The following is a 72,089-nucleotide window of genomic DNA, read 5'->3' on the forward strand; positions in this document are numbered from 1 at the left end:
CTTGGGACATAGATAAAGTGGTGGATGTTTCTCATGCAGTGGTTACAAAGAGATGTCAAGTGATGAAGGTTCAGTACAGAAAGAAAATCTGTTTGTGCTAGCACTTCAGGCTGTGCTAATGTGAAGTGCCAGATTATCAAAAGTGCTTTACTCTGGGGGTAACATAACTGTCAGAGGTGTCTGCAAAAACATGAAGTATTAGCCAGCCATAGATGTTTTGTAGATGAGCTGTAAACAGATGCTGTGTGTTGAACTTTGTACTTTGCCCTCACAGTTTTCAACACGGACACTTGCAGGACCTGGCAGAGCCGCTTCCCATCACTGGAATAGTAATTTCTTTGGTGCTTGTCGTTTCTCTTTAAGAGGGCCTATGTATTAACAGTTGCCATTTTTTAACATAAGTCCCTCTTCCTTCAGGTGTTCTTGTTATTAGCAAAACAGACCTGACTTGGGGAAATCAGTGTAATTTACTACCAATCAAATCAGAGTAGGGTAATGAGAAATAAAAACAAATCTTAAAGCATCTTCCCCCACCCCTCCTTCTGGCCAGGTTTAGACATTGTGACTGGCTAAAAAACCCCAACATTAAGTCCTCTTTCAACTGAAAGAAGTAAGTCACATGTTGGATGAAAAGAGTTTATTTTTTCTGTGCAGCTCATGTACTGAACGAAACTATGGAAATGTTTTAATCATCGTTTGCTAATACGTAGCTGAACAAAGGAATATACTTGACTGCTTGATTTTCTCCGGGGCAGTGGCAGAAGTTAACTTCTCCTTAACATCATCATTTGATTTTGAAGGCTGCATATAGTTTTTAGTTATTTCCCCACAGCTAATAGGACTTTCATGGTATAGCTATTTTAGTTTGTTAACATGGTATCCACACTTGATGGTTATTTCTATCCTTTGCAGTCGAAGTATCTTTAAAGGTGTCACAGCTATGAAAAGTTACCTCTGTAACTTGGTGAGGGTTTTCCAGTTGTTAGGATTTTGTTAAGTTCCATGAGGGTGATAAAGATGAGGGTCATAGGCACATTTGGTTTGTCTGATACTTACATTTCCTCTGCAATGTACAAGATGGCTATTTTTATGTTAGTCTGAACTTTAATTTATTTCTGTATGAGGTTATCTGTGATGCAGTACATGTATGAGGAAGTTCCAACAAAGAATTGAAAATAATTTTTTGGTAAGATGAATTCATGATTTCTTTCATGAAATTATATCACAGTGAAGCAAAAAACAGCTAAAAATCTTAGTAAGTGCTATGTATTAGCTCGCAAACGCTTCATGTTTAAGTTTAGTTGCTAAACAGACAACTGTGATTTTTTGCATCAGGACTCTTATCTACTGAGATTTGGTTATTCCCATATGTATCCTAGGAAATAATGAGGAATAATACAATGTTCTGTTTTCATATTCTAATTATCACAAATTCATAAAAATTGTGGACTTTGTTATATTTCTGCCTGTTTTAAAAGCATTATTAAAAGGAACGTTTTCCATGAGGAAAGGGTTTGGACGGAGACCTATTGAATCCTGAGTTTGGTACAGCTGGGCTCAGTTATAAGAGTATGAGTTTTGTGAATGGATTAAAATCCAGAAACAAAGAAACTGAGTGGAAGTGTCTGTTAAAATGAAAAGGTGAATCTTACAGTTATTGGATTATGTATTTGCAAGGAGCAAGATTTATGCTTAACAAATAGGAGGACATGCTATGCAAAGGGAAATGTTCTTTCTTTTCAAAATACATAGAAATAGTGTTCCTCCTTTCTTCATGTGTTTGTCCCTTTTTTCCATGAAAGACAATGGCTATCCTGATTGAATCTTCTGGATAACTCTTCACTAGTTAATTGCCTTGGATTTTGATAGCTTATGAGAAGAAAAACTTTGAAAGCTCTGACTCCTGAGAAAGAACTGTTAGAAGAGTTTTAAAGTGTGAATGACCATTCTCATGTAGAATAGCCATAAGGATATTTTTGCACATTCATAATTATTGTTTTTTTCCTTTAATTGTATGGGTTGTGCCCAAGTAGTCTTGTAAATGCAAACTATTGTGCATGTTAATTTATCTGCATTGAGAGTATCCGTTAGAATCCTAAGGTCAAAGGGAAAGTTGATTTTTGCTCATTGTTGTTCTTGGGACAGTATGGAGGAAGTACAGTGATTAATACACTACTTCTTTTTTTTCCAGATTTCTCAGGGGACAAAATTTTGCTTATTCATACCTTCTACTGTGGCAAAACCAGATTATTTTTCTCACCAAAAACCAGCAGCATAATGCCCATCTGACACATGCCTCCAGGAACTCTTCTTTAAAGTCTGTTGTAAGTAAGTCGGATTAAAAACTTGCTTAAATGTAGCTTTAATCAGCTGTGTGTCTATTTGCAACTCAAAACCAAGCAGCATTAACAGCAGAACTGCTCTTAGCAGTCTGGCTTGTCAGCAGCTGCTTGTTCTTGAACGATAATATAGGAGGAAGTAACTTGCTGTAAAGCATGGGTTGAGGTTGAAGTGCTTCCTGACCACTGCATGCCAGTGTGTCACACCTGTGTGTTCTGTTCCTCTCCCACATTCCTTGGTAAAAGGTGACTGTGACACATTGCAGATCAGAGGCTATGGGGTTCTGCATGAATAACATGAACAAAAAGATTATCTGCATTGGAAATGAAGACTTAGACTCCTGTTGCTATGACAATTAATTTTACAATTCACAATGTAGAAATAGGGGGCTAAATAACTCAAAATGTTAGAAACAGCAAGTGGTTAAGCTTATCTTCACTGTGTTGATTGTTGAGCTGCATGCATTTCCTGGTGCCTGTGTGACCAAGTGTTTCATTTTTAATGCAACACAAACTTGAAGAAAATAACAAAACTCCACATTATATACATCCAAAAATGGTTACTGAGACATCTTGCTTTTTATGGACTGAATTTTATGTGTGCAAAGTATATGATATGTGTTTTTGTGAGGGAAAACTGTGTTAAGATTAGAGTTTTGGCCAGCATACTTTCTTGTTTTGAATGAAGGTTGCCATTTGGATGAGTATGTTCAGTATCTGGAAACAGTATCTTCTTGTAGTGTCAGGAAGAATTTACAAATGAGGAGAAAAATAAGGAAAAAATTCTGAATGAGGCAAAAATTGAGCTTGTTGATATTGCTTGTGTTATGTTCTAGCGGAAGAGATGCATGTTACTTAATGAAACTGTGCATTTAAGAGGCCTTAGATTAACATTCAAAAGCCTTATTGTTATATTTCCAGTACAGTACAATACTGCCTACTTTATCACTCTTCCAGATAAAAGAATAATTGGTACTTGAATTTGATTTAATATTGAGGTCTTTGTTTTAGGGAAACTCCAATTTTATCAGTGGTGTTAGGTTTAGTTCTTGCACTGCAGATTTCTATCACACTACAAGGGCCCTTGTGAATTAAATAAAGGAAACACTGTTAATTGCCTTATCTGTTGTCCTGTATGAAAGCAAAACTGTTACAGCAATGGTGGTGTTTTATCCTGAGAAACATATACAGATGAAGGGATATAGAGGACCCTTACTTGGAAAGGCTTTTTCATGCTTTTTGTTTATTGCAGTTCTCAGCCTTATTTCTGTGGAGTTCTCATTTACCTGTGACATTTTCTCTCTCTGAGAATGTAGCCATTCCTGAGTAGGAGCAATAGCGTAATGAAAACCCTCTGAAGCTCCATGAAAACACAGTTGTAAACAGGACATCTGAGCAGTGAATGAATTCGCCTGCATGTGCACCTGCTGTAGGACTGGTGCTGTGCCTTTTGCTAGGCTGCCCTCAGTGGTGGAGTGCAAGTAAAGGACTTAGTTCGTAGCAGTGACTGTAGGTGTTTTGGAACATATTCTGGATATTTTAATGTACTGAGTAGAGTCTATAGCTTTCCATAATGTTCCTTCAGTGGGAGTGTGCCGTAGCTCTTAAAAGGCAGCATGGTGTTTCCAATTTCTCCTTTCCACTTTCTTTCATCAAGTAATAGGTTATAACCTCTAAGTGTTAAATAAATTGCTTCAAAAGATGATGTAGTGGTGTACTTTATCGATAGTTCTAGCTTCAAATAATTCAAATGGTAGACATTTTAAATAGCATTTCTGGAAACTGAACTGTAGATGTGTTTTTAAAATACTTCCTAATTGGTCTTTGCACTTGGGCAGTGTTCTTCCTAGAACTGACCTTAAAATAGTTGAACAATTCTCTTTTCTTGGGTAATGGCTCTTCTTCAACAGTTCCCACGGGGATTTAGTGTGTTGACTGAGGGTTCTTCAGCATAGCTTTTTCACTTCTGAGTCTAATGCATCAGTTCAGGACTTGTCTACACAAGATACTGAGGAAATTGTGGCAGATCAACTAAATGGAGGAATTTAGAGGGCAGCTTAAATGCCACCAAGTCTCTATGGGCACTTTCCTATTCATAATTAAAGTGGCCTCCAGTGAATTTGGTTTAATTCACTCTGAAGGCAAGATGAGCCAGACCAAGACCACATTTTACTGCCAAATGAAAGTGTTTGCAGATAAATCTAAGGGACATGGACAAATCCAGTTAAATTAATTTGGGTTAATTTTCCTGAATTCCATTGTGCAGACAAAACCTTAGTAATAATGCCTGCTAGGAGCTTTTATTTGTCTTCTTTCTTGTTCTTCACCTTTCCTTTGATTCTGATGTTTTATACTTGAGAAGATAGATGGCCCATAATTGTACAAGTGACTGCATATTGTCTTGTTATCTTACATGTTATGAGAGTCCACATTTTATGATTAACATATAAATACCCCGTTTTGCCATTAAGGTCCTTTCCAACCGTAACTATTCTATGATTCTGTGTTACCTGATGTTTAGGTAGTTATGATCACTTTGGCTGCTTCAATTAATGCCTTGTAATCCATCACTGTAACTACGTCTGCTGTCAAGATCTTATCCACTCAGTGGCTTAAAGCATTTTGTAGAGGTTTTGCAAAACAGGGTGATTATTATTGCATATATTTTGTGACCCCATATCCCTTCACTAATGCAATTATCAATGCCTCTTAATGGAGTGGTTTGCCATTCTGATGGAGAACTCAGTCAAGTGCAGCTAATTTGAATGCAGTCAGATTAAAGCTGCTTGTGCTACTTCCTAGCTCAGTGCAGAGGCTAGTGAAGTGTACAATAGCTTAAGTAGTACAGTTTGTACAGATATATTTCCTGAATAATATTGTATTTCTTTCATGGGAGTTCTGTGAGCAGCATGGGCTTAGTCATACAAAACAGATTGCAAAACTTAAGGCCACTTAATCTGTAATTAAAGTATATAATGTATATTTAGCTCTATGTGAGACGTTCTTCTGACTGTGAGGTTAAAAACTGGCTTTCATCTTTATATTTTTGGCACCTAAATCTGCAAGCTATCTGAAGATAGTGTGTTTAGAACAAAACTGGTGTGAAGCTGGCAAAGTAATGTCTGATTTGCATGGGATGAATACAGAGTATTCAAGTAAAATGCTTAAAAGAGATGCTGTCTTTTAATTGGCCTTTAAAATACTGTGATATAGGAATCTGAGCATAAGTATCTACTCTTAAGTCCACTATGATCTGAGAGATCTCCTCTGAGAGTGTTTGGCTTAAGCAGCCTTAGGCATTGTGTGAAAAAGCTGCCTTGTATCCCGTGATTTACAGTCAAATTTGAATTTCTGGTGGAGTGGAGTATTCTGCTGATGGGCAGCATCAATGCCATGCAAGGCAGGGCAATACTGGAGAGGTTTTGTGCAAGTTGAAGGCCAGGAATCTCTAGGAACACTGAAATCGGTGCAGAGGGAGCTAGGGTGTCCTGAGTGTAGGAAAGGTGCGGAATATTTCTTTGTACCCAGTTTTTTATTTGTCACTCAATCACCTGAAAGCTGTTTTTGTTAGGAAACAGGGTAAGCTTCTATTTGAATGTGTTTATTGAGACACTGTTTGTCTTTCCAACTGAAATAATTGTGTCTAGGAAAAAACTACTTCGAGAACTTTAAAACCTTTCTGGAAAAACTGGATGTCAGCGTTCCTGTGCACAGTTGTGTGTATTTGGTTACATCTTCTGCAGGCTTGACAAATTAAGGTGAACATTTAAAGAAAGAAAGAATGAAAGATCCCCAGGTGTATTTCAGGTAGTCAGTATTTCAGGTGTGATTCAGGTGCCTAAATATGCACCTGATAAGTATTATACATAGAAACAGGTGATTTGGGCACCTTCCTCACACAGAGGTGTGTATATTGCTGCTTTGAGAGCTCTGTGTGCTCTGGCATAGCCTCATGGAACTTGTAGACCCATATACTTCTGAAGCAGTGGCTGAAACCCAGCAGGTGCTATGTGCTATCTAGTACAGCACTAGCTATGTAGCTTTATGTGCCTGAATTATTTTCTATGTAGTTTATTAGACTTTGCAGTCGTGCTTTATCTCTGCTTTCTCTTCTGACACAAGTTTTCTCTGAATCCCATGTGTTTGTTTTCCTCCCTCTGATTACTGGATCATGGTAAATAAATACAACTGAATTACAAGTTCTGCACACCTTTCTTCATACAGCAGCAGGGCAGGAGCAGAGATGCTGTTGAGGAATTTGCCAGAAAAGCTCTCCTTTTAAATTCTGAGAGTTGCACAATGCCATTCACATCAGTCAGTCTGGAATTTTAGAAGACTTCTGTAGCTTCTGTGTTGGAACTTGCCTGTGCAGTTTATCGAGGTGCTAAATTAAGACTGTGGACTGTTTTTTGGTTTGGTTTTGGGTTTGGCTTTTTCTGGGTGTTTGGAGTATTTTTATTTGCATTTCTGTATGGGGCATTGGTATTACGAGTAGACTGGCCTTCTGCCACCTTACCAATCAAAATAAAATGTCCTTCTTAGCTTCAACTGTCATTCTCTGAGCATAATCTAGGAGGAAAAAGAATTGATGTAGGCTTTTCCTTGTGAATCTGAGATAAAAATTTCAGATGAGTGAGCAAATTTTAGAGTTAGGCAATCCTGTGTCTTTGTGGATACATTAGGTTATATCCTCAATATTTACATGCAAAGATGAACATTTACAATATAGTCTGTATTTTTTTCTGCTACCCATATTTACTTATTAGAAAACCAGAAACTAGGGAGGAAGAAATGGTCTTATTGAAGGCATTGGCTGAATTTTGTATTACTGTCAAGACGGTAGAATAATGACATTGTCCATCAAATATGATATGTCAGAGTTACTTTCAAAGCCTGAAGCTGTGCACAACCAGGGTCTTTCTGCCTTTATAACCAAGAATGCAAGCAGCTTGAATATTGAACAGAAGAGTGGTCTGCATTTAGCCTATATATTGCCAAATCATCTGAAATGTTTGTAGTGCCAGTGACATCAGAGATGCCAGTAATGTTAGTGGGCAGTTAGCCTTGTCACACTGCAGGGAAATTAAAAACAGCACATGGAGAAACTGATTGAATCCAGTCAGTGTCTGTCTAACCCTAACAGCTTCCCAGCGCACTGAGCCTTGGCACGTTAATGATAGTGCTTATTTCATCCTCTTTATGAAAATGATGAAAGATCCTAGTTGTGGTTCAGTCATTATGTCTTCCTGAGGCTTTGTCCACTGTGCACACTTTGTGTGCTGGTTTCTTTCTGTTCCTCACTTCTGCTTTGTTTGCTAATTGTATTTCTGGACATAGGGATTTGTTTTAACATACTTGCGTTTGCTTCATTAGTTACCCTTATGCATCTCTTCCCATTTGTTTGGAAAAAAGTATCTTCATATTGTTTAACTGGGAGAAGCTATTTGATTTTGAAGAAGTCAAATTTAGATTCAGATGAAGATAGTTTACTTCCATGCATGGCTCAGTTTTGAGAGGGTTGCTTAAAGAAGAAAAGATCAAGTATAATGGAGATTATATTAAATTGATTTCAAGTCCTTTGAACCCACCTTAACATTTAGAAGCTATCAGTATCTCTTCTTTAAATACTTAAAAAATGCTTTTTCTTGGAATATACAACAAATCCTTCTGCGTCTTGTATTTGCTTTATATAAATAAATTATTTAGGGAAGAAATCTGGCTAGAAAGTGAGTGAAAACCAAGGTCTTTGTGTTTGAGGGTCAAGATGTTTCCATTTACATTCAGTTCAAAGTGCCTTTTGTGTGTTATGTGTGACACATTGAAAAGGAGAACTGCAAGTGTGAATGTGTGCCTGTGCTGCTAACCACAGGAGTGATGCTTAGTGACAGGTGAGGATAATATGGGTGATTGTGTTTGATCTCCTCAACTTTGTGTATTTCAGGTGTGAGTTGTGTTAATGCTTTGACCAGTCATATGGAGCAAAGGTGGTGGGGGTGGTTTTGTAGGTGAAGAGAGGCTGTGTTCATGTGGTGAGAGCACTATGTCTGGGAACCATCAAGCTTCTGAGTCACTGCCTCCTTCTTTACAATTTATTTTCTCCTTTTGCTTAGTGGTTGTCACTATTCCATCTGGGTGGGTTTTCATGGCTAACAGCAATTTTCTGGCAAAGAGGATATTTTTTTAAAGGCTTTTTCTATAGCTGGGTTTTGGTTTGTTGGGTCTTTTCCTCCTCTAAGCTCTAGAGAGCTGTGAAAACAATTCTGTCTGGGGCGAAAAATAGTGCTAGTTCAGCTCTACGCAGGGAGGATCCTACCAGCCCTGCTCCTCACTTTCAGAGTGAAGAGCATGTGTAGTTCGGAGTTCTGGAATAGGTTTTTCTCCAGGGGGAGATAGTACAATTAACAGCCAGACCCCTGATGGGTTAGAGGGGAGCTGTTTGCTGTATGCAAAAAGAAAAATAGTTAATACGCGGTTAGTACTAACAGTAAAATACTGTTACAGTAGGAAACCTAGTGTTTGAGTTTGGGAGAGAGGTTGGAGGGGCAGGAGGTGCTGGACTGGGGAGCTTGGTAGCACCACATTAGTTTATAATGTTTCAGGGACTTTGTGAGGTCTTACCAGTGTAAGAGGAATGAGTTTCCACAGCAGACTGCTACTTAGCTGCATGTGTAGCAGGCATTTTAGTTGAAATTTGGAGTTTGCATGGAGGCTGGGCAGGAGTCCAGCTCCAGTCAGCACAGTCCTGCAGATCTGATTTCATTTCTAAGTAAACCAACACAGATGAGGGAGTGTTCCTTTAGGTAACCAGTGATGGGTTTGTTCTGTTTTCTTTCATTTTTAACGTTCATTAACATGTTTCATCATTGATTCTTCCAACTGTCTGAATAAACACTATTAAGCTATGTTGTGCTGTTAATTTAGGTCTGATGAGTAACAGGAAGAATTAAATATAGGTATTATATACAGGAAGAATATAGGTATTAATACAGGAAGAATTAAATATAAGTATTTTTGTGCAGGTGTTCTAAGCACAGTTGCAGGACCCAGAGCCTGGAGAATTGCACAGCAAAGTGCACAGATATAGAGGGAGCGTTTGACTAGAAAATGTTATCATGTCCCTGTCGTGCATTTGGAAAGTCTGGATGGGGTGTGCTTCCTTGGCACCTGGCGCAAGGCAGGTGTTTCTACCTGTACAGCTATTTATCACTAGATAATGGAACCCAGAGAGTATTGAACTTTAAATTACTGTTTTTCAGTAAAACCATGGCTGGCCTCATCTCTGCCTCTGCTGCAAATGGGCTGTATTTTCAACAGCTGTTAATGCCCAGATACTACCAGTTCTGTCTATATAGACAGAGAACTTTCTGCATTACCAGAGAAATATGCACTTCAGTTTTCCAAATTACTTAGCGGTCCAGCCCCACACCTAGTGACTGGACTTGAGTGCCCAGCTGGTGCACTCAAAATTAGCAGCCACTTTGGACTGTTAGGTAAGGTTCACTGATCCTTTGTGTCGTTCACCTGCAGCAGGCTCCTTTAGCTGGTTGTTTCATTCTTAGTCATTAAAGAAATTAATTGTATTCAGTTTCTTATGACTCTATATGGATGTTTAGTACAGTAGATCTATGAGCTCCTTTTTGGGGGGAGGGGTGTTTGGGTTTTTTTGGGGTTTGTTTTTTTTGTTTGTTTGTTTTCTAACAAAAGTAGTGATTGAATTGAAACAGATTCAGTTGGTACAAAGCTTAGATGCCAAATTTGGTCATAATCCACTAAGGTAGTTCTCTTCCTGAAGTGTCTGCATTCCTTTATAACTAGTCTCCTCCTCAATATTTCCATCTTTCCCTCTGTTACTCCATCTTCATTTCAGAAGTGTTTCCCTTGTCCAGTGGTGATCCAGGTGTGCAGTCTGCAGTCCTTCATTGGATTTGCTCCAGTATGTCCATGTCTTACGTGTACTTGAGAGCCAGAAATGGACATAATTCCCAATGAGTCTCACCAGGGCTGAATAGAAGAGAAAGGTTCACCTCCTCTGCTTTCCTGATTTGTCCCTAACATAATGATACGGTTGTATAAGCAGTATAAAAGCATAAACGTAGAGGCAGTATAAAACAGTGGAGGGGTCAGAAGACTGTCAAGTGGGTAGGGCTAGTATGCTTTGATACCAAAAAGTGCATCATTGTGTAACCATATCCCACATGAATTCAAATTGTCAGAAGGCAGGTTTTGCAGGCAGTCCTCATGGATGAGGCCAAAAAGGCCCCCATGCTGGGGCAGAAGGTAAATGATGTTTGTATCCTACCTGGGATATGTATTGCAGAAAAAGGCAATTTCTAAGAAAGCAAAGGCACTCCATTTTTAAGGTTAAATATGACCAGGTAATTGCTCATGGGGTGGGAAAGGACTGTGTTTCATTTGGGGAATAGTGAAATCAACTGGTTTCAAATTTCTTTCACAGTTAATTTCTCTGTAGCTGTGGTACAAGCAAGAGCCAACCAGTATCATCTGCTGCCAGTAGGAAATCTCCAAACTAGTACTTACCCTTGGCACACGGTAAAGCTGCAGCTGAGCCTGTGAAGAGGAATTAACAGAAAAAAATAATTCATGTTCAGAGGTAGACTTTGTCCAATGATGAATAACAAGCATAAAAGCAAAACACATGCGTTTGCTTATGTTATGTTTCATTTCATTTCATCCTGTTTCCTTTGCTTTGCACTGTTTCTGCAGTGGTGCAGGCAGGGTAGAAGTACAGATACCTTGACAGAATTGTTAGGGTTGGAAGGGACCTCTGGAGATCATCTACACCAACCTTTAGCATAACTGTGTTTTGAGTGACAGCTTTCTTCATAGCTTATCCAGGACAAGCTACTCGGGAAGCGCCTACTTTAATTTTTATTTGGTATTTGTGGAGAATGTTACTTTCTAGGCAACAAAAAAGTAGGTACAGAATGCGGAATGGCAGAGGTATTTCTGTTGGCCGTGGCACAGTGCCTGTGTTTAGCTGGATTGGAGTCGTCAAGTTACAGAATTATTTACAGGCTGCACATAAGAAAAAACAATGAAAATATGAAATGTTGGGAAAGGGAAAACCTTCCAGTGTGAGTGATCATCAGCTTTTAAGCAAAGGCAGGGGTGGAAGACCATCACTGGTTGTTTTAACTTTAATGGTTTAAACATTTTAATAGTGCTGTTTAGGGAAGGGATGAAAACTGTGATTTACATCACTTGGAGTATACCCTAAAATGCTGTTTCTTTTTCTCCTTGGCAGATGGATGCCTTCTAGCCGACCAGTGAGTCCTGCTGCTGCATGCCTGGCAGCACCTCTGAATGATCACATGACTCTTGATATGGATGCAGTCCTGTCAGACTTTGTTCGGTCCACAGGGGCAGAACCAGGTCTGGCGAGAGACTTACTGGAAGGTAAGCTTGCCAGACACTAGTGTTTCCTGTGCTCACCACTTGCTTAGAGAAAGAGCCAGTCATAAAAAGAGAGACACTGATATTTTGACTGGTAAATCAACTCTTGTGATAAGCTGACCATAGAGTGTATGTACTAAGGTAGGTGTTCGCAGCAAAAACATAATAAAGTTCTTGGTGTTAGATGGCTGTGTTCTAGGTTATTAACAATCATGCCTTAAAAGCATCTGTGCTAGGGAGAGAAGGGAGGGAACTTTAGCCGAATTTTGTCACTTTCAGCTGCCTGAAAGTACTTGTAAATGTTTTGGGTCACTATGCAAAGCAGCTAAGTTTAGTCTGAAATGGACTTCCCATAAAGTGATAGAGGAACCAGAGATATTTCTGGGGCCTGTGATTAATATGTGTAGCTGAACTTCATGGTATGGGAGTAAAGTGGCTCAGTTAGAAAGCATCTGAGAACCTATATCAGAAAAATAACTGGGTCTTTATATTCATTTTATTGTAGTTGTGTAAAGTTTATTAGCTTAAAAGTGAAAAGACACCTTTGATATTTGAAGGCATTTTGTCAGTTGGTTTTGTTAATTTCTTCTGATGTGGGCTAACAACAGTTGTGAAGATGGGAAGTTAGAAATGAGTACGTGATACCTATGTGGTATACATATTGCAAAGTGGTTTTGTGGGCTTGATACACGCACACTGGGCCTTTTCCTGAAAGTTGTCTTTTGTTTTTAATCTTAATATGCTCTAAGGAATTGTGTGTTAAATCAAAGTAACTACTGAGCAGCTACGGCAGACTTAAAAAGTATACATCAGCAAGTGGGTGGGTTAAATACACAGTGACTGTTATACAGATAGCTAAAAATTCTATGCATTGCATATGGATTGCATATAGATTTTCTAAATTGCCAGAAGCTCTCCTAAATATTTGCTCAGTTGGTGTTTCTGTACTCTGCCTGTCTGCTGGTAAAATCCCTGCAGTCTTGTTTCTGTTGAACTTTTTATTTAGCACAGCTACTTGTTTCACTGACATGTTCTGCTTGTTGTGCTTCATGCGTATTTTCCAGAAAGAGCTCATTTTTGGTTTGATTGAAGATATGAAGAGGTTTTTTAAAAATACATATGCACACATGTATTGGTTCTATTTTATTTGTGTCTGGTCTTCCTGCCTGCTATTAGTATCCTAAAATAAATAATGCCATCAACCAATAGCTTTTCTATCTAATTTCGATAAGCTAAGCATGTTGAGCTCCAAGCCTCTGTATTTCCTCTGTCATTCAAAAGAATGTATACAGAAATGTTTGGGCTATTTTGGTATATATCTTTGTAGCAAGAAGATTGCCTTTCTGCAATTACATTGCATATGCTGCTGTTTGTATCTCTAGCCAAGTTCACTTTAGCATTGCACAGAGAGTTTGTGGTCAAGTCGGTGCTCAGTTTGAGGTTTCAAATTTACCAATTCTAGACTTTATGCAGCTGCTTAACTGTCAAGGAGGTCAGATTTCATTGACTTAAAAGCATTATTTCAATGGCATGAGTACTTTGTACATCTGAAAATGGATGTGAATGCAGACTTTTAAAGCTGCATCAAAATTAAAAATTATTTTTTTTTTAGTTCTGCCTAAGAAATTGATTTTATTTTTGTGGCATTGCTATGTCTGTGTTGAGAAAAGTGTTCCGTCTATCTGATCAGCTGTTCGTTGCTGGATAAAGTTGCTTAGTTTCTGTTTGTCCAATACACAGTTTGTGTTTTATACCTATTGCTAATTGAGTCTGAAAGGCCAGCTATAGGTTACTTGCTATTTGCTCTTTATGTGATACAGCTATGGAAACTTACATGTACAGACTTGGACAAAGTGCAAAGGAAGGTGTATGAAGGCAGAAGGGGCTTAACAACACATAGACCTATACTTCAGTAAGTCATCTGTTTGACTGAGTTTTCTTCAGGTTTTCTTGAGTTTTCTTGAGTATTGTAAAGAAACTTGAGTTTCTAGTCTGAGATGTCATAGACCTATGTGTTAGGATTGAGTCAGTGATTTTTTATTCTTTTTATTATAAAGCCACATATAAATATTTTAAAACTAAGGCCTTTTCCCAACTGTTTAATATAACAGTGATGATATTTATGACTGGATGTATTTTATCAATGCTGACCATTTGTGTTAAATACTAATGAAGCACAGCAAACAATCTTAGATTTATAGTCATGTAGAGTTACGTAAGTGGCATACTGCAAAGGATAGATTATGCGTTGTTTTTAGCAGAGGTTTTAATAACACAGAATCATTTACCTTATTACTCATGTGTCTATTAAAGATATACAATCACATGAGTAATCAACATTTATTCCACTCTCTGATGTACTACGGATGCTTAGTAATTCAGTTTAATCAGAGCTTAGAATGACTTTTTAGCTTTGAACATCCCAGTAGCTGCATGCCTGCTTCTAGGATGAGAACCCACGGTAGCCAAGATCGTGAGAAAATTCCTCTCACCTAGATGATGTACAGCTAACCCGAGCAGCATCTTATCCCTCTCAGTTCAGGAGGCTCTCATGTACCCTTCTTGGTATGAGTATAGATTTTAACTTGTGCCCAGTCTCCCTGCCTGCCTGAGCAATAGCTGAGTGAACAATTTCTGGGCTGAATTCTCCAGATGATCTGTCTCCATATCAGAATGTGTCTTCCATCAGAAGCTGCAGTGCTCTTTGTTCTGTTAGTTCCTGGCAGTGTCTTGTGCATAGAACACATCATGCTTGGTTTGGGTTGCATGTTCTTCTTGGTGCCTTTCTGTACTTTTTTATACTGAAGGGCTTTTTCTTCCTCTGCTTAGCACTCCTCACATTCTCTGTCTGCATGCTGTCCTGGGCTACCCAGGCTACTTCCGTCGTTCTTTTCAGTTGAAAGAACAGCTTCCTACCAGCCCTGCCACACTTCTTAGTTACTACTACAGCTAATTATTAAAATGAGAAGCACAGTTCTTTGAGCTTGGTTACAATCACAAGACTGCAGTGTTCATCCTTGTTGTTTAGGACTTCAGGGAGGACACTTGGTTGATAGCTGTTTACAGTATCATCTCTAATCTTGCAGAGTCTTTCAAGTAAACACCCAGCAGGAATTTCCTTTTGAGAGCCTGCACATCTACACATAAGTGTCCTCAAACTCATGGTGTCTCCAAGACATCATAAATCCTGATGTTTTTATTTTAATAATTAAAAATCAACCAAAGAACAAGGAGTATGTGCCTATGCAAATAAAAGGACACCAAATGCTATTTGCTGACTATACCAGATGATACATAAGATCATGGGTTGGGGAGAATATATGAGCACCACATATGTCAGCAAATTATAGAGTGGAGAGTGACTGTGACAGTTGCTTGGCTTTCAGAGCAGCATTTGACTCGGGGGACGTGGAAATTGGATCTAACATTACACAGTGCGATGGTTTAGGAATCAGTTATGCTTGAAGCAGATCACTTTGTATCAAAAACATCTGCTGCAGAGCTGAGATCTTGTCTCTGTGCACTTTCATTCAGGAGGAAGGAAGACTAGAAGTTTGTCTCTTCCCAGAAAAACCCACAACAGATTTGTTCAGTTAACCTTCCTGAGAACATGAGCATTCTCGTCACTGTAAATCTTACTCCAACAACTTTACACATAATTCCTGGAGACAAAGGCTTCATTTTGAATTAGAAGTATCTAAGAGCACAATGTGAACTTCTGTTATGTTTTCCTAAGTTGAAAAATACAAGACATTGTCATGTGTTTCATGAGGAACTTAGTAGCTATAGGAAAAAGATGGTTGAAAGACAATCTAATACTTGTAAAAAAGGACACAGTTTCAGATGTAGCAGGGTACAGTTCATTCTACATTACTGTAAAGGAATTTTACTATTAAGTAGAAGCATTCTGTGTTTTTATTGGGTTATCCTCATCTTTGAAAATAGGAACTCCAGAAAAGCAGAATATTCTGTTAAGAGTCCACTGGTATGTTTCAGATTGTAGCAAAACTCCAGATCAGAATGAGGTCATCTGTTCTTCACTGCCTGGGAGATCTGCTTCTGGTGCTGTTTTATTGCACAGGTCACTGATAGCACTGTGTCAGGTCTCTCTGATACTCGTTTTCTTTTGCCATTTTACTTTTCAGTGGTTAATTGTTTAGCTCTTGAATGCTGAAAATATATACTCAGCCTTTAATCTCACATCAGTGTGTGAGGAACATATATATAAATATAGCAGTGACAATAATTCTTCTTAATTGCTAGCGAAAATAATTGTGTTCAATATTGATTTTAATAGCCGGCATTTTTTCTTGATATGTTTGGTGCAGCACAGAAATAATTTATGGAGCAGTTTAATGTGGATGTATGAATGGACTCAAAAAATTAAGTAAGAATGAAAAGTATGTGAAAAATTCCATCATACTTCCTATTTTCCCCTTGATTCCAGTTAAAAAGAATAGAAATCAGTGATCTGAAATCTTTTTCTTCCAGTAAAGGCCGAGAGCTTGCCTTCGCCTGATGCTGCTCCCGTATGAAAACAAAAGCAATCTACAATATTTTCATGGCTATCTGGTACTAAACTCTTAATATTGGACTTCCATACTTAAGATGCTTACAACTATGTAACATTAATTGTAAGTTAATATTCATAAATTTCAGCTCTGTAGCATTAGCTCTGCCAATTATGTGTTAGGGGATTGTGCACATTTGCTAAACCATTTGTTTCTTTAAAATGGTATTTCCAGCTTCACTCTCATTTTTGGATGACTTGTCCCAGCTCTTCCATCTGTTCCATTTCATATCTCTGGAGATGTTGTTCAGCATTTCTGCGGTTTTTACCTTGCTTGCATGCTCCCAAGAACTGAAAGCATACTTCTGTATGTGGGATTCTAGAGAGCAGGTATTACATTTTCTGAAACTTCGCTGAGCTTATAAATAATTTATAAAGGAATAATAATTTAAAAATAATAATCAAAACTGAATCAAACTCAATATATTTAACTGAAAACCTGCCCTTGTGTAAAAGGTTTAATTTATTTATATAAATGATGTATATTTCACCCTTACATAAAAGCAATTGCTGTCTATTTCCAGCTTTATATAGCACTTAATTGTAAGGTAGTTCCTCATGACTTCAGAAATCAGAAGATTGGCTTTCCAGTCATGAAATGTATGCAGTAAAGGAGACTGACCATATGGAACATGACAGATATGCAGGAGGTAGAGACATCTCCTCGAAGAACAGTGTATCCAAGTGGAATTCAAAGAGAAGCATGTAATTAATGGAGAGGGGGAGAGAAATTGACAGTGCTGTCACGTGACTGAGTGTACAAAGCTAGCTCCCCAAAATAGTCTCTTATTCTGCCCTCCCTCAGACAGTTCCTTTTTTAGTTCTCTTGTGGAAGCCCTGGCAAAGGCAAGAGGAAGCTGAACTGCTACCAATGTCTCGTTACATAGAGATCAAAATTGTCATTTCCAGCTGTCTATTCAGCTTTGAGTGACTCTGTATTCTAGCAGAAAATGAGGCACGTCAACACCATGTCCTTGCTACATCATTTTCCTTTGAGAACGAGGACCAGAATCTTGATTTAAAATCTATGATCCAGTTTTAGCCTTTATTTGCATGTAAGGTTTTCAGAAGAAATAAAGCTGGTCTTCAGTTCCTATTCTTATTTTGTGCCTGTTGGAAGGAAGATGTCATGATGCGGAGATTCGTATTGTTTTACTTTGTAACGTGCATTTAAGCTGATAGATGGCACAGAAGAACATGAATGGAATAAGAGCCCTCTATGTTACACAGCCTGCCAAATACTGGATTTGTGTTTAGTCATTTGTAAACATCTCAGATTGCGCATCCTTACAGGTAGCTTTCCCCCTCATAAGGGGAAGGACTACCCAAATCAAGCATTCCTGCTGAAAATTCCTGTGCCTGTTCATTTGATTTGTAACTTCTCCACAGTATAGTTGTATGTAAAATGCTGGTTCTGTTAAATGGGCTGAAGGGGAGATGATGTACCTCCCACTTAACAGCTAATGTTTTGTGTCTGTGGGACAGCTGCTATGCCAAGGACACCTTTCTGTATGCTGGCATGGAGTATTTGAGTCACAGAGGCATGTTCTCTACAGTAGATTGGAAGGAGTTGTACTGACTTAGATGATACTGAAAACAAAAGTTCTGTCTGCCAGCAAGGCTTTTCCTGTTCTGTGGGCAGGGACACTATGGAATTTATCTATTTTAATAGGGAGGGGTTTTTTTCCTGTGGATGCTTGGCATTAGTTTTAGTACTAGTGGGATTGTCATTGTTTTCCAATTTGCTAGTAAAAATACGGACAATGATAGTAAAATATTTACGAAATAGTGGCAAAACCCTTGAAAGTTACATTGCTGGTACTTGTTCTTCAATAGTCTCTCACTTGTTAACAAAAGTGTTTTCTAAATCATATTGCATTCAAGAGTGAGTTGCATTAACAATAAAAATGGCATCAAATGTAAAGTAGATGGACAGACATTGTACTCGATTAGAGTGGTTAAAAAAAGGTGTGTCCATTTAAGTTTTCCTGCCATCTCACCAAAACACCTTTGTTACTTTCTTACTTTGTCCCAATTGATAATAATGTTGTCTTCCTTTCAACTTAGTTTCTTGTTCAGTTGCACCATCCTTTTGTGCTTCTGTAGACCTCATTTTTATTTACTGAAACACATCATTCTGTAACCGTGTCCAAGTTGCATGCTCTGTGTGGCATTTTTCCCTTTCCTGTTTTGTGAAAGTTTTCGCATGAATTCTTACTGGATATTTTTATTGGTTTTGCTTCTTAGATGTATGTGCCAGCAGTTCTTGAGCTGTAGATGCAGGCTGCATCACAAATGGTTTAATTCTGTCTAACCTTCCCCTTCTGCATCCTTTTTCTTACGTGGTCTTGATTGTGTTTAGCTTTAGACAGCATTTCCTGCCCCTTGTAAAATTTCCTTTGCTGAAGTCCTGTGTACATGTTGTTGCTGCAAGCTGCCCTTCATTGTGGTCCATTCTATTTAGATCTTTCCTAGTTCCCAATCTGAATTTTGTTAGGCATAAAATCAAGAATTGCTGGTGACCTTTCAAATGTTCTTCTTACCATACTGGAGTAGGTGGGTATTTGAAAGCTTGGCTGGGTGGAGTGCATTATAGTTGCATGCTTGCTATTCCTGCTAATTAATGATAAATGTCCTCTGGTTTTATTACATCTGTTTTAAGACATGAAAGACAGTCAATTTATTAACTGTTACAACCCCACTAAGCTATGCTGGTTTAGTCAAAACAGTAAAAAGCAAAAACCCAAAGAATAAATAGTAGCACATCGTTCAGGTCTCGCTGCTCAGGTATTATCTGCCTGGAAAATGTAGACTCCAGAACCAGTACAGCTGAAGTAGCATAGGTTGCTTCATGGGGGTCTGATTTTTGTTATCAGAGGGTACAAGCTGTGGTCTCACAAAGCATGTGCTTAACATTGGGCAAGCAACGAGTGCTCATGTGCTGCAGAACATTAAGAAGCCACTTCCTCACACAGCACAATCAAGCTGAAGACCAGACTAGAGAAAGACTGTGTTAAAAACCAAGATGGTCCCTTATTCTCCAGAAAACCAAGGGTGAATGCAACTAAGTACTATGGAAACTATTGTAATACCTGAGTAATGCTAATTTTGCTACCTTTATGGTGGCAGAGTGTATTCCTTTTCTAAACAATTACATTATGTGATTGTCTCGGGGCAAAGGATTTAAGACAAAAGTCCAAAGTTTCTTGTGCTCTTTCGCTTTCAGATTTCAGCCTTCAAACCGATCAGCTTATTAAAAGTGGGATGAGTTAGAAATACATCTGTTGAAAGAAATCAGGGCTTTGTCAGAATGTAACTCTGGAACTTTTCCAAGAGAGCTTCAATAGAGAGCTCTATCCAGTTGTATTGTTTGGATCCAGTGTGGTGGATGATGCAGCGTACATGCAGCTTGAGGCTGACAGAAAACCTGGAGAGGGACTTTTTACAAGGGCCTGTAGTGACAGGACAAGGGGGAATGGTTTTAACCTGCCAGAGGAGAGATTTAGATTAGACATTAGGAAGAAATCCTTCACTATGCGGGTGGTGAGACACTGGCATAGGTTGGCCAGAGAAGCTGTGGCTGCCCCATGCCTGGATGTGTTAAAGGCCTGGTTGGACAGGGCTTGAAGCCTGTGAAAGTTGTCCCTGCCCATGACAGGAGCTTGGAACTAGATGAGGTTTAAGGTTCCTTCCAACCCAAACCAGTCTGGGATTCTGTAAATGCTTCAGAGGTGACTCCTGTGCTTCGTGTTCTTTAGCATCCTTTTTTTTTTCTTAACACTTTACTAGTCCAGGCCAAAATGGGTAAGTGGCTTCTTAAATTATGTATTGTTTTATCTGTGTCTTTACTTTTTCTTCAGGCTGGCAATGCAACCTGTTGTTATTCAAGGAACTATTTTTTAGGACGGAAAACTGTCACTGTAGTGTTACTTATTTTTTGATTTACCTTTCACGTAGATGCCTGCTGTCTGTGCCACTAAACATCAGTTCCAGTTCCCCAGGGTGCATCTTCCAGTCCTTACTCAGCTGCGCTCTTTGTTTTGTTGCTTTTCTTCCACACTGGAAACACTTGGTTTCAAAGCAGAGACCCCTCAGTCCTGTTGGATTTTACACCTGCTGACTCACATAGCACATATACCTGTTCTGGAAATAGTTGTTCAGTAAGAGAATTGTTTGTGTTGAGTTGTGAATTAATGTGATTCACTACCCGTGTTTTCTAGCCAGACTTGTGCTGCTCCAGCTTTTTCTGACTGATGTTCTTGGACCAATAGAAACTCAAAGCCTTTCATGTAAACCTGCTGTGTCAGTACTGCTTTGGAGCAGTTCGGTTGCTCCTGATACAGTGCTACCAGTGACTTGTCATCTGATGGGATTGTACTGAATGTACTGAAATAACATTTTTATGCCTGTAAAATACTTTTTAAAGACAATAGTGTATTATACAAACAAAGAAGTCAGCAGTTAGTGAGCAGTAGGGTACATTAGACAGCTAACAGTAAAAAAAATAGTAGATGCTGTGAAAAATAGTCTTGTGTTGTTTTTGTCCTTCAGATTGCAACAAAGAGTCTTAGTTGATTTAATTTAGTTGATGGAACTACGTAAAGTAGATGAACTAGCTGTTGTTTCTTCTTCAGCCTTGTGATGCAGGGCATGTCAGTGCCTGTGTCAGGTGGAACCTCTGTGTGGTAGGAGAGATTGCTCCTTTCTGTTGAGGGTCCATGCAGGAGATGACAATTAAAGAAAATAAAGATGTGCAGATTAGGGACTTGTGTGACGAGCAGGGAATGGGAGGTTTCGGAGAAAAACAGGAAACAGACACACAGACAGAAATAATAGAAAATAGTATTTTTCCTAGGGCCCCAGCGGAGTCCAGAATGAGAGGGCTGCTGGAACTTGTTGGACAAATAGCGAGACTGGAAGGAGAGACCTGCTCTGTGAGGCATGGGGGAATCTGTTTGATTTGCATGTTATGTGAATTCATTTTTGTTGTTTCTATCCCAGCGTGCCTCTGGGGTTTTGGTTGGGGTTTTTTTCCTCATTCTTTCAAAACTTAGTTTGGAAAGTGGTCAGATACAGATCTGGAAACTCAGAAGCTTTTGGTGTGAGAAGTTTAAAGGAGAACTAGGCAGAGCTGGCTCTAGTTGTCTCCACAGTCGTAAGCCCCACTCATTTCTTCAGTAAATTCCAGCTGAAACTTTCCCATCTGCTGTGTCACACTGCCAGAAATCCTGGTTCAGATCATCTGCTCTGGGCATCCCTGAACTTAATAACCTTTCTGATTTGTTCCTAGCTTATCCGTTGCTTCTGCAGCCTGTTTCTGTGGTCCCAATCACATCACACTTCTCATTAGAGCTGTTTACTTTATTTCACACAGCATTACATTTTTGTACTTATTTTTTTCTTCACAGTGTCTTTCATAAATGCCTCTGGCTTTTTCCTCTCTTCCTTTCCCCTAATTCTCTTTGCTGCCTCCGATTTCCTCTACTTTGCCTGAAGAATTTTCTTCTTCAATCCTCCAAAGCTGATGAATTCTGGTTCTTATGGACAATGGGAAAAACAAAAGGTTTGTGATTTGTATTTACTGGTGAAAATACAAAACAAAATGAGAGGAAGCCTTGGCAAAGGGGGCAAGCTTACATATTTCTAGTACAGAGGGTAGCTGAAAAGACTCATGCTAGTCAGTAAAGGTGGCTAATATTCAAAACCAATATCCCATAGAGGTGGAAAGGTGCTTAATGTATTCTCTAATTTGGGTGGATTCTTTTCTTGCATTCTGATACTTGGAGGTTCCAGCAAATATTGGGAAAGTGAGTCTGATAATCATTTCCTGTGTTGGTTGTCTAAAGTTTAGTGCTTTGAAGCTGAACTGGTGCTTTTGCTCAGGAGGTGGGGACAATTCCATGGAGATGAGAGATTTGAAAATAAAGTATTTCTCTCTGAGGTACTTTTACATATAGAAATTTTATGAATAGTTTCAAGTCTGTATGAGAAGTTCAGTAATGAAGTTGTACCATGGAGCATAGTGTGACAGTCACAATGCAATTTAGTTCTAAATCTGACAGTGAGGCAAGTTTCTGAAGGCTGACTATAATTTTTGTGATAGAACTTTTATATAAGATTATTATATTTGGCCTAAGACTAACCAAAATCCTGCTGTCCTTAGTCTACTGATTTTCTCCTTTTCTATTACACACATCAAAGCCTCGTCTCACTGCAGTCACTCACAGTGCATGCATAGTGATTTTTCTTAGATTTTAGAACATAAAACATGAAAATATCTCAAGCAGATGACCAGTAAGGAATGCCCTGACACTAGAGGAAATGCTGTCTAGGTTCCATTAATAGAGACATGTTACTCAAGGATCTGCACTGAATAAACACAGGCTGCTGCTGGCAGTCAGGTAGCACTTGGACTTGCAGCATTGCCAGTACTTGGAGAACACCATTTTGTTTAAACTTGCACTTTGAGGAATTATATCTATTGCCACTTTTGCTATTTTTAAAAATGTTTTATTTTTCTGCCCTCATGGTTGAGGAGATGATTTTAAACCATAACGTAAGAGCATCCAAAAAACAGCACCAAAGAAAAGCACTGACCACTCCAAACGTTGCTGTGTGATCACATCAGTCTTGGGAACACACTCATGATTCTTTGATGTTTGGGTTGGGTAACTTGATTCTGATGGGATATGTAGTTAGAGCAGAACCCTGACTGGATTGTAGCCATTGAATCTGAAGGAGATTTTTAGGAAAGAAATGCTGGCAGTAACTCAATTGCTTGTTCTGGGATCTCTTGACAATTTTCACTGGATTTACATTTGTCCCATAGGCTTTCTAATAGAAGATTACAGTGTAACATATAATGGTTCTGTACCACTGACATGGTGGTTTGTATCATGGATGGCTCAGGGTGTATATAACATTCTTACTCAGAGATATTAATTCTCCTTTCACAATTGCATTTAGTACTTCAAACCCAGAGGTAGTGCAGTTCAACCCTCTAGGTAACAGCGCTTTGTGCTGGCTTTTCTCTACCTCAGTTAGGATTTTGTTCTTCACAGAGATGACTGTAACAGTGAAAGACCTTTTAATCTGTATAAAACCGTTTGTACTATTTTTGGCTTATTCTCCTTTGTGTAAGCAAATAAGTTATATTTAACTGCTACTCAGATAATGTAGCTTCTCAAAGTACATAAAGTGACAAGCTTTTATGGTGTAATAAATCTTGAATTAGTCAGAATCAGGTTACTTATGAATCTGGAAAAGTTTTCATGAAATGCTGTGAAAGTCTCATATAATTAGTGAGATCTTTTCGTTTGCTATTAAATATTTGCAGTTTTCCAATTAAAAACAAGTACTTGGAGGGTGCTAGGACACGTGTGCACTTTAACGCAGCAAGATTGTTTTGAATATAACATACAAACATCTCAATGTTTTTCATTATTATTTTTTTGGGAGTGGAGAGTACCGCTTCCCCACTTGGGCTGAGCAGACCTCTCCATCTCTGGATATTTGCCTGCATTCTCTTACCCCTGGTCATAGCAATGTGGTGAAGTGGGAGCTTGGAAGCAAATCTTTTTAGAGGATTCTATGTTGGCAGGTTCCATGAGCAGCTCACGCAGATGTGGAATCTTCTCACTGCATGTTTGCACTGTCCTGTGTTATGTGCTTTCTAGAAGACTTTTAAAATCTCTGTGGGAGCAAGTTCTCTCTGATGTGTAAGATAAAGGCTCCTAAAGTGGTTGACATTTGCATTCCAGCTGCTCTGCAAACAGAAAGATAAGGAAGCTTCTCACTCTTCTGTGCCGTAACACTAACAGTCACGTCTTTCCATCGTTGCCACTAACCATTATTTACTATGAATACAGCTGTATAGATGTGAATTATTTCTACCTGTCATTACTTTAGGTTAAATTCTGTGGGATTTAGTGTTTATCTTCCATTGTCAGTTTCTGGAGCCATTTGAGCGGAATCTGAGCAAGGCATGTCCTGACAGTTGTTGCCTTGTATGTTAAAGTATGTGGGTTTCTGAATGAGGGGAGAGTAGCGGATACCTTTTACCTGAGTGTTAGCAAGCTTTTGACACTGTTTCCCACAGTATTGCTATATTTGAGTTAGAATGTTACAGTCTGAAGAGTTGGGCAACTAGGTGGGTAAATAACTGTTGTGATGGTCAAGCTCAGAGGGTAGTGGTTAACGGATAGCTGGTAACAAATGCTGTACTTCCAAGTCTCTACACTCGTTTAAAGTCTTTATCAGTGAGCTAACATCAAGTTTGCAGATGGGGGACCAGCTGACATCTTTAAGGGCAGAGCTGCCATTTAGGGGAACCTAGACAGAGAGAGAGAATTGAGCAACAGGAGCCTTACAAAATTCAACATGGATGAACACTTGGAGCTCTCCAATGATACAGGCTGCAGGGCAGCTTCGCAGAAAAAGACTTGGAGATCTTAGTAGTCAGCTAACCCTGCTTTGAGCAGGAGGTTAGACAAGAGCTTCCCTGAGGTCTTCTCCAATGATGGTATAAAGAAAACTAAACTATGAATTAAAAAAAGAAGTAAGTGGATTTCTGTCTCTGTCCATTTGCTGTGTACTTTCAAGGTGTTTGTCAAGTCTGCATTTCTGTTGGAGGATGAGTGGTTGTAAAATCTTTTATCCAAAGAGCCTCTGTTTCCTTGCTGATGATTTAATTAAGATTGATTTCTCTATTTAGGTTTATATTTTAAGCACATACAAAGATGGCTTCCAGGTTATCAATGTGATCACATACAGATGTAAGCAGAATGTCCTTTTGCTGTTTGGCAGGCAAAAACTGGGACTTGACAGCAGCGTTGAATGACTATGAGCAGCTCCGACAGGTACACACGGCCAACCTGCCACAGGCATTCAACGAGGGCAGATACCACAAGCAGCAGGAGCCAGAGCAGCCTCCCCAGGTGACAAAGACAGAGCGGCCCTGCCTGCAAAGGCAGGATGACATTGCTCAAGGTAAGAGCAGTGCTCCAGGACTTCTATGGGCAAGCAGCTTTCTAGCTTGTCTGCTTGCGAGTTGTGCTTGTCTGCAGGGAGCTGGAAGTCATTTGCCAGCAGCCTATGAATGGTGTCACTGTGATGGCATTCACAAAGCTGCTGCTAGAGCCTGTATTTCACATGTTTGACTTGACATGAGCTTTGCATTGGTTCTGCAAGTTATTTTTAATGTGTGATGAAAGTACAAAAATACTTTGTCCCCAAGCAGTCCTATGGTACATATAAAAGGAATTAATGAGGGGCTCTTATAGAGCACTGCTGTAGGTGGTTTTCTGTGCTTATTGAGACCAAAAAAAGGTTAAAAAAGAAATGAAATTAATTTTTCAGTCTTTGCATTCCTTCAGTGTGTGATTAGGGTGAATCTATGAATAGCATTCAGCTTTAAAATTCTGTCCTTTCTTGGTTCCACAGAAGAAAGGACAGCTTCTGTCCTCTGCCAAACAGAAATTGAAACCTTAAGAAAAATGAGTCAGTACCTTTCACAGTTGATTTCTAGCACAGGATGGTAAACGTTACCATTTGCTTTTTTGTTTGCAGACCTTTAGTAGGTTTTATTTCGGATCTCCATCTCAGACTGTTGGAATGCATTATTTTTAATATACTCATGTATCAAAGAAGTGTAGTTCACAACCAAGTGAGCAGGCACTTGCCAGCCTTGGTGTTGACTGGTCTTTTATGTAGTCTTACAGGCCAGACTATCTCTTTGCTTTCTCTACAGAAAAGCGTCTTTCCAGAGGTATTTCTCATGCCAGCTCAGCCATAGTCTCCCTTGCTCGATCACATGTAGCAAATGAGTGCAGCAACGAACAGTTTCCTTTGGAGATGCCCATCTACACATTCCAACTGCCAGACCTTAGCGTGTACAGTGAAGACTTCAGAAGCTTCATTGAGCGTGACTTAATTGAGCAGGCAACGATGGTTGCTTTGGAGCAAGCAGGTGGGTAAAAACTTCAGGTGTCAGCAGCTGGGTAATCTGACATTTTGGTTGACATTTCTAATCATGCTTCATTTCTGGAGCTTGCACATTCTGCATGGGAAATAAATGCCAGAGAGTAAAAGCAAATACTGTGCTCTTTGCACAATGACACATACCCTGATCCTCTATTTCTTTAGAACCGTATTAGAGAAAACTGTCGCATTTATTTAATGAAGCAAAGAAATTGAGGGAGGAAGGCAGACTGATGGGGAAGTCCCATAGTAGAGAAGGGCATGAGCCTGGGTGGTTGGGAGAGGTTGATACTTCCAGTTCTCCTGAGGAAATTACATTGCAATGACTAACAAAGAAACTTCTTCAAGTTCTGTTGCAGCTTGAGAAAATAGGATTAAAATATGTGTGTTATGTATTAATTATTATTTTTGTAATATGAAACTAAAGAATTTAAAAGTAATACTTGATTGTTGCCATGAGGAAAAAGTGAAGACATTTGAAATGAATTTTAATTCAGATTTATTAGTAGTTTGAGGTTTTAAGTCAGCTTTGAAGGATATGGAGAAATGTATTTAAAATTAGTATTTATGCCTTATGAAGCAGCAAGTGTATTAATGAACTGTGAAATGAATATATAGTGAAATGCCCAATTCTGAAGACACAAGGAGTTACAAAATCAGACTTCATGGCTGCCTGTGGGATATCAAACAGCCAGTTGCCTTTTCCTGTTGATTGCTCTTACTGGCTCATGTGACGCTGAGTGCTCATCTGAGAGCTCATCCTTGAAAATCAGTCTGTAATCGTGCTCTGTGCGTTCAGATGGTGCTTGTTCTTGATCAGGGCACTGCATCACAGGGTTAAGGCAGGACCTCTGCTAATCTGGGGTCACACCGACTACTTACCATGTATTGTCAGGTATTCATTTTTTGACTTTGGTATTTGAAAAGCAAGACAGATATAATAGCATTAAATAGTAAATATTTGAGGGGAAAATAACAACACAAAACCAAACAAGAAACACAAACAGAATCCTGAAGGCCTCTTCTGGAAAAAGGAGAAAACTCATGCTTACGTACTTAAAGATGAAGTTTTTATACTCCATCTATCAAGAAAATATATCTGGTTTCTCTAGGAACCATCTAACACAAAAAGGACAGGGAGAAACCAGGATGGCTCTTCCTCTGGCACCTCTGCCAAACACTCCCAGTTCCCATGGGCTATCAGAAAATACCTTGGTACAGTACCATTGGTGATCTACCCACTTCTGTGGAATTACAGCCTTTACAGTCAGTTAATGCATGATTGAAAACTAGAGAATCGTGGTGGTTTTCTGACCTTAAAATCAGGGAATATTTGAATTAGAGCTGACATCTTCTAATTCATACAGATCTGGCTAGCTTTGAACTTGAATTAGGGCTGCAGAAACTACTTAATTTGCTGCCTCTCAGCATTCCTCCCTCAAATCTCTCTGAAAATTGGAATACATCAGGTAGTCTTTTCTTCACATTACTTCAATTAAGGCAATAATTAGACTCAGGCTGGAGAATTCCCTTCCTCCCTAGAGCCTCTTGCATCCTGGGAAGAAGTGTGTTTGACTATTTGAAGTGCTCAGGGGTTTTATTGCAGGTATTGTTGTAGCCTCCATAGGCCTAGTTTACTCATGTGAGCATCTCATTGAAATAAACTGGAACTTCCTGGGAAACAGTTCTTCAGTTCAAGTAAGTTAAACAGATCAAACAGTGGATGTTTAAGGAAATAATGTAAGACTTGGTGTAAACTGACCTTTTGTCTCTATTTTAGGTACAAAGATGCTCCGTTCCTTTCATTTCCTGACTCTTTTAGACATATTGTTGTGTGAAATTAAAAGAGTGAATTAATAGGAAAGTCACTTAGCATTAGACATTTTATTGTCTTCTACTAACAGGGCCCAGTTTGACTACAGCTTAAAATAATTAACAGATAAGGTGCATTCCAAGCAAAGGGCCTAAAATCTATCTCAAACCAAACCAAACCCCATGAAGGACAGCAGCTGCTTTAGCTGAGGTTCTTGATATCATTAAAGGAAAAGAGAGAGGTGTGTGCTTCAGTTTATGGGCATGAATTTCAAGAGAAAGGGGAAAAAAACCCCCAGCTGATTAGGCAAAAGGAGGAGGAACTTTGTTAGGAACATCGAGCAGTTTGCTACTCCCAAAATGTAGTCATTATTAACAGACTGCCATGTGTGTTGTCTGAAGGGGCTGTATGCCTATAAAAGCCTGTAAGATTTTTATATTTACGTTTTATATGCTTAGGCACTTTCTACCATTACATCTCCACGTGAAAGAATGATCAGGTTACATCTTATCTGTAGAGAAACTCAGGGCAGATTTCCTGATTTACTCAGAAATGCTGTGTGAGATGATAAAGGAAAGAGAGGCCCAGATAGAGGAGGTAGAATTTACTGCTGCTCCAGTGTGTACTCCACTCTGTGTGACTGCTTTCTAAGTATGTCTCTTAGAGGATGGAATTTACCACATTCATAAAGATGTTTGGGGGTTTTGTGCATCTTAGAACTCAGGTGCTCGTTATTGCCTGAACTGGAGTGGGGTCAGCATGAAAGTAATGCGCAGACTGATCTGTGAGCACTTTCACAGTCATCAGTGTGGTGTTTTGATGGAGAATGGCTCAGATACTGATCATGTCAAATGAAGTCGTGTGTGAAAGGGATTTTATAATTCTAAGTATTTTGCTGCATTTTCATTATATACATGTTGAGTTTTAGGCTGACAAAGGGATAATACAAAAACTTCTGTTGTACTGATGAGTTCAAAAGAACCCAGCAGAAGAATTGCTGGTCTAACACAGTGTTTATAATGAAAAGAAAAAAGTTTCTATTGCAGTGATGGAATGCAATTCAATACAAAAATTAAAAGGAAGCTATATGAACATTCAAGAATATTGCTTTTCTTCACTCTTCTTTCTGTGCTCAGGTTTGTGTCTTCTATGAAGCATTTTATACAGATACAGGCAAAATAAAAATTACTACATTGTTAAGCCTGGGTTTCACAACACCAAATCCACCAGAATTTTGAAAATGCTTGATTTTAAACTGTAAAAAATTAAGATTCATTAAAGAAAAACTGATGCCTTTTCAGGTTGTAGAAATATTTTCTTATCCCAGGATTTTTAACAGGTTTTCACATAGTATATGCAGGGTACTGGGGTAGCAACTGTTGTAATTACAAGAGAACTGTATTAATTTCCTGATATCCAAGCTCTGAAATGCATACTTATGTAATTCAGTTCTAATATGAATGACAAATACTGTATCTCAGAGTAGGATGAAATGCAATAATGCCATAGAAAACTGTCTGCCTCAGGTTAGGAAAGACACAAACAAAACCGGTAATGCTGGATCTGGTGTGACCTGCAGGTCACTGAATTCAGTGTCAGTCATCTGCAGCCAGTTAGGCCTAGTCATGTATTTCTGTGCCATCTTATTTTATGGTCTTTGATTTGCTCCTGCGACAAAGTCTGTGTTGCTTATGCATCAGGCTAAAAGAGAAGCATTTACGTGATTGCTCAGCTTCACTTATTTCTACGTGCACAGCTCTACGTTACATTTCAAGGACACCAGTAAATATGAATAGCTTTGCAGATGCTACTGCAAAGCTGATTCCATCACCTAGAATAAAAGAGAGAGCTCCTACAAGAAGGTGCTTTCTTTGAAGTACAGAAAATGTATTGGTAAATGCTTTATTTCTTCCCTTATTTAAAAAGTCATGGAAAGATTAATATAAGCCCAATGCAGAAAATCTGTTCTTGTAATTTTCTTCATGTCAATACTTGCAAGTACATGTTTAATGTATGGAAGGACTAAAAGTAAAATTAAAAAAATCCTCTTAGCTATAGTCATGTCAGAAACACATAAGTGAGGAAGTAGCTCTACTGAAATCTGGATTTGGGGTTCCTGCCCCTGTTGCTGATTGTCTGACTGTTCCAAGTGGGCTGAGTAATCCTCGGCTGCCTTCACCAGCTGGTCCTCTGTGCACCCAGAGCAGCTATTGCTGTTGGATTCCAGGGGGGAAGGGGGAATTACTGAGTGTTCAGGGTGAATCACTGCTTTGGAGAAGATGTGGGGTGTCCAGAATTAGACTTACTTTGGAAGCTGAAAATGTTATTTGGTGACGTGCTCATCTTGGGGGGTGGATGAGAGTGGATATCTGGTAATACAGTGTGCTGGGGAAATGAAAGGAAGGCAGGTTTTAGCTTAGTTTCCTAAGGAAGCTGAGCTTGTGTCAGCAAGCTGTCTCTTAAGATTGTACCACTGATTTTTTTTTATATTTACCTCTGCCAGTGTCAAACCTATTTGTGAGCAAGCGTTTACAGATTTCATGGCAATAAGCAGTCATCTCATTTGTAAGATTTCCATAGAAGAAAAACTTGCAATGTGAATATTGTTAATTAAATGCTACAGACTTCCCATGGAAAACTGTCTGTTTGCCTTGGAGGCCATGGTGTGTGATCTAGCTTTGCAGTGAAAATTCAGCCACACTCAGAGGGAGCTTGAGGAGGGGCTCAACCTTGGTAGCATCTCCTTTTCCCCTGTCAAGAGAGAGTTATATTAAGTTGCTGCTTGCTTAAGTGTAACCTTTTAGTGGTTAATTCTACCAGAAGAAATCATAAGTCTTAGTTTCTTAGAAGCCGAAGTCAGAGAAAAGAAGACATAGACAGGAGAAAATTAAGAGGGAGCGAAGGATGTATGCAGAGTTTCTACAAAGATGCTATGTTCTTTAGCATCATGTAACCTCCTGTTTGTTTTGAATTTGGTTGGTTTGTCTGTGTATCACCAACCTTGTGCATGCTTGGGCAATGAATACTTCATAGTGGACCTCAGTAAACACAGAGGGCATGATGCTAAATGCTTTCTTAACTTCACTAGTACCAGTGCAGGAGGCATCAGGGGCTGATATCAGAAGCCAAACTTGGCTCTTGTTAATATTTGAATGCATTCTCTGTTCTCTGTGGCCTTCTTTTTGAGCCATTCAGGTCAAATAGCCATCTAGAATCCTCCCTGGAAATTTACTCCTATAAATCTTGCATCAAGAAACAATACACTTGCGGCTTGTAATACAATATGGAAGCTTATGAAAATAACAAAACTTTCTAATGTCTATTAATTATACTTGAACATTAACTCTCTGAGATTCAGCTTACCTTCTCTGCATGGAATACCAGATACATACCTGTTTGTGTATCAGACTGACTGACTCTTGTTGGGCCCTGCAAATGAGGATGGGGAGCCAATACTCGCTTTGTATTATGTGAAGTCTGATGCACACTATGCAGTGCACAACTAGGATAGTATCAGAATACAGCAATGGTTCACAGTCTTTAGCCATGGAGGATACTAGATTCTGTTAACATTACTTTTGAGTTTTCACCTCAAATCTTCAGTATCATGCAGAGAAAGAGCAATATTGTGTATGCTTGTGTCTGCCTCTGATTGTATGTTGTTCAGTCATAGACCTGGATAGGACTTTCAATCTTGATCTAAAATTAAGATCAAATTTTAATCTACTGGAATGTGGCTATGTTAATTCTCAGAGGGCTGGGTTTTGGTTTTTTTTTGCTATAAAAACAACAGATTGATTTCTTGAAATTTTAATTTTTTTTTTTAAGATTCAATAGATTTGTAAGCAAGTAAGAATCAAGATCAAGCAGGAGTCCAGCAAAGAGTGAGAAATGGGTCTAGTTTGTCCATAAATATCATCTTACCAAAGCAGACAGAAATCAGCCTGAGGAAGAACTGTTCTGGTTTTCATTCAAGCTCCACTTCCCTGTTGTTTCCCTAAAGGGATCCACTATAACCACTAGATCTGAAAAATGAAAATGCACTGCATTTTTTGTTATAATCCAATGCATTTCTGCTAACTTTGTAGTCAGCCATAAGCTTTGTGATGTTAACCAAGCCCACAAACATATTTTTGCATAATCTGTTTGAAAGCAGATCACTTTTATAGAAAACTCCTGTTATTCCAAAGGTTCCTAAACACCAGACTTTGACTTTTATTACCAATAACTGCTGGTTCATCAGCAAAACAATACCACTCATTATTCCCTTAAGCCCTAAGGTCTTTCTGCTTTAGGTCTTGTAACTCTTCTTTAAGCAGTGCCTTGGTATAACTTATTACTGAATCTGATACCACCGAAGCATTCTGCAAAAAGCAGGTGGCAAGTTGTTATTTCACAGCCCACAGACACAGGAGTTGCTAAAAATGTTAACTTGTTATTTCAGATTTATCTTTCCCAAAGGCTGTCCAATAGTGCTTTAAACAAAGCTTTAATGCATATTTAATTTAGAACTCATTAAGCCTAGTATGAGATGTTGGGCATTTACAAGCTGGTTGCTAAAATCATATGAGGATTACCAAATGTGCTTAGTTATTATCTGTTGTGCATCTTTACAGCATGGTAACCTCTCAACCCATATTCACCGATGGAATGCAATTACATATTTCTCTGTACCCAGAACAAGGGGTTGGGGTCACATGTTAAAGTATCACTATACTGGGTTTTGGCACAATATGTATTACCTGTCATTACAAGTAAACCAGTATAACTTTGTAATGGAAGCTTATCAATGGAGAAGTTCTTTCCATGCATGAACCTGTTTCTGTTTTGGGGATTTTACCTTTAACACAAGACTGCCTGCACTATTTCAGCTTGTAAGTAAAGGAATTGAGGGGAGAGAAGTCTGTAGAAGAGGACAAAAAAAGGAGTCACCACAAGCTGCCTATTGCATTATTCATTCAATTATTCAATTGTGCATTACCCAGAGACTGTCCAAAAGTCTTGGGAAATACACAAGCTCTACTCCTTATTGTTAATCATCTGCTTGTCCTTATCCCCCAAGATGATATACAATTAGTCACATTAGATTAGAAATGTTACATGACCCATTAATCAAGACTTAGCGCTTCAGTTAAGTGCCACATGGCAACCTGTGTGCCAGGAATTCTCTATTTCCGGTGCTGGCTTTGGCACTGATATTCTTCATGGCTTCATTTGCTTCATCTGGGTACACCAAGTATCTGTCCTCTTGTCAGTCCATCTCTGGTTTATGATCTGTAAAACATGCGTCACATATCAGTGGTAGATAAGTGGTTCTATAAGTGTTCTCAGAGAGAAAAGCCACATGCTATCCTACACCAGAGCTATGCCTTTGGCCTCATTTAAATTCCCTGGTAGCATAGCTGTTGATTTTAGTAGGTCTAATAATGATTTACTCTATGGTAAATGAGAAGAGAATCAGCTGTTGAAACAATCCACCTGATTGTAACAATAGTACTTTACTTAATGGTAACATTCATTATCTTGATTAACACATAAATATAATGTCTCTTGAGACTTTGTTGCTGTAACATAAACTGTCATCTGTCTGCGGGAGGCCAATGTCAGTTATGTTTGGGAACTGATACCAAGACTCATAATGGTATTTAGGTAATGAACTCCTTGGAAATCCACCCCTGAATGCAGCAGATGAGAATGGAAGATGCCAATTAATGAAAGGGGTTTTCGGTTTATTCCAAGTTAATATAGAGAACAGTTTGTCTGCTCTTCTTTCCAACTTTTCAGTTTTCATTTCTGATGTTACATTTAAGTTTACATGGCAGAAAGGATGTTCATGATTAACTTTCAACCTCAGCATCGCTATATGCCTGTACACAGTACACATCCTGTTCTAGTATCCATCAGTTTAATAGAGGCTTTCTTTTCAGGACGATTGAATTGGTGGTCCACAGTGTGTACAAGCTGCAAACGTCTTCTTCCCTTAGCTACAACCGGTGATGGAAACTGCCTCTTGCATGCTGCATCTTTAGGTAAGTGTGAGGCTGTACATGAAACTTCCTGGCAAAAATATTTACCACTTTTCTCTATCCCCAGAAAAAGCTCAGGAACACTTGAGATACAAAGACTTTCCTTAAAAGCCTGGTTCTGGAGCAGTATAGTCTTCAAATTTCATTTAATTGTTTGCTTTAGGCATGCTTGAAAGAGAAAATTAAAAAAGTTTTATCAGGTTGTAAAAGAGTGTAATTGGAACAGTATCAAAAACCATGTATCATAAACACCAGTGATTTGCATTGTCCTTACAGAGCCTAACCTAATAGCTCTGGAGCAGGCAAATTCCCAGTGCTTCTGCATGATTGTCCTTGTTGGCAAGGAATTGCATTTGTGCTCTGACTTGTGTTAAACAGTTCTCTTGCTGTCTTCAAGCGTGCAATATCTAGCTATTACCTCTGTTGGCTCCTTGTAGAGCTGAAGCATATGGGAAACAGAGTTTAGGGTGAGTTAGAAAAATTTCCAGTGAATTAATCATAAATACAAGATCTTTGAAGCCCTTCTTCAAATCAAATAGAAACCTGTGAAGTTGAAAGTCTTTGATACGCCTTCTCTATCCTAACCTGCTATGAGGAAACTTATTGGTTTTGTTGCAGTTGCTAAAATCTTCCACCAATGGGACTCCAAAAGGTGGCTTTCTAAAAAACACTGGGATTTTTAGTATTTTGAAGAGACTCTTCATTTTGAAAGCAGTAATAAGAAAAGAGCTTTTGCTGTTTCCAAGGAGCCTTCCTTGTCCATTTTGATTTAGGGGGAATGGTGTACTAGCTACAGCAAATGCTTGGGGTATTTTGTTGTTCAAAGTCTTAAATGTGTTTAATATCAACAGCTGCCCATAAGGGAACTGAACCGTGGCTGGCTGTGGGTGCATGCCTTGTGGAGAGCTCTGCTCACTTTCGTTATAGGTTGCTCTTTGTGATCACATGAAGATGTTTCCTTATTTTAAAATGAGCTTAAAGCCTCTGGCTGGTTGTATTTTTAGACTTTCAATCATTTTGAATGCTTGTTTCTTTATTTGGATGTTGAAGCCAAAGGAAATGCACCATCATGCTGTTGTAAGAGTTAGAGGCCTTTGGGTGTTGGCATCATCTGCAAGTCACAGAAGTGCCTGCAGTTGTCATTAGCATTCTTGTGTCTGCAAGATCTGTTGGCAACTACAGCTAAGACCAACCTGTGCACTGAATATTCCATTGCTTGCAGCAAAGTTGAAGCTGCCTGCAAGCAAACACTGAAACAACTCAAACCCTTAGTCATTCCTTAATCAAGGTTTAAACTTTGATAGCATTCCCTCTTGTTACTCATTAACTTATCTATATTGACTCTTTAGGAAGCCATAAAAACAGTGAGTGAATTATTTGCCAAGGAGAATCTTAAATAATGTATAAGCTATGCTTCTTTTGCTAATAGAGCAGTACTAATTGTATTAGTACTTAATATTTCTATTACACTGTAGCTTCTTGAAAGCTGAATGTCATCTTGTGCTTCTTTAGGGATGTGGGGATTTCATGACCGGGACCTTGTTCTACGTAAAGCACTCTATACGATGATGAGAAGCGGAGCTGAAAGGGAAGCACTGAAAAGAAGATGGAGATGGCAACAGACACAGCAGAATAAGGAGGTCTGTATGGTCTGGAGATAATCTTGTTAATATCATTTAGGGCCAAAACCATTCCTCTGAAGTTTGGTGTGAGTTTTAATTGCTATTAAATGTCTTGTGCTTTCATTTTGCATGAGGAAAGAGATACTTGTATTTGGAATTTTTGTATTGGAATGCAAAGGTATTTGTAGCTTTGTGAACATAAATATGTACAGTTCTATGCTTACAGAGGTCTAAGATGAGTTTGGAACCTGTAGAAAAATTTGGGCTAAAAAACTGAACGTATAATACAGCTATCACAAACATTACAAAATGAATGGATGAAATCCACAAAACCAAGAAAATCCCATTTAGGAAAAATTCCCCAGAATGGAAAATTAGGATAGTTAGAGCTGTGACCAAATATTGAGGGGATGTTTCTTAACTTAAATCATCTGTAGATTTGGTTTGATTGTCAACTGAAAGCTGTACTTCAGCACATATTATTTTCTGAAGATGTCTGTGCCTACACAGTGGCTAGAAAAGCCAGTTCCAGGGGTAACCCTGAAAGCAGTCAAGTGAATATGCTTAAAGATTTGTGACTCCTTTGTAGCCAGCATTCAGTGAGAATATGGCTGAGCTGTGACTGACTTGGCTACTTCAGGCTACCTGAAAACACAGGGGCACAGAAGTGTTACATACCCTTGCTGCTCTTGAACAGGGGAAGAAAGCATCAAGCATCACTTGCCTGCTAAGGAGGGCATTCATAGTAGTTCAGGATACTGGGGAAGAAAGCAAACCTCCAGACATGGGCACTGAAGCACGCTAACCGTGCTTGCAAAGAATTCTTATGGGTATAAATAACTGTATCTGCAATAGTGGAGCACTGTGCTGGCAGCAGCAGACCCACATCTAGAAATGAAATCCAGTGTGCAGTCAGTGGGTTAGAACTTTTTCAGAAGTTAATAATCTTTCACTTGAATAGAAATGTTGAACCGTTAATGGTCCAAGATACTGAACTGCATCATGTATGCAGCTCAAAATAAGTTAGTCATAAACACTACTGCATAACTCTGCTTACATTTTGTACTAGCATAACGGTAAAGGTATTTCATTCTCTCCCATAGTCAGGTTTAGTGTATACAGAAGAAGAATGGGAACGGGAGTGGAATGAACTGCTTAAACTGGCATCGAGTGAGCCTCGTACGCATTTCAGCAAAAATGGAGGCACTGGTGGTGGGTAAGTTTAGAGTATGACAAAATCCTTTAGTTTTGTTCCCAATAGGAAGGCAATACAGCACAAATGAAGGAAGAAGTTCCTAGGACCGTCAAACTGTCTTTTCAGATTTTTTTTTTCATGGTAGAATATAACAATCTAAACATCCCATTATAATATCTAGTGTTTTGATTAATTTTCCTTGTACAGCTACCACACTAACCTGAGGTTACTTTGCATCCAAGAATCTGGATTTTGTTAATCCTAATTTGTGGGTCTCTGGAACCAGCATGTCAGCAACAGCATTTCAAGGAGATGAAGCGCCTTGTTCCTCTGAAGATACAAAGGTCTTTGGGACAGGTTTAGCAGGAAGACAGCCACTGCTCAGATGTTTTCACTAAAATACGGGATGAGAGAGTAACATCACCTCTTCTAACAGCATTCTGGAAGAAAGTAGTTTGTGCCCAGATATCACATTTTCTGTGCATTAGCACAGCTTTAAAGCCGCCTTCTCATATTCATACATATTTAGCTTTATAATTCAAAGACAAAATATTCTGAGAGATTTTTTTTTGAGGGCAAGTCACCAAGTAACTCTTCACATTTTCTGCTTTTAAAATGCTGCTAATCCCAAACATAGAAGGGCAAAAAAGTTATTTTTTTGGTATTAAAGCTAAAGATTAAATATTTGGATGTAGTGCCTTTTTAATCAGGAAGTGGAATATTGTGTTATGTTTTGTAGTCTCTTGAAGCCCTTCTGAAAAATCAGTGTGCTACTTCAATCTTTGAATAGTTATAAAGAAGTTCACCTAAAAATTACAGTAATTAATATTGCACTGAAAGCAACAGTTGCCCTTTTTTTGACTATTCAAGCTTTTATTAAACCCCTGTAACAAAACCAGTTCTCTCAAATGCAAGAATTATTTAAGGATTGTGGGGAGGTTTATATCAAATTAATCTGATTCACTGTCCTCCTGGTAAAAGTCAGTGTTGGTGGAAGGCTCTGCGTAGGGTATGTCTGTATTTCTAAGAAGCCACATCAGATGCTTTTCTTACCTAATTTCACATCTGTTGATCTATGTTGATTCCATGGGAGTGTGGCTGATGGCAGGGACTTTAATTACACTCTGTGAAGTTGCAATGTTTGGCAGTTAGTACCCAGTGCTAACAGGGCAAGCAAGGAAAGAGTGTGTTTTCTTGAAGACCAGCTTAGTATGTGTGCTTTGTATCATACTCAATAGCATTCTAGTCAATTATCTTATTATAAACAGTACCAGATAATCTGATAAACATGTGTTTAGTTTAGATGTGTAGAAGGTGTTGGAAAAAATGGATAGAAATACATTTGTGGGGAAGGGAGGGTGGAAGTTAGGGATGAAATAGTACTTACAACATTGAAATACCCCAATCCACATATAGAATCTGCTTTAAGCATCTGGTACATTAAAATATCCCTCACTTCCAGTGCAGTTGATTCCAAAGTACAAGATTATTGACGAGCTTTAAGAAGGCAGAAACTTCAGGGTTTATGTTCAGTGTTTATCACCAAAAATATTCAGTGGTGGTTTATTCAGTGCATACTTTTCTCTAGCTACTGTAGTCCCTTGGAGAAAATGGCATGTGGTGGTAATTGGCAAAATAAGGGATATGGCGCAATAAGAATGATAACATCTTTAGAAAACATTCTCTGGGCTTTGAAAAGAATATTACACTTTCCTATTAACCCTGTCAGGGATGGGTACATCTACTCGTGCAGGAGGACATAATTTAGAAAATTCTCAGCCATGATGTGTCTCATTTTCCTTGATTTTGAGGCGAAAGAAACCCCCCTACAGATTGGTTTCCTTTTACTCTCTAGTTGGTTTCCTATGTTTGTTGATATTTCCCTGTTGATATGCTCTCGTCTTCTAATGCAGTTCAGTTCACATTTCTGTTCACCACTAACACTTTCTGGCCTTATTCTGTCTGTTTGCTTCTGTACATTTCATGTACTATGTAGTTTTGGTATCTGCCAGCCAGAGATATCCTCAAATGGTACATTTGCCAGTAAATCAACAGACACTTATACAGGGAGTAGTATCACTAGTACTTAAAGTTGATTTAATTTGGTTTTAAATGTTCTCATCAGGGTTTGCATTTATCTTTTTGCCAGTCAAAATAAAGTAAGGGTAAATAGACAATAGTTAATGTTTCTTTTAAAATAGTGATACAGAAATCAGGCAAGAAACCTAGCCTATTAAAAGTGTAAATATGTATTTCTCTTTACAGTCATTTCAAAGACAGAATGAATGTGACAGAATGAATTATTTTTCTGAGTTTAATGTACCCATGAGATGGAAAAGGAATATCGAAATCCTGGTTTTGAGATGGGATATATTGCGTTCTCTAGTTAGGTGCTGTATTAAGAAAGCTTGCCATTTAGTCTTTGAATTGTAGATGAAACGTTCTCCTTTGGTGTCAGAATTGGCTGAAGTATCAGAAGTTGTATCAGCTTCAAAAGAATTCAGTGACAAGGCTATGTCTGGGATTCTGCTGCCTCATTCACCTGCAAGTTCCTCTGAATTATTTTTGAGTGAACTACATGCAAAGGAGATCAGCAGTTGTTGCTATGTCTCTAAAGATTCCTCCTTTGAGAGCACTCTTGCTCTGAGGCTTGGAAGCTGGGGAAAAAGGGAACACAGAAAAAAGTGGTTCTTCAGTTCTTCTTTTCAACATATAAAATCCTTCAAGCACTAGAGCCGAGCCAGCTCGGTAACTATGAAGCAGATTCTTGTTTTGAAAGAGATACGCACATCTTCCCTGTAAATGTTAAAAATTTGAGATTAATGCACTTGTTTCATTTATCTCCGTTTCCAAGCAAACCCAGGAGTGTTGGCCTGGGGGAACTGCTCTGGAAAAAGGAAAATGTCTTGTACCCTCTGGTTTTGTTAAGCACCTAACTACTTCAGTCCTGCTGAAGAGACAATTCCAGTCCATTCCTTCATTTTGCAGACTGTTGTCAGAGATTCCAAAGCCTGTTCTAGTGTGACATTGAATATCACAGTTATTCACTTCCTGAAAACCTAGCAGAGCTGAAAGCTAGATGTCATGGTGTGAGCTAATATAGATTTTGAAAGTGGATGGTATTCTTATTTAGTATTATCTGTCAGCTTCTAGCTACCTGCCTCATATGCCCTTGGCACTATCCTATTCCTAAAGTCAGGTGATTGTACATGGGGAAGAATGGAGGGAATGCTGCCGTAATCTTCCTGTATATCATTAGAGATTTATTTAAGGCAGAAACCCAGAACATTTAAACAGGAGGTGCCTCTCAAATGCATGTAATCTCTGAGCTTTGGGACTGTGTTAGGTATTCAGTGTATTTGAACATACAATTCTTCATACAAAACTACTGTGGCCATCAGAGACCCTCATCTTGTAGAGAATTTAGTACAGCTCATTGAACAAAGGCATTGCTTTAAAACTATTTTTATTTGATCTGGTTGTCTGTTGTAGGAGTGCTGTCCCATTGTAACTGTATACCTATGTTACAAGGATGCCTAAAGAAAAAGGTTCATTATAACAGTACATCATCTGCTTATCAGCTGAAGTTTCTGCTGGCCAGTACGTCTGTTCATCTTGCCTCTTTTCAGTTGATGTAAATCAAGCTAAGCCAAACACAGCCTGGAAATAATCCAATTGCTGTGGAGATTCAGATTTGTGAGTTCATGCAGCCCTTCAGATCTGAAAACTGATACCCCACAGCCTCCAGAAGAGAGAAAATTCAAGGCAAAGGAGGAAACAGAATCATGTCATGTTAGAATTACTAATACCTACATAGTGATTGGGTTTTCCTTATTTAACAAATCTTGAATTCAGGATACTTCCTAGTTGAGACAGATGGTTGCATCTCACATGCCACAGAACATGTTTTACACAAAAACTTGTATTCCCACACAATTAAATACAAAATAACAATAACGTGTGGAAAGCTGTTTTCTTGTATTACATGCCTTCAAAACTCTTTCCTGTATGTCATTTCTGCCTGAGAAACAAAAATTGGAACTTGAAGCTTTCTCGTTTCCTTCAGTCAATGCAATATATCGTTTATTCCCCACCCAAAGAAAAGAAGGGCAGTGTCCCACTACAGAGAACCTGGCTGTAGATGGCCCTGCTGGAACAGGGGTGTTGCAGATGTGACCTCCAGAGCTCCCTGTGTGTCTATGAAAATGAGCAATGGAAAACAGATGTGTAACAGAAGAGAATGATTTTTAAATGTGCAAATATGATCATAAATAGTGATCTAAGTGACTTGGTGATGTGATACTGAAGAGTGAAGAAAGCCCAGTGGAAATTTGGACTTCATGGGCAGTCAGGCTTGACATCAGCTGACCAAACGTATAAAGCTCCTTCTAATACAGCTGCACCTGGAACATGCCTTTCACTTCTAGAAACCTCATTAACTGGGATATGAAGAATAATGTGAGGAGTTGAAGAAAAATTTAGGATTGGGAGTCTGAAAATACTAATGTGATAGAGGGATACAGGGAAGGAGAGGTGTCTCACGGCTTGACCCAAGAATTCACGTCCTGCATCAGCTTACTGTTAATGATCCATCCTGCTGTGCTCCGAAGCTGAGGTGAAAGATTTTAATATAAAGTCCCAGGGAAAGGCTCGATGCCATCAGACCTGTGAGGATGTTACTGTGTTGGTCCCACATACTCTAGAGCAGCACCCACACAGTTCTTTTCAGTTAACTATTCACATGCAATGAAAATTAATGACAATGATTTATGGAAGTTCTCTGCACACCTAACACCAGGAGGACAATCACTGCCTTCATTTAAGAGTGTCTGGGTTATGCTGCCCACCTTCATTTGTCATGTCTCAGAAGCTGTGTTCCGTGTGTATCATCTTTCAAAGTGGCATTCAGCTGTGAATTCTTGTCTTTGATATGCTCTGTGTCCCACAACCCTGCCGTTTTTCGGTCTCCCTCCATCTAGGGTGTTTATTTCTGTCTTTGAGGCAGAGGCAAAGCTTTAAAATGTGACAGTGACGTTGATGACGTTAAACTAGAAAAATAGGGAAGGAGATAACAAACCAAAAAATCTATAAAATGCTTATGAAGCCATACAAGGGCCTGGAAATGTTCAGCCAGAGAAGTGAGGAATTGAACAGGTTTGTTCTTGCAGTCTGGAGAAAAGAATGATCTGTTTTGTCAAGGATAGACTTTATAGGTTAGCTTCTAACCGTGCTGGGCATTTCTGTTTCCTGGAAGGTTGCAGGGCTGATCCAAAGCACACTGATGATAGTGGGAAGACCTCTTTTTTAACCATAATTTCAAGTCAGGTTTCATTTTTACCCTTTTTGGGTGGAAAAGCACCCCATTGCACTTAGTGATCAGCAGCACATCCCTTGAAGTTAGTAGCACATCATCTTTAACATAAAATTTCTCTCTTGCTGTCAGATGTTTTGAGCTGTGAAGTGTGTAACTGCACATTTGTGAGCTCTTCAGTAAAAGGCAGCATTTAAAACCTACTGATTGTGTTTGTCCATTCATACATGAAGAAAAAGGGTTTCTGGAATTGGTATAGATAGTCCTCCATAAAATATTTGAATCTACAGATGAAACATTATCTGTCCAATTCTTGAAGTGCTCTGTATCTGCTGCAGCTAGGTGAATCAAACAGAAGGGTTTTCATTCTCTCTTGTGGTTTCATAAACTGTTTGCATCAGACGTGAAGAAGGCCAGGATAAAGAAAAGACTTGGCTTTCACCGTAGTGTCCTCCATAGGGCTTTATGTTCTGCTCTCCTACCATATAAGGTACTTGTGTTCATACAGTAATGAATTTTGATAGCTACTAAACCAGTGTGGAATCTGCAAGTGAAAACATTTTCTCTGTTGCTATTATTGCCAAAAATACATTTTCCTTTTCAATTTCTAGTGTTACCTATTTCAGTAACTGGAATATGTGTTTCAGAAGCATGGGAATATGAGTGACAAGGAAGAAATAGCTGCTGTGATGTATTGATTCACTTAAGGTTCAGTGGTTGGTTCCAGCTGGTTCAAAAAGTTTCAATGCTGTGTCTTCCAGAGTGGACAATTCAGAAGATCCAGTCTATGAGAGCTTAGAAGAGTTCCATGTTTTTGTCTTAGCCCATATTTTGAGAAGACCTATTGTTGTAGTAGCAGACACCATGTTACGAGACTCAGGGGGAGAAGGTAAGAGTTTGTCTTTATAAATGTACACACCTGTGTCAATTGAATTACAAACACAAGACCCAGCTGTAACACATCTGAGTGTTTATGGGATAGCTGCTGCTTTGTTCTGGAGGGAAAGAAAAGAGCAGAATGATAAACCATTTCTATTGGATGAAAGTAAAAAATACAGATAACTTTGTAAGTCTCACTGAATATCTGTTTATTCTGTATATCCTTACTCTTAACGAAATAACCACCACATTACAGAACATACTAAATTTTACTGGTGTAGGTTAAAAAGGTTCTAATTTTCTATGTTATTTTGGTGCCCCTTAAATCTCTGCATAGATCAATCTAATTTGACTTTGAATAATTTAATTTTGAATGTGTATATCTTAGCTTTTTGGTTTTACTAATGCCTTTACAGCCTGTCATTCTGAAGTTTCCAGAGTGTTCTATTCAGTTTGCACAAGGAAGTACACAAATGTGAGATCCCGATGTGGAGCACACAGCTGCCTGAGCAGGACTTGGATGATTGAATTCATCTCTCTCACTTTTTGCCATGAACTAGCAGAATGCTAATGAATGGTAGTAGGTTGCTTAACTAAAGGGGGATTTTTGATTGAGTGAAGTGGAATGTTGAACTAGTGATGGAGTTCATAGAAATCTACTTTCCCAGGACAATGCAGGGTAATTTCAGTTTCCCTTCCAGTTGTGAACTACAGCTACTGGTTGCATGATTGCTGTCTATCTTCTCTGAAAGGCTTGATCACTATTGCTTCATTTCCCATAACTTCCTATCCCAAGTTGCACACAAGTCTCTCACCCTCGATACACTTTCTTCTCCTTGGCCAGTCTGATTCTGTCACAATAACTCCTGCGTTTTCTCACTGTTGGCCTCATAGGCCATCAGCATCAAGTTCCCTTGGTATTACTGTTGCATGTACAAAGCACAGGTTTTCAAAAAGCATAATAACTCTTTCAAATTTGGAAGGACTCACCAAGATGTAGATGTATGCCTCAAAACCAATACTGCTCTCTGTCCTGAAGTCTGGACACAGCAGACCTCTTCAAAGAAAAAGTCTCTAGTAAAAACAGGGCATTGTTTCGTCTGTTTTTTTCTTAAGCTCATTTTGGGAGTATTTCAGCAATAAGGATTCATATTTTGACAGCAAAAGCAAAAATAATTGGTCAGAAGCAAACATGTTGAGGGAATTTTCCTGCCCAAACTTGCTGCTTTCCATATGCTTTTTGTATATAAACAAGCATAGGGTCTTTTAAAGGAAAGAGCTTTGCCTCTACAGATGCAGCATCCCATTCAAATTCTACTTGTAGAATCTTTGAATCTTATCATTATTATAAATACATAATATACACATTCATACATATATGATGTGTGGTGACGTGTGTGGACTGTAAACACGTTTGTGATGTTTCTCACAGAAATCTGTTAATGCAGGGCAGAGCAGAGTATGTTTCCAAAAGAACTGGTAGTATATTTACTGGTGACTATTAGAAAATGTCCTTCTGCCTACAAGTGTTATGGGAAGGTGCAGACATGTGTGAGAGTCATCAGGATTTTGTTGTAAGACCTTAATATCTTTACTAATAAACAATTAGAGCAAGGAGAATATATGTCAGAACAGAATGTTTCTGTCATTCTTCTCAGTATATTTCCTGATGTTTTCATACTGAAATTTTACCTGCTGTTATGACTGTTTTCTGCATCAATTACTCCACTTGAGGCTGCTCCCCTGGAGCTCTGAAAATGCTGTGGCACAATTGTTACGTACATTAGAACCAACACTATTGTCTGTTCTTTGACAGTTTAAAACCCAAACCCTCATTTTTCTTCACAGCATTTGCACCTATACCATTTGGAGGAATTTATTTGCCACTTGAAGTTCTACCTAACAGATGCCATTGCTCACCTCTTGTGCTAGCCTATGATCAGGCCCATTTCTCTGCTCTTGTTTCCATGGAACAAAAAGATCAACAGAGAGAACAAGGTATGCTATAAATACAGCAACCCAAGGGTATACATTGAACACCATGCACAAAGTACTGTCTTTTACCGTAGATGTATTTACCTGCCAGAAAGGAAAAAAATATCCTCTAAATTTTGTTGCTGCATTCATAGGAGTTTGAGCAGTCTGATCACAAGAACTCCTCTTCAGTCCTAATCCCTGTGCTATCACTGTCTGTCTTTGGCACTTGACCCTTTCTTCTCTGCTCCGTATATGTAAATAGGTATGATCATAGTTACCTGCTGTGCTCCTGGGTTCTCAAAGGCCTTTGTTAATTTGGGATAGTAAAGTGTTTAGAGGACTGTTAGTCAAGTCAGGTGACTGTTGAAAATCATGTAACTGAAAAATCCCTCTTCTGGTATGCTGAAGGCACTTTTCTCAATTTAAAATGTTTAGTTGAAGTGGTTTTTATCTTATTGCCTTGCTGCCTTCTGTTTTACTTTGGAACAGTGACAAAATCTGACTAGATATTTCTGTGTCAAATTTAAGCTTCCTGGATCTGGGACTGGGAGTAACCAGAGCTTCGGGACTGGATTTGTTCCCCCATCAGTAGCCTAAGAGCTAGCTATAACTGCCCTTACCTAGAAAACCCGTTTGCTTACTAATAGCAAGCTGTGAGGTTACCTCCTAGCTGTCTTTGCTCCTTTTGTGGGGAAGGGAAAAGAGTTTTGCCAAAAAACATTGTGAGGCTTTAGAAAAATTGGGTGGAGTTTTGCTTTTAGGTACAAATCCTCTCATTAAGCCGGCCTTGCAAGGCGCAGTGAGTTTATTATGTGAGGCTGTGCGAGCTGGGAAACACTGTACAAAGCATTACATGTGATATTGGTAAATGGTGTGTTAGTGAAGGGGAGACTGAATCACAAGACAGAAATGAAGAAAAAGGTTGATCTAGATGTCAGATACTTAACAGGAAGATCAATCCAGTCCAACCCTTCAGTGGCACATAGCTGTATCAGGGACTTGTGATAGGTGCTTGGCAATAGGTCTGGCCTTTGCATTATACACTGGGACATTGCAGCTGCCTTCCAGCTCTTGATCTGTAGGAAAGCAACCCTGAGGAAAATGCTTTCCACATAAGAGCCATTTCTAAAGCAGTACTCTGAGGTATGATACAGAACACCTCATGAGAAATGAAAGTCTGCAAAGCAAATTCATGCCATTTTAATGCAATAACGTGGTATGAATGAAGATAGAGTTTAGGAGAGCCATTTTAAGGATATGATTTCACTGGTGATGGTTGCTGATGACACACTGCAGCCAGGACTGTAACGGCAGCCTTAACAACTCCTGTATATATGAGTATGTTACAAATTGTAGAGTTATCTTGTTGAAGATGCCTCCATGTCTTTGGTCTTGATCGTTTTTAGGTCTGAGTTCTGTTGGTCGTCAAACAAGATATTTTCTGTAGTAGGCAGAGTCCATTTCTTCCTTTCTAATAGTTGGGATCAGAATAGCATCAGTAGACTGACAGTGACCTCATTTGTTTCAGGCACGTTAATCTGCCCTCATACAATACTTCATTATCAGAGGTCTGGCAAGAGCCTGGTGTAAATAATTTGAATATACAGAACGAAACTATCTCTACAATAACTTTGCAGATAGGGTAACTGCCACCCACCGAACCTTTTGCTACTGTGGCATCCTCCAAGTGACAGGATTGACAAGAGGCAGTGAGGAGAGCTAATGTTCAGCCGCCCTCAGTACGTATTGAAGTATTCGGCGGTACACCTTGGTGCCACCTACTGAAACGTTCCTAGTATTACAAGCCAAATGTTACTCTTCATTTCACACTCCAAGAGCTTGGGCTTGATAACAACGTCACATATTCGATTTCTACCACGAGTGCCAGCAATAATGTTAAATATGCTTCTTGTGGTTAGCACCTGTCTTTCTGTAGGATTTTTCTACATCTGTAACTGCACAAGAATGATGCCGGGGAGAAAAAGCTGCTGCCAAATGTCCAGCACAGCATCGGGAATGTTAAATACTGGCTTTCTTTGTGTATAAATTAATCCAGGTTAATTACAAGGGTTGTTGAATCCAAATAACATTTGTTATATATGATCCAATTTTACATGTTTTACTGCAAGGCCTTGAATACCCAGGCTTCAATTCTGTGGAGCAGCAGAGAGCACTTGGCATTAAGTCTGGGATGAAGGGAATGCTTTAGCTTTCAGCTGCTCAGCTAGCTGCTGTTAAGAGACTGCAGCAGTCTGACAGCAACCACAGCATTGCTGTTGTTCTTCAAATGCTGTGACAGGAAATAGGTTGGCATAAGGATGCTCTAATAATGCTTATTTTTGTACCTTGCCAGCACAGAGATGTTGGCATCTTGAGCACAGAGGAAGGGAGAGCAGCAGTCGTTGAGAGTGGAAAGCAGTGCACAGGTGCCACATGGTCAGGTTGTGAACTGTCTGAATGCAGCTGAATGCTTAGAGCTGCAGTGACTGAAAAGGAGCATCTCTGATAGCCAGGCCATTCATATCTTAGAGTATTTATACCCTAGCCATGTAACCGGCTGTCAGGAGCAGCAGCTGAAGCTATCTTAATGTACATACCGCATGCACATACATACGTGTTGAAGCTCTCCTGTGCAGGAGACAGTATGTCCTGTACTTTTGAAATGCTTGTGATCAATTAAATGCTGATGTGAACACCTGAAGTTCAGCTCTGGCATATCAGGACAGAAAATATACTAACATCCTCTTGTCTAGAGAGGATTTAAATCACATTTTGCCATGTCATCTTTTTACCTGCACATAGCTGGCACTCTGGTGATCACTGAAGGCCCTTTTGTTTTGAAATCCACAACATCTGATTAAAAATCTATAAATACTTCTGTATTCCTGCGGACTGTATATATGCAGGTGTTTTGTACTTTTTAATGGGAAATAAAGACCAGCTCTCAACTGCCCTAGGCATGCTGCATTGAAGGTGGAGCTTCCCACACCTCCCTGCGTAGTCAGGCAGTCTGCAGTGAGATTGCTGCCCACACCAGCATGCAGTACCAGTGAGAGCTGTGGTAGTGGTTTTTAGCAGCACTGTCAGGATCTGTGTCAGCACTTTGTTTTACTGGTGCTTTCAGAAATAGTTAAAATGTTCTTCTGTACAGAAGATTAATAATGACTCATGAGGCAGGAAGCTGAGTGCTGGGACCCGCTGTGACTTCACAGCACAGAAGGCGATCCACCCAGCTGAGGAGCAGCATCAACGTCCTCAGTGTGTGTCTTAAAACTACCATAGACAAAATCACTGCTGTTAACATTTGACATGTCCCATCCGCGGGCATTAGGACTTGCAGACTGTTTCAAATAACATGGTTTCAACTGGAGAGCAGGTTAAGCCCTCAAATTAACCAGTGAGTGTTAAAAAGTGTATTCAGTTGTCACCTCTGCTACACATTTTTTATGTTCTTGTGCTTCAGGAGCTCGCTTTACAGTGTATTTTGAACTGTGGAGTTAGATTCCTGCTACTTATGCACACTGAGTTTCTTTAAGGGGCTAAATTCTCTTACAATTTGAATTTCTGTGCTTGCATCTTACAGCAGTATCAGCAACTAAAGCTGACTGATCTCCAGCTGTTCTATATGACATTTGCAGTTAATATGAGGAGAATTATTTCAAGAATTACCCACTATAAGCACTAGGGTGCAATGTTTTGTAGAGATTTGACCTTTTATTTTCCATCTGCAAAGACGACCAAATACACTGACTTTCTGCAGTTGTTGCCAGACTCTGTGAACCGAATACTGAGTTAATCTAAAATGCAGATTAAATCTCCTGTGTTCTGCTAGGCGAGGAACAATATTTAACCAAAACTGCTGTGCCTTTGTTTTAACAATGCTGTCTGAACTGCAGAAAGGATTTATAAAGAGCATATAGCCAATAAGTTTTCAGTATTTCAGTGCCATGACGTTTGGGTGACTCCCCCAGGTTTCTTTGCCCCTTGGCTTTGCTGCAGTGAATACTCAGGCTGAGTCCCTAGGGGTTCTAGTATAGAAAATGAAATTGCTTGATGGATGTCAGAGGAGCCGCAGTGACCTGCATCATGAGCTGTGCTCAGGATCCTACCCAGTCCCTCAACAGCTTTTTGTCTTTGGTTTTTTTTTTCCCCTAATGAAATGGAAGCAAATTGTTGGCTTTAATTAAAGCTGACAGTGGTTTCCTCTTCACTTCTTGCTGGTAGTGAATGGCAGACACTAAAATCAGAGTGCAGCCCCTGCCTGCTGAGTGTAAAGCAGAGTCATTAAGAGATGTGTCAGAAGGCCAAGCCCCAGCAGAGAGAGGAAAGGACAGAAGAGCCAGAGCAGCTAGACAGTGTTGCTGGGGTGTAGCAGCAGTAATGGTCTTTCACTACACTATACTTCACAGCCCGGCCTCTGACTGACCTCTTAACCCATCTGCATGTTGATCTATGCTCCTCACATATGGTAATTCACAGTCCAAAATCACTGTTACTGTGTTTTGCTTTGTTTTCTTAATGCTGTTACCAGTATATTTTTGTTTCTTTGCCAGTGGAAAACAGAAACTGAAAACAAAAACTAAACTGAAAAAACAGAATAATTAACAAGTATATGCACCCATGTGACAGGCAGGCAGGATATTTCAGCTTTTTATTGCTTTCTGTAACTAATGGCTCTGTCTCCAGGAAGTGTTAACTGCACTACAAAATGGAGATTTTGCTTTCTCAGAGGTCTCCCGTCCTCCACAGGTGACTGTCCTTCACTCCAGGAGCAATCAGTGCATTAACCTACCCCTCTTCTTTTCTATTGCACAAGCATCAAACCAGGGAAATGGAGCCTGGTATAAATCTCTTGTGATGCTCTGGATGGGACAGTTCCGCAGCACGTTCAGATTCTGCCCTTCTTCAACCCATTATACTGCTTTTCACAGCTGAATCTCTTCTGGTTTGGTTTGGTCGTTCCCCTTGCCCAAATCCTTGTTTCTTCTCTACTTCAGCGGTGATCCCCCTGACTGACTCTGAACACAAGTTGCTGCCTTTGCACTTTGCGGTCGATCCTGGGAAAGACTGGGAGTGGGGAAAAGATGACAATGATAACACCAGACTGGCCAAGTAAGACCTTTCTGTAACGTTAGTGTTAAGCAGTAAAATGTCTTGAGCTGTACCTGATTGAAGTACTGGGAGAACTGCCACCAGAGAGAACTTTATTCATGTGCTCTGGTGACATGGGAGAAGACATGGGTGGGTCTCCAGCTGATGGTCACAGTTCAGGCTGCTGTTGCATCTCCCCCTGTTAAAAACTGTTGCTTTTTCTTTCAGGCTTTTTGACTGATTGTTTCCTTCTTTTTTCGTCCTTAGTTTGATTCTGTCTCTTGAGGCAAAGCTTAATCTTCTGCACAGCTATATGAATGTAACATGGATACGCATACCGTCTGAGACACGGGTAAGGTGAACCCGCCTCGGTCTAAACCAGATGAGGGATACAAGGCAGGGGCAGGGTGTTGTGTGAGGTCAACTGCAGGAAACACCTCAGTGTCTCAGCAGCAGGGACAGGTCATGGCTCACTGTCAGTGCAGTCAGATTTATAGATTTTTCTGGTTATTGGTTTTAATACCAGAATTGCTGGTATAGTTTGTTGCAACTGGTACTCTGTTCTGAAAATGTATTTTCTTGCTTAATCTTTCTGTTACTTATTTCAGTAGTCTCTGTAGTTCAGAAAAGCCTTTTCTCACCATTGTTTTCTCAGGACTTTGGCTTGCTCTCCTAGTGCCGCTGTCACGTCACCAATCCAGGTCCTTTCTCCTTCTGAGAATACATTTGCACCCCTGGACAGCTCCCAGTTCAGAGTGGCTGACAAAAGGCCACAGACTGGCACTGAACTGGAGCCTGGTACTCTAAGAAAGCTGTTTTAGAACCATGCCCAGCTGGCACCTACTCAGCTGCAAATTTCTCTGCAAATTACATTGAATTGATTGAGGGGTTAGTTGGAGGCAAAAGGTTGCTAGGAGAGGATGGAGGTGATTTAGACAGCCTACTCAGATGGGATTTGAAAGGAGAAACAGAACACAGAAGGAGGAAGGATTTAACAAGCTGCGAGAAAGGAAAAATCCATTTTTCTACAGTTTCTGTGATGGTAGCTACCACATCAGAAAAAGGAGAGCCAAAATGGTCCTGTAGTTGTAAACTGTGAGCCTGAACCTTGCGTTACCTCTCCTTGCTTTGCACTTGCCACATGAGCATCATCAGGTCACTTTAGCACTCATTTTCTCCTCTGCCAAGTGGGGATAACAGCTCTGCTCCAGATGGGTTTGTGGGGTGGTCAGGGATTCCATAGAGGTAGAGAACAAACACTTAAGTGTTACTTAAGTTAAGGACAAGAAGCAGACATGCATTTCTGTACATCTCCAAAGCTTTTTTTCCCTTTTTTGTTTTCCTCATTATGGTTAGTTAAATGCTTCATATTTCTCTCTAGCAGATTTTAGCATCATGGTGCTTGAAAGCAAGACTAGGTTTTGCAGGAGAACATGAACACAGCCCCATTCTAAATTATCCTAGGATCCTCGTTACTGCGTTTTCCAGAAATATGGGGGTTTTACATAAAACACTCAGTGGAACTCAGACTTCTGACACGAGCTTTATTTGCATTACCTTTGCAGTAAGGATGAAGGCACCTCACAGCATTCCTCAGTCTACTTGTTGAGGTTTCATATTCCAGGCGAGATGTTTAGCTCTGGTGCATCATACCTGTGACTCCCATGCACCAGGGACCTGAACAATGAATAAAGTAACTTAAATAGCTTGTTTTGAACATGATGAATTATGAAATATTGCTGCTTACAGGTTTGTGTGCTGCATTGCACTTACAGCTTTCAGCAGAACCTCTCCTCCCTTCCATGACAATATTGTCAGTTTCTTTCTGTGCTTGCTGAGGCAGCCTGTACTGTAGATGCTTCCTATGGAGTGGCCAATCCCTGTGTGCTGTCCAGCCACTCAGCTGGTCAGTACAAGTAGGGAGGTTGTGCTGCAGCCTCCTGCTCGGCAGGAGCACTAACTCACATCTCTCCATCACCCAGACACTGATTTGCACAGAACCTCTGCATGACTAACCTCTCTTGTACAAGTGTGCTTGAAATGAGCCAAAAGCTACTGTATGAACAAGCAAGATACATAGCACAGCCAGATAAGCTTTATTTGATGAAGAAAAGAGGCTAAAAATGTCAGTGCATAAATCAAAGAGTACATTTTAAATTAATGTCAAAAAACATACTGGACCTGGGGGAGTTTAGGGTTTTTTTTGCACCAAGTCCCTGTATGAAACTGATCTTGCTGTATCTAATTATAATTACTTTTCCATAGCAGGCCCCTTTGGCTCAACCAGAATCCCCTACAGCTTCAGCTGGGGAAGATGTTCAGTCTCTGGCTGACTCAATGGACTCGGACCGAGATTCCATCTGTAGTAATTCCAATGGCAATAATGGCAAAAACAGTAAAGAAAAAGAAAAGGACAAGCAGAGGAAAGATAAAGACAAAACCAGGACGGATTCAGTTGCCAATAAAATAGGAAGCCTCAGTAAAACCCTGGGAATTAAATTGAAAAAGAATATGGGTGGTCTTGGAGGCCTGGTTCATGGCAAAATGAGCAGAGCCAATTCAGGGAATGGAAAAAATGGCGATGCAGTAGAGAAAGTCAAAGAGAAGAAATCCAAGTCTCGAAAAGGGAGCAAAGAGGAGTCTGGACAGTCTGCGAGCACTTCTCCATCTGAAAAGACCACTCCATCCCCGACAGACAGAGCAAGCAACTCACCCATTGAAAAGACGAACGCTAAATCCTTCCCTGACAAGCAGGCTGACCCGTGGAAATACAGCACTGACGTGAAACTCAGCCTCAATATTCTGAGAGCTGCCATGCAGGGGGAACGGAAGTTCATTTTTGCTGGCCTTCTTTTGACCAGTCACAGGCATCAGTTCCACGAGGAGATGATAGGCTACTACCTGACCAGTGCACAGGAACGTTTCAATGCAGAACAGGAACAGAAAAGAAAGGATGCTGAGAAAAAGGCTGCACTGAATGGGTCATCTAGTAGGAAACTGGAGCCAGAAGCATATTCGAAAGAAAAATCAGAAGCATCTCCTCAGGATAGGGCATCACCCGTCTTGCCTCAAAGCCATACAACTCAGCTGGTTTTAAAATTTAAAGACCGCACTAGCCCCACTCCTGGGTCATTTTCTTCACCAAGTAACGGTGCTAAGAAAAGTGGACCCATTCCAGTGTCTGCACACTATAGCCATACACCACCTGTCCAAAGGCAAAGTGTCATCCATTTGCATGATGTCAACTCCAAGCCATCGAGCTTCCAAGATGATACCTACAAGCCAGTGGTTGGCACATTAAAGACCTGTGCCACCTATCCCCAACAGAACAGATCGCTGTCTTCTCAGAGCTATAGCCCAGCCCGGATATCTGGTATCCGCACGGTGAACACGGTGGAATCGCTGAGCTATGCCATGCCTACTGAACACAAGTCTCAGACATACACAAATGGGTTCAATACTGGTGATATTAGAGACTGCTTAGAATATGCTGATGAGGATGCTCCACAGACCTGGTTGAACAATGATAAAAATCAAGGCAGAAGCACAGTTTGCCCAATATATTCCATCCAGCAGAACCGCTGTAAGAAGGAGAACTGTTCCTTCTATGGTCGTCCTGAGACTGAAAATTACTGTTCATACTGCTACAAAGAGGAGTTAAAGCGCAGGGAGAGAGAAAACAAGGGACACAGGCATTGAGGATGCTCCCATGACTACCTAGTTTTACCATTTTCTTACTTACAAAGTAAACAGTGTGGAATGGCAGCAGAAGGAATCCTTACAAAAAGAATAAAGGATTGATAAGTAAATAGCATCTAGCTTTTCGCTTTTCTGGGGCAATGAGGAAATGATAGGATTAATTTATCATAAAAACAAAAATATTATTTTCCATTTTGTCAGTGTCTTTTTTACATGTACTGGTAAGCTGAAGGGTTGTTTACTCCTTTGTCAGTGCTGTGTATATGTTTGGTCAAAAATTTACTAATGGTGCCTGAATTTACACTGACATCACTCAGGTAGTAGAATGATTGGGGAAAGTCATAATACCGGAGATGTGGTGTTGTAGTAGGGTAGTATCTGCCTGGCAGACAGATGAAGTTCTATAGCTATTACAAGAGTATTTTTCCCTCTGCAAAACCTAAATCTTTCATAGCCTATTTTCTTTTTTTTAGGACAGTAGTGATTTGCATACTGCACATTTTTAACACGGCAGCATACTGCATTGCTACTAACGTTTGTACTCGCTTCAGTCTGGAATGGAAAGATGCTGGGCAAATGGGAGTGAAAGGCCTGAATTCAGGAGGGCTGTAGCTCTTCCTAATTTTAAGTTTTTACCACTTATTTGTATATTTCCAATTAAAAAAGAAAAGTAGATTTGAGCCACTTTTATTTGTACTGAATTTTTAAACAGGCTTTATATTATGATTTGCAAGACTTCACACCACCAGACCCCCTCACATAGTGGAGTTTTGGTTGCCTGAATTTCAGCAGTATTTTCATTGCTGTTAAAATGGAGAGAAATGTAAAAGTAAAATTCAAATATTATTATATTAGACTTGGAAAATGTGATAATTAGCTGGGAAATTGAGGATCATTTTAGAGCTGAATGAACTGCTTGTCAAATCAAATGTATTGCATCAATTGATTCCCCTAGCCATTGCATGAATTTAATCGTTTGTTCATTCCTTTCTCAACATAACTGTGACAGTTACTGTGAACCTGACTACTCCTGAGGCTTTATGTTGGCTCCACCTCTTTTTGAGCCTTCTTCTGGAGTGAGCTGCATACTCCCCAGGAGGTGACAAGTTGTCCGTAGAATACGTCCAGTGTGACTGGCAGCTCCTAGCACAGGTTTGCACAGGTCTGATATCCAGATATTTCCATAAGTATTTGCAATACTATTGAAAATAGAAACAGTGCTTTGAAGCAAACACCACAAATACTGTTAAAGTAGATGTGTGACCCTGAGAAGTTCTATTGAATATAGTACTAGCCATTTTTGCAGCCCTCCACCATCAGCTGGCATAGTATAGTAAGAAGAGCTCTGTAGTCATTACAGCTGTAAGCTGTGGCTCTTTTACTCTACACAGAGAGCTCATTTTCCACAGCTGGTTCATGTGCTGCCTTTCAGACTGCCTACTCTGCCTCCTGAAGGTGCAGAACGTGAGTTCTCCCTTACTCATGATGGACTAGCACTTTTCTGGCTTGGACAGGAAAGGTTCTTTGCCAAAGAGTCTTTGTTTCTGATTCTTTTCTGCTGTACCCCAGTTTTTACTCTTGCCAAGGGTGGCACTATTTCACTTGTGTACAGTTAATCCCAGTTAGCCTTGAAGCCAAGCCTGAAGTAGTCTGTGGAACGAGATACAAAACTTAGGCCGACATGTGCTGGTTTTCAGGGAGCATGTAAGCTTGTGATGATGTCCCACTGAAATCTGTGGAGCTCGCATCTACTGAAAATTGACCATATCTTTAGTTATTTTGCTGAATGGGGGGTTTAAAGAATAGTTGCAAAATAAGTTTATTAAATAGCCACTCCTGGAAAGTCCCAGTCTTTGCCGTGTTAGCTCTTCCATGAATTACCTGTACTTCTTATTTCTTGTTGTATACCAAGCATACCTTGAATGTGACTGAATTCGCATTCTTTCACAAAAGGGAAATACTCATATGAGTAATGAGAGGTTAAAACTCCATGGGACTTCTGTCCTTAAGGTAAGCACATTCTAACCCCTTGTCTTGGACAACTTGTGATTACATGGAAGTTCTGTGATTGCAGATTATGCTGAAACAAGCTGGATCATGTTAAACCACATCAGCTATACTTGATTGTGTTTGTTACTGAGAAAAATGATAGGATAAAGAAAAAACATATTTAAGAAGTTGTGCTTAAGAAACAGAAGATTAGCAACAAGCTACACCAGCCCAGGTATTTACATCAGTTGTATCCTTTCTGAATTAGGAAAAAAGTAACAGCACAAATGTAAAAATAAGCAATTCCCGTGAGAATTTGTGGTTTCCCACTTTTCAGAGTTGTTTCTATAGAATGTTTTTAATATCGACTGCTCACCAAAGAAAGAGGTGTGCAGCTGGTCAGAATTTAGATAAATCCCTCTGCTCTAAATTAGTGACTAGATTGTACCTGTTTGTTAGATTATTTTGAACAGTTGCTCTTCTGAATAACAACAGGCTTGTCTGAATAGGACACTGAGCTTGTGTTTGCTGTTAGCCTCAAGTCCCTTAGATCCTGTGATATTTATCACTACTGGATGGCTCATTTTAGATTATGTGTTATAGGAAATACTGACAGAACACTTTTTAGTTGTGCCTGCTCCCTCAGAATCCTTTTCTTGGTATATGTTCAATTAATTTGCTTAATATTGCTGGTCTATATTGCTGGTTTATTTTCTAATATCCCACTATTCTCTTGTCCCTTAAAGTGTGCTGTTGAAGGGAAGGTGCAGGCCTACACCACACTTTGCCAGTTAAAATCTACCCACCATTTCCCAGTAGTTGTCATTTTTCTGGATAAGTCATACTCTGAGTTTTGGTTTTTTTCTTCCTGAGGGGTTTGTGGCAGCCGTCTGAAAGCGATTCCATAGTTGCTATTAAACAGTCCAGATGCGCAGAAGCAGTGCCCCCTCCTGAAGAGGCCCATTAAAGTCCCATTAAAATCAGGGTCTGGCTGTAAGAGGAAAATCCCTATCTTTTTTGGTTTTTTTCCAAAGAGAATTCCCCACTGCGCGTGAGTTGCATTCACCAGCACGGGAAGATGATGTGTCATTCCTAAGCTGGGTGTGAGAGCAAATAGTCTTCAGGCCTCTAGGAGCTTATCAGAGTTAACCACGTAGTCCAGAACCCAGCTCTGTTTCTGGAGGACCCTGTTCATCTCGGCTGTTGGCTCAAGTGGCCACAATACACATGCATGCTTTTGCATTTGTGTGTGCTTCCCCCCCCAGCCTCCTTGATAGCGAGTTAACAATTACAACTGTTGTCAGGATTTCAGCAGTACAGACTCACTCCTAGGAAGGCTCCACCTTCCCAGAACAGATCCAAAATCACCAGGAGATGTTTAGGTTGGAGGAAGCTGGAATTTTTTAATGTGTGAATGTGCAATTCTTCTGATTTCAGATGGGCTTTTACACCTATTATGCAATTTTTTTTACTTTGTTCATAAACTGTGATACAAAGGCCTGTTTGTAACAGAGGATGCTGTATACAGAATGGGTTTCAGTCACACTTTATATTAAAGTTCCATTTAAAGTGTTGGACTTTGCAAGTACTTTGTCAGATGCGGGTGTCAGTTGTAGCACATGGCTAACAAGCAGCTCATTCAGAAGGTGGTGTAGGTTATCCAAAGCAACTTCAGATATTTTGGATTTTGGAACATTTGAGTAACTTTTTGTTATTATGGTTCATTAAGCCTTATAAATGCAATGGAAATACAGTGTGTGACCTTGCTGTCTTTAGCAATTAGTTCCATATTCCTAAGTCAAAGGTTATGTTAATGGGATGAGTGAAGGGAGGATGCTGCACTTAGAAAGTTTTGTGTTGTTCTTTGTCATCAAGTCTAACTAGGCCAAGTGAAGTGTTCAGTGGTCGTTTCTGCAGTTGCAGATCTCATGGTGTGAGCAGTGTTCCCTGACACACGAGGCATTGAGGAGATGTGCTCAGCGCGGGTTTGCGCACCGCTGGACTGCAGGTGGAGGCAGTCTGCTGAGGCAACACCAGTCCTTGCACATAGAGGCATATTCGGGGTCATCTACTTCTCATGTGATGGATGCGTAGATATCAAAAAATGAACCGCACAGATCTGACAAAATACTGCCCTCTGATTCTGGAAACAGCTCCACTGGTGCTCAACTTCCCCAATGTGAAAGTCTCCCTGACATCCTGGAGACTGGTCGTTTTCAAAAACTTAACTCTTAAGAAGCAGCGTTCATATCTGTAGGATCAAGGCGTTAGCCTTCAGCCAGTGCTGGTTCCCCTCAGGCTGCCTGACCTTCCTCTTCCAGTGAGAGGATGGATGAGAACTTTGCCTAAGGAGCAAAGGGAAGCCTGAAGCCTTTTTGGGCTCCATGTGTTGTCCTGAAATCTGTGAGCAGGATCCCATTAGCAGTGGAGGCCTTAAATCAGGTGCTTCATGAACACAAAATATTACAAGATGGATGTGAAAGTAAAGTACAACCTCATAAGGAAGTAAGGTCTGACAACACTGGGAGTGTTTTGCACAGGCAAAAACCCAAATGTTAATAGAAATCACAATGACCCAAAATAAAGATAGGTTCAGAGAAGCAAATCAGCAGATGCTGACTGTAGATGGCTTTTCAGCTTAGTGTATTTTATGTGCCTGTCAGTGTGTTTGAAGAGCATTTGTTTTAAGGTATGGCAGCTTGTTCAGAGGATCACCAAACAGTATTTAGCATAGAATTTAAATTATTTCAATAACAGACACTAGCATCTATTTTAATTTGCACATTAATTTCCAGTGTATATGACTGAAATACTATATTGTTAAAAATGAGAGAAAACCAACACAAAGGTGTTTGTAAGTATGTTGTGTTTGTAGATTTAAGGCTGTATTATGTTGGAATTCTACAAGCCAAGTTTAAATTGTAATATAGAAATTATTTTTATATAATTTTCCAAATACGCTACAGAGCAATAGTTTGCACCTTTATTATAAACAGGGTCATCATTTCAGTAGGTTGCCTTCAGAAATGCTGGTGGAAATTACCCATGAAAAGAAAGCTTTGTAAATGCACTTGTTGTTTCTAGCTGTCTGTCGTGCACATCTGTAGCAGATGCGAGTTGAATATACACTTTTTTTTTAATTGAAAAGCTTTAAATTTTTCTTTATATATTTTGGTACAACACTATTCCTCCCTATTTAATTCCATGCTTCCTTCCAGTCCCTGCCAATAGCCACTTTTGTAAGCAGCTTCTGAATAAACACTCATCTGGAAAGTTTCCTTATCAAATGAAACATTTCTGCACAGACATTGATTGACTTGGGACATTCAGGATACACCCAGAATCCGTCGGAGTAGAATTGCTTTGCCTTTTTTGAAAACAGACTCAGAGATTTATTATGCCTCCCCAATGAACATCAAGAAGGAATACCCAGTGCAATCATTTAGCACCTGTGGGAAGAAAGTCACTCTAGATCATAGAAATGGCATCCTCTAATTGGCAGGTACACTGTGTCTTAATAGGTATCAAATATGCATTAGCTTCTTGCAGATTAAGGTGTTCAGATTTAATTTCTTCATAGTTCTTTGTACTGTACGTATCGGTTACTGGTGAACTGTGCAAAAAAGATGTTGCAAACTAATGCATATGTTAAGTTAAGATTTAAAATCCTGTAACCTTTGTGGTTTAGTTTGTTGGGGTTGGTTTGTTAAGGTGTGTACTGCAACCAAAATGATCAAATCCTGGTGCCCAACATGAAAGTTCTGCATCTAGGTTTCTCCTAATAGAGAGGCTGGTTTTAAGATATACTGAGCATCAATTTCTGTGGGAGCAAAAGCTCTTTCTTGGTTTTGGAAAACCAAGTGTGCATTTCTATAGTGTGTGTTTGGGTCTTTTCTTTATTGGTCTACAGTTCTTTTCAGTCCATGGAATTTACATTTTCTCTTTAGCAGTTTTCCATGTCTGAAGAAGTAATTGGACTTACTCATAAAGTGATTGAGTGTGAAGAGACTTGCCTTGTACCAAAACACCATATAATTGTCCATTTAACTGTTGCATTCTTAACAGGGCTAGTGTATTCCACTGATTTTGGAGGGATACAAGGCCTTTTTTTCTTGGCTGTAATGATCACTCTGGTTTGTTTGGTTGGGTTTCTTGCCTCTCAAGTGAATATGCTGTTCTGATTGCTGTTTTATCTCCCATTACCTGAATGCATGCACTGCACCAAGAGAATTGAAATGGCTGATGCACATTTGCACTGTGGAACATGCGATATGGGTAGAAGCCACCATGTTCCAAACAGCCTTAAAAGGATGACTCTCTGGGGACTGAGAGTCACTTAACTGGATGCAGCCTCTGTCCCACTTCCTCGTTTAACCATGACTGTAAAACACCCTAGCCTGCTGTGGTCTGCAGAACTGTATGCACAGGCATCTGAGTAACGTCTGATCTTAAAAGAAAGGTTTCTTTAAGAAATTGTAATTACTTGATAAGTGTCAGGAAACCTCCACCAAAAGAGAGGATGAGGGTAAAAATAGAGAGATTATTATGGTAACTAACACAGTAACCATGTCACCAAAATATTAAAAAGAGGGAAAATAGTTAAAATGTATCAAAAACTATTTCCTGTCAAGACTGGAAATTCTATAGCTCTTCCTGTATTCTGGGAACACGGAAATGCTGGTTTGCTATTCATATCTGCACTGAATGTAATCTCTGGCTGTGTCGCAGAGGTTTGCTCTTGGGGAAGGAGGGGGAGAAAACCATCAAGTTTTCTTTCCTTCTTAAACTAAGTAAATTATACTCTAGTGGCAGAATCCTCTGAGCCTGCACAAATAAGATCCCATGTTAGAACTAAAGAGTGCCTAAATCCTATGTGTGAGTTGTGTATTTAATTTCCATTTTGTCCCTTTCAAATGCTGGGCCTTTTATAAAAAGGGAGGGGGGAGTTTAAAGAATAAGCTTGTGTGGTAGTGACCCAGTTCTTCCTTTGTTCACGTGTAAAATCAATATAAACATGAAAATGGAATGATCCTGGAGTTACACTTTCCCTCTCAGGCAAGCGGAGAGGTAAAAGCTGCCTGTTTAAATCCTGTGAGGCTGCTTTGCCATGTAATTAGAACCCTTCGGCACAGGAGCTTTGTCTGATGAAGCCTGACAGTGTATCAGGAGCCTGCAAGCCATGGCCAAACTAGCCAGAACAGAGCCAGTCTGATCATTCTTGCCTTTAAAACACATACAGTTCATGCTGGCCCATGGTGTCAGAGCAGCATCTTTTCAGTAAAGATGAAGTGGAACACTGCCTTGTTGTCATTTGCCTCCAGTTTTAAGTAACCAAGCCTCTTCCCCATGCTTTTCATTAAAATATGCAGGAGCTGTAGCAGCAAAACATGGCACCTCAAGCTCAGAGAATGCCCTGCATCTCCTTTTAATGGGCGTGCAATCAGGTATGAACTGAAACACAGCCATGCAGGCATGATAGAAGCACTCTCGTCACTCAACTTTGCAAAGTGTATGCACTTATGTTTTAATACTAACAGAAATTAGTGATTTTATTGTTTATTTGCGCAAGATTGAGTACTGTAAATACAGTCTTTGTATGCTGCACATAGTGTGTGTACAGTACAAAAAATGCTTTTCCCTCGGAGCTGCTCAGAGCTTTGCATGCACATGATCCATAAACCAAGGAGAACAAACAGGATTTAAGCCTAGATTAAATAATGAATGTAATGAGCTACTTAGACCTCAGCAGCTAGGAGTTGCCAACCATAGTATTCCAGGCCAGCTTTGAGAGTTTGGTACAAAGCTGTATCCCAGTGACCTAGATCAGGTTTGTGCTCTGTCCTAGGAAGGAGTAATTCCTCCTGTATCTTTCCAAGCTCCTACCCTGCTAGTGAAGCAGGTTTCAGATCTGTGTAAAACTCTTGTTTTCTCATTGGAATCTGTCTAGAGCTTTATTTCACATTCAATTTTAAGACATAAAATACTGTTACAAACTTTCCATAATCCTTGAAGTTGACTGTTGTGTGGCTGAAAGACTTTGTTCTCCTTGGAAGGCCTCGTTCTTCCTCGTGGATTCTTGTCACTAACATTTTTGTATGGAAAAGTGGAAAGAACCATTGAAAATATTAATGCTGTTTACATGTATTTCTGCCAGTCAGTGTGCTTTATCTTTTTGGTTACACGATTCTGTGGTGTGAAAACCTAATGCCTCTCAGATACGGACAAATTTTGAAGGACAGCTTGAATTATTATACCGAAAAGGTACATGTAGCTAATTCATCATAACTTTATGATTACTGTTGTATAATATGCCCTCCCCAAGTCATTTGTACATCTTTTTTATTTCTATGGCTGACATTTTTCCTTTCATCTTCTACATGCTTAGACAAATTCTAAAGCTCTTTGCCCTTAAAGCTTGGGGTAGATTTTCCAGTACAGAAGATGTGGCTTTCTCAGTTCAGATTGCATGCAGAGTGGTTTGTCTCCCCAAACATAAATTAAAATAACGGAGATGTCACACCCTTAGTTTATAGAAGTTCATTTGCTCATTAACTGAGGGTCTCTGCTCAATTCTAACCAAAGCTTATTATATGAAGTTTTAAGAAATCAGGATAGGTGATGTGTCTCTTTCTAGTAACCCAGCAAGTTCTGCATTCTTTAGAGTGCAGAAATGTACCATAGATGAAATTCAGACTTCAGGTAAGAATCCAAGGAGAGGGAGTGCTTGGCTCTCACCAGCTTAAATAAATGTTAGTAAGGAATAAAGTAAGTGTGGGTGATTTCTGCTGGCTAAGAATTCAAGTTCTTGTGAGTTTTACCACCTTCATTTTTCAGAGTCAGGATTTGAGTTTCTTGTTGTCTTCTATAAATTTACACAAATTTAGCAGAGATTGATTTAAGAATTCAGTAAACAATAGAAATATCGTAAATTTATTTACAGCTGGAGTGACTTCAGGTTTCTCTGTTTGACCATTTTCATGCAAAACTTTTATCCTGTATGAAAGGAGTGGATTTCTCTTTTCCCATTCCCTTCCCTATTCATAATTTAAAGACACGATTGGTTGCAGTCCCTTCCGTCTGCAAACAAAACAGTTGATCATTGTTAAGATGACTGCCATATTGTGTTTAAATCCATTGTTCAAAAGAAACAGGAGCATTAATTAATGTTGAAGGATACTGATTTTTTTTGTTGTGAAGTGTGAATTCTTGAGAACCTTTTCTACATGCAGGTCTCATTCAAATTCAGTTTAAATGTCATTTTTAATCTGATCCATACTCTGACAAAGATGATGTGCAAGAGCTGTTTTTAGCAGTTGGATTGTTACTTTGTAAAGTATTAAAGCACTAAACCAATTTTTGCAATAGGTAGTAAAACTTGCTTTTGTTTTGAAAAACTTCCAGTTACAACTGTTGCACTTTTTATAGCAGAACTGTATTTAATTTCTTTCTTTTATGAAAGATTACTCAAAGTAACTGATAGCTCTGTAATCTGTGTGAATTGGCTTCTCCATTATTTGAAAGAGAGAGAAGCTATAATGCCTATTCAATAAAATTAACTTATTTCTAAAGTATCCGTATGCTTGAATTCTTATTTGTGGTCTCTGTGTGCTCTCCTCAGTGTGTGCTGGGGAAACACTAAAGCCTAGAAAAGAAACCGGGCCCCAGGAGCATGCTGCACACCCAGGGAGGTTAATTGGTTCATCACAAGTTTTCGTTCTGCTGCCACAGAGTTCACTCGAATTGATTTCAAGGTTAATTTGGATCAATTGGGTAATGCTGACAATCTGAGGCAAAGGCCAACAATCAGGCACTGCCAGGCCTGCTCAGCTTTCATTTCCACAGAGTATTCCTAGTTCCCAGGCTCCAAAGGCACAAGGCTCCTCTGTGCAGGAGTACAGTGCTGCCAAGCCACTGTGCTGCTGTACAGCCTGGGCTGTAATTGTCACTGTGACCGTCCTCAGGGCATCTGTGAACAGGCAGTGGACAGGATATCTGCAAACAGCTATGTTTGAACTGCAGTGGTTTTTGAGAGAACACCCCAGGGCTGCAGAAATCATCCTACATGTGGTAAGTAACTCCAGTTTCTGCCCTTAGATCTCGTTTCATTTCTGAGTTCTCTGTATTTCTCCTTGAATTGCTTGTACTCACTGATGGGGCCATCCCTTGACCTTTGTGTTAGGGTAAGCAGATTGTGCTTCCTAAGGCTGTTGCAAAGGTTTATTTGCAGCTTCTGGAATGCAGTTTTTCTCATGCTTGTGCTTCAAGTCTCCTCTGGCCTTTTAACATCTCCCTTGATCTGGAAATATCTGAATGAGACTGAAAGCTTTTTGTGAAAAACACTTCAGCTCCAACAAGAATTAACTCACTCAGATCCTGCTGCAGACTATTAGACAGCCTCTCTTCTGAACTAGGTTGATTCTATATAAGAACTGATAGTGTCTGTGTGTCAGCACAAGTTTATTTCCTAACTGAAATTATTGTATACTTATTCATCTTTAGTCTTTCTGGCCACAAGATGTACAAGGAACTCTAATTCCTTGCCCTTCTACCTAGTATTTTTCAGAGTCCTTGCTTCATGAGCTGGAGTCTTCCATCTGGTGAGTATAGCCAAGCTGTTTTCCTAAATACCTGAGTTAATTCTGATAGTATCAAGCAAGCTTGGTTTGTTTGTACCTAGTTTACTAAGCAATCCACATTACTCTGTACTAGCATCCAATCATTTAATCTTCTAATGTTATTAATAATTCTTTCAATCACCTTCTCCTGGTGACTGATAAAACTCAGTGTGGGGCTAGGCCTCTCTTGAGACATTGGATTGGTAATGAATTACTTATCAGATAAACTTCTAATCTTTTCAAGTAATCTAAAAATGTTTGAAGGGGCCTATTTCTACAACATAAACATTAATTATAATTTAAATATAAATATGGCTACCTGTTCTGCAGATCTCCAAGGTATCAATCTACTAATATGGCAACCCACCGTTAGGCCTTCTTTCTTCCTTTCTTCATGATGCTGTACATAGAGACAGAAAAGAAGCTAAGGGTCAGCATACCTAACTCTGGAGGTTATGGGCTTGCTCAAATCTCTGCATTTGCTAGAGTTTTCTTAAGTGGCATGGTTAGTTTCTAGGAATATGGTTCTTAAACAGAAGGACATTGTAGTATTAAACTTATCTGCCTGGCTGATTGATACTGGAATTATTTTATCTTTATTGCAGTGGCACGTGAAATAATTCTTGAGCACTCTCTTTGTTTTGATTTAAAGACCACAATCATACAATTTGTTTAATATGATCAGACTCCTGAATCCTTCTAGAGCTTTATCAACTCCAGGAGAGCTTCAGGAAAACATAGGGCAGAGTTGCTTGAAGAACTGAAATTTACACTTAAGAAAACACGTAAAGACTTCCCTAGGGGGAAGGACATTAAAGCAACACAAGGCTTTACTTGCTGAAATCAAACATTGGTTGGCCTCCCCAGAGGGCATCCTGGCCAAGATCTGAACATTTGGATTCCCTCAACTTGTTTTAGAGATTTGTTTCCCTTTCATGGTGTGCTCAGAACTATCATGAATGAGTGTACAGTCAATCCACAAGTTTGGAAAACAGCATTTCAGTTTATGCTGCTTGTTGCTAATCTCTCTTATTAAAAGTATCAAAGAGGGAAATCGGTGTTAGTAAGCAATGACTCCTTTGGGTCACCCTGTCAAATGGCTCTGCTTGGGGTGACCCTCCTCCTCTGAGGGCTTGCTCACTGCATTAACCCACACTACAGTTGCCCCTGGACAACCGGTACCAGTTAACAACCATCTACTCATCTCACGCTGTGGGGATGCAGGAAACGGTGTTGGTATCACATACCACAGCATAGAAACGTGGTGATAGATGCTTATTTGTAATAGCATATATTGCTAACTGAGCTCCTGGGGGTGGAGAGATGCCTAAAGAATTCCTAGTCTCACTCTGTTGTGCCCCATGTTACACTTGCAAGGTAAAAATACTGTTTTTCTGCACAGATAAATGTCCCATCATCCTGCTCCCTCAAGAAGGTCATAGAACCATCCGAGTAAAAAAGCCATGGTTCTCAGTGCTGCGCACACTAATACTGAATTTACCTTCTTCATTCTACAGCAAATCATCTGCAGGGTGCTCACTAAAGTTGAAAACTGTTGGAGGAACTGAAATGAAAGCAAGGCAGACCTGAGCATCCATACCTCTTGTGCAAGATTCAACTGCATGTAAGTCATGGTACTGTAATTCAAGGGATGTTGCGGGTTTTTAAGTAAAATTAATTAGACTTCATCTGCCAATTGTAATAATGAACTAATGGTTAATTAATTAACTTAATGATTGTTCAAGTGAGTAGGAAGTGGAGCAAATGGCAGTGACTAGTTTAGGACTCAGTTAATGCATTTTAATTATTACATATGTGGGTATATTTACTACTTAGGTGCTTATGGGTAATGTTCAAATGCCATAATTTATGTGAACAGAGAAGAATCATGAGTTTAATTTGGTATCAGCATCAGTTGTAAAATCTGTTACTGACTTCTCGTTTTCTACACGGTATTCCAGGTAGCTCCCCCCCAGTTTCTATACTGGGCATGATGTGCTATGGTATGGAATACCCCTTTGGCTAGTTTGGGTCAAGTGTCCTGTCTCTGCTTCCTCCCAGCTTCTTGTGCCCCTCCTCACTGGCAGAGCATGAGAGACTGAAAAGTCCTTCATCAGGGCAAGTGCTACTGAGAAACAACTAAAACATCAGTGTGTTATTAGCGTTGTTCTCAGACTAAAGCCAAAACACAGCACTGTACCAGCTACTAGGAAGGAGAAAAATAACTGTTACAGGTGAACCCAGGACGCTGGGATTTAATACAGTAACCAACGCTTTGCAGGATTAATTAGGTTAATACATTACCAAGCATGTTACAAATTTGCCACCTGAACTAAAGAATTAGTAGGGTCAAGAGAGGATATGTGGAGAGCACATCCTGCAGCTCTAAGGCAGGACTGTGCTGATAGGCAGGCAGGACTAATTCTGCTTCAGTGTCCAGATCATTCCTTTGCGTCAGGCTCTGGCTACGGAGGAAAGCAGTCATCCTGTGCTCACGTTAGCAACCTGTGTGTGTCTGTGAGGTACCCAAACACGTTGATGGCAATGCCTGTTGTTAGGTACATGTCACCCAGGAGCTGGAGGAACTCATGAGCAGAAGATGACTGAGGAAAGTCTTAATTCTCCTATAGGCGATGGTAACATGAACGTTGATAGATGACTGTCGTAAGGCTGAGGGATGCGAATCCAAACAACTGCTGTTAGTAAAATAATAGCTGAATTTTGAAAGCATTGCACACACTGTTCCATCACATTTTGGCTCCCATATCCAAGAGGGTGGGTTTTTTTCTAAGAACCTCCCATCTTAGTTCATAAAACAGATTTTTTGGCCTTATAATAGCCTTGTTCTTCAGGCAGTCTATTTTAAGAGCCTGGCGAGGGTGCTCAGTAACTTGGCTGTGATTTTTCTCTCACTGCCTGATGCCATGCACAGGACTGGGCAGAGCCTGTGCCTGTTGTGCTGGAGGTCCCATCCAGCCCCTCCCAAAGCAGAGGAGCTGGGAGCCTCAGCACAGCTCAGGGCTACACAAAAGCAGCCAGAGTACAGCTGTGATTTAAAGCTGGGCATTCAGCTGTGCTTCATTCCTGTTTAGTAACAGTTAAATGGTAAAGTGCTGTCTTCTTGAAATGCCTCCCCTCTCTTAGCCAACACCATGTAATATACAATTTTTGCAGTAATTTGTAGCATATTTTTATTCCTGAAATATGACCCCTCCTTTTCAGTCCTCTTTAATCACAGCAATTTTGTGGAGTCCAAATTTTCCATTCTTGGGCTTAAAGGTTGATTTTTTATTTTTTTTTCCTAATTTCCCTCAGTATTAATTATCCCTCCTAAAAATAGACAGGCAGAGTCCAAAAATACCCAGTGGAGCCTTAATGGAAGGTTTCTTACAGTGAATCCAACAGCCAGGCACGATTTACTCACCCAGCCCCGTTGTTTGTGCAGCCCCACCCTCCACAGGGTTCCTGTTTCCTGGGCTTGCCCCTGTTCGCTCACCCGAGTTTCTCAGTATCGCTGCCTGCAAGGGCATGGTAAGGGGAAGCCATCCGCGAGCCGGTCTTCAGGAAAGCTGGAAAAGCTGGGGAGCCCTGTGGCTGCTGCCAAACCCTCAGCCTCTGGGAGCAACTCCTCTCCTGAGGGGTCTGCAGCCAACCCTGCCTGCTGCCCAGGAGCACGGGCATCTCCCTTGGCCCTGGTCCCATGAGCAGGACTCACTGCAGCAGCCAGGAGGGATTCACAGTCCTGCACAAAACTTTCTTCCTCCTGTCAGGTCATCCCATTCCTCCCAGCAGGCTGCAAATGGCCTCCCGAGAGCGGGAAAGCTGGGGAGTGGTTTTATGAATTCCAAAGTTAACAAAAAGGCTGCATGTTAAACCAAACCTGTAAGGACGTGACAACCTCATGGGGCCTTGTCTGTTTTAGCAAAGGGTTTGAGAGTTCTCAATACGCAACAGAGAAAACGGACTCGTCTCAGGTCTGATGTGGTGATCCTGTGTTTTGGTGCAGGAAGTCATGATACAGCCTGGCGTGGGGCCAGCCCCATGGGGGGGTGCCCATCTCATTACTCCGTTCTGAGAACATAGTTGTGATGTTGATTTTAGCTGTATGTGAGCTTCCAAGTGTGGCATTTTGAGAGCCCCGGACTGACATCTTTTTGCAGAGAGTGGGGCAAAGAGAGTGAGAGAAAACTTACAGGGTTTGCAAAGCTTTGAAGTTTATGAAAGGTAGCAAATGCCTGTTGCAGTTCATGGTCTGAGGAGAATCTGGAGGGAAAGACTTTAAACCAAAGAGAGGCAGTAACATATCTACTCGTAACAGACTGGGGAAGTGTGGCTTTCATTTTTTACCTGTTTTATGTAGTGGAAGGTGAGCTCGATTCAGACGTGTGTACCAAACAACACTGTTGGGCTGTTCCCAGCTTTTCTTCCACTGGGAGGCTCTGAGTGTGCTCAGATTGCTGACATGAAACGCGTGTGGTGGAAGGGGGAGGGAGGAATTTCTCTCTTCCCGTTGCTATTGTGTTTTATTATGTTTTGTGTCTGTTCAGTTTGTCTCCAGGATCAGAGAAATGACTCAGAAAGTTATTTCCACAATAGGAGAGCATGGGAAAACACAAACATTGGTCTCTTAAAGACACACAGTCCTGTTTATTACACACTGACATGCCTTACCTTCTAGTCTGTTGGAAATACTACCTGAGCAACCTTACTCCTTCCTCTAGACCCCCATTTGGATTTTGTACCTTAGGCCTTTCTTTTTGTATTAGAAAATGACATAAAATTGCCCTAACCTGTACTTCTTTCTTGGTTTTGTATACTTACCTTCCCCCTCTTTACCATACCTTGCCTAGTTATAGTACCTTTTGTCTGTTTGCCACAGCTGTAAATCTCATTCCTCTTACTGTGCCATACACCTGAACCTCTCTAACCAGCACCATCTCTCTGGTCCTTCAACTGGCCCATTTTTCTCAGTGGTGTTCTCTCATCCAGCCATTGGAACCTTCCCTCTGGGAGAGTCCCCACTTGTACCTGGTAGGCCTTGGGAAGGGCACTTAGGCTGGCTCTCAACAAGTCAGCTTGGGCAGTGTAAGCCTGTGCGACCCTTTGGCACGTACCAAACAAGTTCTAATTCAGCAGGCTCAGACCTGCTGCAATGTGCTCAGGCAGGCACATTTAGCCACTGATGCAGAGAAGAAACATCAGCTCAGCAGAAACCTGCCAGCAATAGCATCTCAGAGCCCTTCTTAGCCCAGTCCCTGATGCCACCCCCGCTTTTCCTGTTGAACATTTGCTCCAGCCAGTGGAAACCAAAGATTAAATCAAGCTCCTGCCAGTGCCAACTAGGTAGGACAGGTCGATCCTTTATTTACAATTATGATGCAGCAGCAATTATACTCGAGAGCTGTTTTCTCCTGGTGAGGCAGTCTCATTGCTAAGCTCAGTGTTTAGGTTTTGTTAGCAGACCTTTGGGGCCTGATCTTGCCTAAAAGCCCTCTCAGGTTTTCTCAGATCTCTCTTGTTCACTCTTCTAGTATTTGATTTTCTCCAGACTTGTATAATGTAAACTTGTTCTCTGAGTTGCCCAAAGCACAAATCTGGCTCCCAATGCTTCCCTCTTCCCCTCTTGCTGCTCAGATGTCTGGGCATCTGGACTCCCCTCCCTTGTCTGGAGCATGGATTGAGAAATCTATTAAAATAATCCCTCACTCTTTATACTGTTCGCTTGCCAGCAGTGCTAATTGTAGCTAGACAGACATGTGGGCTTGCCTGCTTGAATCACTGTTTGACTTAGCTTCCTCCTCTACTGCTCTTGGAAAAGATGATGCAGTTTCTGGTCATCTTTAGAGGTGCTGCCTGGCAGCCCCACGTGTATTCTGGTGCAGTATGAGCCTTTCTGGTCAGCTGCTGGCAACACTGGGCATGTCTCTTTGTCCTCACCTCTTTTTTGTTTCAATCTCCATCTTCTCTCACTTTTTTCTCCGTTTCTATGACTGCGTATTTATATTCATGGCACTCTTGCAGTCAAACAGCAAAGCATGCCATGGGTGTGGTTCCTTGAACAGCTGGGGTAATGAGCCTGAAGGGGACTGCTTTGAAGCCAAAAATTATACGCAGGTCGGTGTAAATAGGAAAATCCCATCCTAATTCCAGCAGTAATATCGCTTCTCTTCAGAACTGATGGACTACTGCCAAGTCTGTGACCATTTCATGGCAAATGCTGAGTCACAGGCGAAACAGAAACCCATACATTTAGCAACCCGAGAGGAGAAGTTCCTTTTGAAGGTGAGAATGTGTGAACCTACATGTTTCAGAATGTGGGTGTCTGGGTGGGGAGGCACATAACATTACAGTACCAAGGCAACAACTCCATACTTAAACTGAAAAGGAAGCGTATCCTTTTGGAAGGATTTGCTTCTCTTTTCTTCTAGAAAGGTTAGAAAACAGTCTGATTGCTCTTTGGTTATCAGACGTAAGATGAATCCTTCATGTAGGAAGACTTCAGAAATGCTACTCTTCAGGGCCTATTTTCACAAACAAAACAGTGTTTAGAAGTGATGTGTAACCTGTATTTTCAAGGTACTTCAGACTCATTCCTTCACACAGAAGAGGAGCAAGAGTCTATCAGCTTTCTCCAGCATCAGTGAAGAAAGACTCCTCACCACCTTCCCCCCAGTACAAACACTGGACTCAGACAGAGCAACTGGCTGGAAGACCAGGTAGTGGCAGAAGCCAGACATGTCACACTAACCCTTTCCATAGGAACCAACTAGCAAAAAGCAACCAGACTTCTACAGCAGCTAGAACAGAAAGCCTAACCTGTCTGTTCAAGTGTGAAAATCGAACGGGATGACAAGGACACCTGGGGAAGCATTAGGGGAAAGACTGCCAGGGGCACGGTGATGTTAGTTACTTCAGTGGATCTGAAATGTAAGAGTTCAGCAGACAGACTGACACAAGGTCTGCAAGGGAACTTCTGCTCACTCAGGTATGAGATGGTTTACCAGGATTTTTGCTTGAGGACTTTCACAACCCAAATGCTTCAGAGAATCCCCTGCCTGAGATTTCCCAGTTCTAAGATGGACATCAAGAATAAGCAGGAAGAGGCCATGTCATGCTGATGTTAGTAGCAAAGAATGAAACTCTTCACCTGTGGCTTTCTGCTGGACAAGAGCACTTTGTCTTGTGTTCCAGTGAGGGCTCCCCAATAGTTAGGGCAATCCACTGCACACGCACAGAGACTGTTACGCTCAGATAACAAGCCCTTAGATACTGCATTAGCACAGTTAAGCATTCTGTTACTTAGTGAGCTATAAAATAGCAGTTGATCACAGACACGTACAGATGTACAAGTGAATGGCACATGGGCAGATAATGAACAGTGCCAGCAGTTCAACACTGCAACGGGGAAATCTGCGATTAAAGATAATGGCTCTCTAAGTTGTGTGCGCTGAAAAATTTTCATGACCCCTGCAAAAGAAAATATACTAATTTTAAAGCAATTCCCACAATTGGATGTTTTAGCTTTCCTCTTCCAATACCAGTCCACTGATTTAAATTATTTTTGCAAACAG

At 40.0% G+C, this 72,089-nt stretch overlaps 1 protein-coding gene across 2 annotated transcripts; it reads left to right on the forward strand.

Annotated features, from left to right (window-relative positions):
• Positions 1–11,608: 11,608 nt before the first annotated feature.
• Positions 11,609–53,914, forward strand: OTUD7A (OTU deubiquitinase 7A; the record flags this gene model as incomplete). Of its 2 annotated transcripts, none has more annotated exons than XM_080626637.1 (11): positions 11,609–11,756; positions 25,129–25,311; positions 26,072–26,290; positions 34,042–34,143; positions 35,653–35,780; positions 36,866–36,978; positions 43,030–43,157; positions 44,996–45,145; positions 50,122–50,236; positions 50,483–50,567; positions 52,481–53,914. In XM_080626637.1, the coding sequence occupies 11 exons, from the start codon at positions 11,609–11,611 to the stop codon at positions 53,912–53,914; spliced, it is 2,805 nt and encodes a 934-aa protein (XP_080482763.1). The 2 variants fall into 2 exon arrangements, with proteins under 2 accessions (XP_080482763.1, XP_080482764.1); XM_080626638.1 differs by having other exon boundaries at positions 11,639–11,756; positions 52,484–53,914.
• Positions 53,915–72,089: the final 18,175 nt, after the last annotated feature.

This window comes from Psittacula echo (assembly GCF_963264785.1).
Source record: "Psittacula echo genome assembly, chromosome: 10".
Lineage (NCBI taxonomy): Eukaryota > Metazoa > Chordata > Aves > Psittaciformes > Psittacidae > Psittacula > Psittacula echo.